This window comes from Pristiophorus japonicus, chromosome 2 (assembly GCF_044704955.1).
Source record: "Pristiophorus japonicus isolate sPriJap1 chromosome 2, sPriJap1.hap1, whole genome shotgun sequence".
Lineage (NCBI taxonomy): Eukaryota > Metazoa > Chordata > Chondrichthyes > Pristiophoridae > Pristiophorus > Pristiophorus japonicus.
The window spans coordinates 63,502,947-63,575,035 of record NC_091978.1 but is presented as its reverse complement, the minus strand read 5'-3'; positions in this window follow the sequence as shown (position 1 = coordinate 63,575,035).

Here is a 72,089-nt window from a genome sequence, read left to right as displayed (position 1 = left end):
GGGGAGGGGAGGAGGGGAGGGTATCATCGGAGAACGCGGCAGGCTGTGGGTGGGGGGCAGGGCTGGTGGTGGTGGATGGGAGGGGAGGGAGGGAGAAGACTGAACTCTGCAAGCTTGGGGTGGGGGGGGGGTGGGGTGCTGACGAGGAAGGATAGAGAAATCACAAGACTGAAGTCAGGAGGGGGAGAGAATAAAAGACCTTTGGGTTTCTTACCTTGTTTGGGGAGTGGGAAGAGCTGGGCTGTGCTGCTATTTTGCACCTTGTTTTAATTTTACTTTAAGGATGGGTGCATCAATCTCAATGACGTGGATTATTCCATAGTTATGTGTCACTATGCTACGTAGGAGAGAATTGATTAGAGCTCATCGCATCAGGAACATCAGAGCCCATAGGCTGCTGGGCAGGAGGCATTACACACCTCAGAGATTTCGAGTCAGGCATTTCTATCTGGACCTGAGTGAGGCAGATTGTGTCAGAAGGCTGCGTTTCCGCAGAGAAGTTGTTCGTGAGATCTGTGAGTTGGTGAGACCACAGTTGTAGCCGAGAAGCAGCAGGTGGACTGCCTTGTCTGTTGAAGTGAAGGTTACAGCTGCACTTTCCTTCTATGCCTCGGAATTGTTTCAAGGTACAACTGGAAATGTGTGTGCCATCTCTCACGGAGCAATACAGTTCTCCATTCGCCAGGTCATGGCTGCACTGTATGCACGGAGGAATGACTTCATCAAGTTCCCAATGACCGCACAAGCAATGCGTGACACGGCTGTGGGCTTCTGCAGTATTGCTGGCTTCCCAAAGGTACAGGACTGCATTAATTGTACCCACATCGCCTTACGAGGATGCCGAGCAGTTCAGGAATAGAAAAGGCTTCCACTCCATTAATGTGCAGCTCATGCGTGACGACAAGTATCACATCATGTCAGTCAATGCAAGTTACCCTGGCAGCACCCATCCTACGCGACAGCACTGTATCTGACATGTTTGAGCAGCAGCCAGAAGGGCAGAGCTGGCTACTGGGAGACAAAGGGTACGACCTCGCCATCTGGCTCATGATGCCCCTACGCGTAACCCGGACGGAAGCTGACCATCAAGACAACATTGCGACATGCAGCATCATAGAGAGGACCATTGGCATTTTAAAACAGCGTTTCCGATGCCTGGATCATTCCGGAGGCAACTTGCAATATTCCCCTGAGATGGTCAGTCACTTCACTGTTGTGTGCTGCAATCTGCATAACTTAGCCATCATGAGGCAGCAGCAGCTGATAGTGGAAGAAGAAGACCCACCTGTGGTGAGAGTGCCTGATGATAATGATGTGGAAGATGCAGGTGACAAGCAGGAGGAGGAGGAGCTGGAGGATGATGATGACGAGGATCAGGAGACCATGCAGGTGCCTGAGGCCGGAGCATGACATCGGAGGAGAGCAAACCATCGTGCTCCTTTAACAATTGCTCGAGCCTTGCGCCAGCAGCTCATCCGTAATCGCTTTACTGATGCCTGAGGGCTCAGCGACAACTGTTCCACTTTGACATGTTTGCAGCTGTTCCTAAATGTTGTGTTGTGTTAATGGAACATGATTCAGTTTCAATGTAAAAAATATTTTATTGAAAATTTTAGAATGTACTTCACTTTAGTGTAATAAAATAATTTTTTTATCAAACTATACTTTAATATGACTCATTAAGATCACTTAAAAACTTTAAGATCACATAAATTTGTAAAGTTACAAAAGTTACAAAACAATTTCAATGTGAAAAATCTTACATTCTAAGATCGCTTAAACTTCAAGATCACTTTTTAGGTGCGAAATTAAATAACTTACAAAATGTGAGAACATTTACACTCTAAGATCACTTAAAAACCTTAAGATCACTTATAAGTTGTAAAGTTACAAAACTTACAAAACAATTTCCATTAGAAAAAACTTACACTGTAAGATCACTTAAAAACTTTAAGGTCACTTTAGCCTTGTAAAATTACATTACTTACGAAACAATTTCCATTCGAAAACAGTTACAAGAGTAAAATCAACAACAACGACAAAAACAACAGCAGCAAAGAAAGACTGCACCCATCTCAGATCCACATCTTGGTGAATGTGCACTGCATCGTGGGTGGAGGTTGAGGGTTACGGTTTGTGTTATGTATCTGGACTTGTAAATACTCTGTACAGCCACCAGAAGGCTCATTCCCCAAAGTCCCAAGGGATCGCATAATCCCTTGGGAGCACAGGTATTTAAGAGTGCTTCACAGGTTGGAGAGGCACTCTGGAGACCTGCAATAAAAGACTACGGTCACACAATATACAACAGTTTGGGTCTCTACAGGGACTAGTGCGGGGATTGCCGTGGGAGTGGCAGTAGATTGGCCTGGCTGTGTTCCCTTATTGCAGAAGCTACCTCCCTGATGGCCTGTGCCATCATTTCGGCTGCCTGTGACATTCCCTCCCTGATAGCCTGTGCCGTCATTCCCGTTGCCTCTGAAATTTCCTCCCTCATGTCCCGTGACAGTATTGCTATTTCCGCCGTCAGTGTCGTTACCTCATCACTCACCCCACTGACAGTGTTCATGAGTGATCGGGTAAGCTCATTGGTCTCCACACCCAATGCCATCACCTGAGCCACATCTGTTGCACCCTCCAGCTCAGGACAGCATGGTACATTTCTCCTTGGCCCCGCCCTGGGTCTGTCTCGCGGAACCGCTCCAGTGTGAGGCACAGGCTGGGACGGTGTGGCCATGGGTTCCATTCCAGCAGGAGTGGGACCCAGAACCTCGGACGGTGGGGCAGATTGATTTGAAGGGCCACGAGTAATTTTCAGTACTTATCCTCTCCTTCACGTGTTTGTGCATTACTGATTGCTTTTCTCCAGCTAGGACCCATCAAAGGAGTGTTCCATACTGCATTCCAGCAGCACTGGGAGGCGCAGGCTGGGATATTGGTGCATTGAATGATCCATACTGCATTCCAGCAACTCTGGAATCCGCAACCTCTGGACTTTTGAAAGCATCCAATGTCGGACCAAAACTTAAACCACTATGCAGGGACTGGGACGAGCTGAAACCACGGAATGTCGAAGCAGACCCTAAACCACTATGCAGGGACTGGGATGAGCTGAAACCCCAGAATGTCGAACCAGACCCTAAACCACTATGCAGGGACTGGGACGAGCTGAAACCACGGAATGACGAATCAGAAATCATGGAAGTGCTTGGCAATGCAAGTTCAAGATTCTCCTCTTCATACTTCTCCATACTTTCCCTTACACTAATTATTAGTCCTTGATAATTTGAGGAAGACCAATGTGAATATTTAGAAAAACAGATTTGAATAGTAGCGATAACTCAATGTTTCATACAACCATCTTTATAATTGTATTGTTGGATTGGATCAATTATTTTGTTGTTGTTTATATATCCAAAATGTATTTGATCCAATGCATCAATCTCTATTTCAGCAAATTACATAACAGTGAAGAAGTCAGCAATTGTAAGAATCCGCAGTTGTGCTTTCTTTATTTACAAAAGATAAGTAGTGGAATGACCTTCACGACTACAGTTCTTTAGAAGTGAAACATGAGGGGACCAAAATTGCTCCACGCTGGGTTTGGAGCGTGGAATTCCAATCAGATGTTTTTTTTGCGGCGGCATGAGAAGCGCTGCCCCCGGCACAGAATTAACCTCTTTCAGGAAAAAAATGTTTGTTGCGCTAACAATGTGTTCACCCCAGGCACGTCTGTCAGCGCGGACCTGACCTGACCGGCAGAGGTGGGCGAGCCAATTTAAATTTTTGGTAGTCTGTTGTCAGACGCTTAAGAGTTTAAATTTAACTGCATGGCCACAGGAAACACGCTGCTTGGGGACCACTTCTGTCAACCTGAGGTGGGAGTTTAGTGGCCATTGCTCCAGCTGATTAGCTGACAGCATCAAATGTAGAGTAAAAGCTCCCACCAGGGAGATGATCACTTTCCTCAGCAGAAGTTGTTGCATACTGCATTCCCAGCACAGATTCTGCATGCTGCAGTCTTTCCAGCAAAGTCTCCATCCAGTGTCACCTCACTGGAAGGACCTCTCTCACCATTAACAGATTACATCTGTCATCGCGGCTTCACCTGCCATCTGTTCCATAAGCATGGATGCCGTTTATACTGTCTCACCTTGGTCCTCAGAATCTGACCACGATGAGCCCCAACACTAGCTGTACCAGGCACACCAGCAGTACCAACAACAGCACCACCAACCTTCTCTGCAATGACCTGATGCTGCAGAGGACAGAGGGCATCAGCACCTGACCACATTACTGCCTGGGAGGCCAGGGATGGCCTCATCATGGCCAGATTTAGTTAACTTTATGCTGTACACCCATATGACTGCCACATGATGTGGAAAGTGTTGAAAATAAAGATTTTTATGTTTCACTGTACATAAACATTGGATTAAACACCAAAGTGGCCTCCTTGTGTGTTGTTAGTTGGTATGATTGCACTAGGATGAGGGTGAGTATGAGGGGTGGCTAGTGATGGGGATGTGATAATGTAGAGAGAGGGGGGATGGGTGGACGAGCAAGGTATGTTGGTGTGAGTAAGGATGTGTAGGAGTAGGTTTGGGAAGGCAGAGTGATGGGGCTGTGATGAGTGACACAGCAGGATGAAGGTGAGTGTGGCTTTGTACTCACCTTTCCTGATCTAATGAGATAATTGAAATGTTTACGGCACTGCACCCAGGTCCTCCTAACCACACCCCTGCTGTTGAGCTCCTCTGTAATCTCTAACCAGGCTGCTTAGGTGTCCTAGGGAGCTCCTTTCCGCCCATTGGAAGGCAAGAGGACCTCCCTGCGTGTTCTGACTCCCTGCATAAGCCTATGGAGGGAGTCATCGTAAAACCTGGGTGCAGCCCTTTGCCTCTGTGCAGTTATTGTCAAAGTGTTTGCAGCACTCCAATGCTGTATTGCACTGACAGCACTATGTTAGATTAAACTTCAAATCTAATGTGGCCATGGCCTCTTTAAAGATCCCAGCTGAAAACGTGTCATCAATGATGTCACCAGACCTACACCATTTAATTGGCCCAGGTAACACGCAGGGCGGGCTTAATAGGCCCTATTAAGGAAAAGCCATTTTCAGCAGGGGGATGGAGCCAGCAGCGGGGTCGCGACCCACCATGGCCACCGCCTACACCGGACCCGCCCAGTGCAAAATTCCAGCCATGTGTGTTTCTCGCTGGCATCCAAACATGCCTCCGTTAAACCCAGAAGTTGGGTTGCACTTCCGCTCGTAAAATCAACAATTTTAACCCCCACCCATTCCCAACCCACCCATTTGAAAGATTGGTCCCCGATTATAGATCAGAGAAAGTGGGATGAGGCTGGATAGCTCTTGGTCGGCCGGCGCGAATACGATGGGCCGAAATGGCCTCCTTCCTTGCTGTAAATTTCTATGATTCTATGAAAGAGGGATGCAAGCTGTAATCCAGATTCAGAGGAATTTGGCTGGGGGCTAGGTTGTATGGCTGAAGAAGATTTTCCAGGTAGTTGCAGCAAGGTCATGAAGAGACTTGAAGACAATGGCAAGAACGTTGAATTCCTTTTCACACTGCTAACCAGCAAACTAACCATCTTAGCAGGAGAATTGCTGAAGAGTTCCGTAATCCGACTGTGGCTCCAAGAAAATGGAATAGTCACACTTCAGTTCTCTTCTCTGTATAAACATTCACAATTGCGAGAGTAGAAATTAAAATCACGTTAATTAAATGGTATTCAGCCCTGGATGGCTTTTTGCATTTCCACTTTAATCACACTTTAGGAATAAAACAAGCATTAAGCACAGTGACTTTAACAAATAAAATATACTTCAAATAAAACAGAAGCTTACAAGAGCAAGAAAGCTTATAATGGGAAAAATCCTGTATCATTTCCTCTACTCATATGCAATTTTGGATGCTTAATTTTTTTTTACAGCTTTACCTAATCATTTTATAACTTGTGGTTGCTTTCTGGTGGTCCAGTGTTTGAAGTCTGTGAATCAGATAATACTCTGAGCTCTGAATGAAGCCAGCAGCTGAGACAAGAGTTGTTTTCTCTGGGTCTGGCAAGTCTGCTAGAAAATTTTAATCTGAAAATAACACCATCAATATTTTTGCATATCATATCCTTCTTTAAACAGCATAAACATACTGGATTTTGGAGAAGCTTTAATTTCATATGGGAGGCAGAAAACTCCATATTATTGACAATTCTTAAATTGCTGTAATGGGGATTTCTAAAAACCCTTTCACAAATCATTATACGAAAAAGGAATAATATTTAAACAGCATAATGTAATCAAATCAGGGATAAATTAGAATAAAAATCATTAAAAATTGCAAATTATTTCTGCCCTTTTTTCTGCCTGACTTTATTTTTTAAAACAAGCAGCTTGAATATACAGCACTATATATTGAAATATCAATCATCCTTGGTTTGTGTTTATTCATCTGTTATATTTCTATTTATTTCTTGCTATTATTTCTTCACAGTTCATTGTCACTCATTTCTCTTTCCTCTATTTTGGCTCCCTTTTGTTTGCTTCTTCTTTAATATTGATATGGATCCGGAGCAACTTACAATGGGAATTGGATACTTAAAAAGGAGACATTTGCAGGGCTATGGGGAAAGAGCGGGACAGTGGGACTAATTTAACAGATCTTTCAAAGAACTGGCACGGGCAAGGTGGGCCGAATGGCCTCCTCTGTGCTGTGTGACTCGATGGGACGATTTTAACTGTCCCTCACCTGACGAAACAGGATGGGGAGGGCATTTAAAATAATGGAGTCACCTATCACCACCGATCCCGCATCCTTCCCGGCATATTCCCATGTTAATCTGCTCTTTTGAACAGATGAGCAGGCCACCCGCAGGAAAGAAGCAAGGTCCTGTTTTAAGTATGCAAATCAGAGCCTAATTCTGGGCCAGAAGAGGCCCAGATGGTAACTTTTAAAATTTATTTTTCTGGTTTCCTTGTGTTCCAGCAGTGTCAGGATTGCTCCTCCAGGCCTCACAAGGAGCCTTGGGCCTCTCTTGTGCCTGGCTCGTCCCCTTCTCCCCGATGGTGGCCAGATGCCCCCACACCCTCCCCCCACTCCCCTCACCCCCGATCACAGCTACCATTCTCCCACCCCCCCATCCCGACCGTGGCCAGTGTATCCCCTATCTCCTATCCCCTTCCACTGATCTCGGGGGGTGGGGGGTGGGGGCACCCCGCTCTTCCCCCAATTACGGCCAGAGCCTCCACTAACGACCGGGGATCATTCCCATGGCTCATACAATACACATTAATGATTTAGACGAAGGAATTGAATGTAATATCTCCAAGTTTGCAGATGACACTAAGCTGGGTTGGAGTGTGAGCTATGAGGAGGATGTTAAGAGGCTGCAGGGTGACTTGGACAGGTTAGGTGAGTGGGCAAATGCATGGCAGATGTAGTATAATGTAGATAAATGTGAGACTATCCACTTTGGTGGCAAAAACAGGAAGGCAGAATATTATCTGAATGGTGACTGATTAGGAAAAGGGGAGGTGCAACGAGACCTGGATGTCATGGTACATCAGACATTGAAAGTTGGCATGCAGGTACAGCAGGCGGTGAAGAAGGCAAATAGCATGTTGGCCTTCATAGTGAGATGATTTGAGTACAGGAGCAGGGAGGTCTTACTGCAGTTGTACAGGGCCTTGGTGAGGCCAGACCTTGAATATTGTGTACAGTTTTGGTCTCCTAACCTGAGGAAGGACATTATTGCTATTGAGGGAGTATAGCGAAGGTTCACCAGACTGATTCCCAGGATGGCAGGGCTGACATATGAAGAAAGATTGGATCAACACGGCTTATATTCACTGGATGAGAGGGGATCACATAGAAACATAAAATTCTGATGGGATTGGACAGGTTAGATGCAGGAAGAATGTTCCCGATATTGGGGAAGTCCAGAACCAGGGTCACAGTCTAAGGATAAGGGGTAAGCCAGTTAGGACCGAGATGAGGAGAAACTTCTTCACTCAGAGAATTGTGAACCTGTGGAATTCTCTACCACAGAAAGTTGTTGAGGCCAGTTCATTAGATATATTCAAAAGGGAGTTAGATGTGGTCCTTAGGGCTAAAGGAATCAAGGGGTAGGGAGAGAAAGCAGGAATGGGGTACTGAAGTTGCATGATCACCATGATCATTTTGAATGGTGGTGCAGGCTCGAAGGGCCGAATGGCCTAATCCTGCACCGATTTTCTATGTTTCTATTTTCCCATACTTTTGAGGCTGCCTCTTCTCTGCAGATGATGAGCATAACCATATTTTAGAGCTGGGGAATTTTTTTTGTGATCGACAGCAAGATTGGCTATTCACAAAGTGTGCTAGCATTTCCAATTTACCAGCACATAACCTCACCAACTCCCTAAATTGATGGAAAATTACTGAAGAATTTTTTAGGAGTCGTGAAAGTAGAGGGATTTATTTTGTATAAAACATCAATGAATAAATGGTAAACATTTCAGCTTTTTCTGAGGCACAAAATATGCAATGTAGGTTTCCATATTTAAGGGCTTGTTTATGGAAACTTATCACTTTTTTATGTTTGTTATTTATTCTAAATAGTTAACAGCTAACTTTCTTTAATTTATGTGTAGATGAGACAAAATTCAAAACAACTAGCAAACAAAATGATTAAAGTAAATAATAGAAGTTCTGGAAGGACTCTACCATGCTTTAAGTTTGGAGGGGAGTTCTAAATAAAAATCTTCAGTTTAAACAAGTATTCAAGAAAAACCTTTTATTAACACCAAAAAATCCACAAGATCGAGGAGTGAGAAAGCAATGTGAAACTGGTCTAAACTGTGGAGAAAAACTTTGGTGAGTATAGTCCCTGCAATTTCAGAGCCTAACTTAGTTAGTGTAGTGGTGGGAGGTGTTTTTTTTTCACTGCATAACCTCTGTACCCGTTGCTTATATGTTTTCCCCTTTTTTCTGTACATTTTGTTATATGCTATTAAGTTAATTGGTGTGGTGTGCTATTTTCTAAATAAAATATTTGTTCTTGCACCAAACAGTTGTCTGTCTACATCTATCACATCCCCTAAATAATTCCAAGCCCTAGAACCAGGGAGTGGGACGATTCGAACCGTCAAGGTCAGAAAAGGCTGACAAACCCACCACCCGCTACATTTCACAGCTGGGACAGGATGTCCACGCCGGGCACAGGAAGCCCCTCCTCGCTTCGGTTACCGGCCCCAAACGGGGCGATACCGAATTTCGTCCTCTTGATGTTTTCCATAGCCATTGAAGGTAGATAAATTAATTGATTTCCCTCACACTACAGTTACATAAGTAAATAAATATGCAAATTTACCTATGTTTCATTCTATCCTTCTTCACTAGTATTTGGTGTTAATAAAAGGTTTTTCTTGAATACTTGTTTAAACTGAAGATTTTTATTTAGAACTCCCCTCCAAACTTAAAGCATGGTAGAGTCCTTCCAGAACTTCTATTATTTACTTTAATCATTTTGTTTGCTAGTTGTTTTGAATTTTGTCTCATCTACACATAAATTAAAGAAAGTTAGCTGTTAACTATTTAGAATAAATAACAAAAATAAAAAAGTGATAAGTTTCCATAAACAAGCCCTTAAATATGGAAACCTACATTGCATGTTTTGTGCCTCAGAAAAAACTGAAATGTTTACCATTTATTCATTGATGTTTTATACAAAATAAATCCCTCTACTTTCACGACTCCTAAAAAATTCTTCAGTAATTTTCCATCAACTTAGGGAGTTAATGAGGTTATGTCCTGGTAAACTTCTTCTCGGGGGCAGGACTGGGGTGGTACGCACGTGAGTTTACCACCGCTACACAGCCTCGCCGTGTAATGCTGGCGCGAGCACAGGACCCTCCCCTTCCATTAAAGGGGACGGCACGCTGTAAGCTCTGAAGCGGGGCGGGGCGACAGGCCTCCATTGGGCCACCGAGGCTGCAGGATGACATGGCCACAGCCCGGCACAGAAGTGAAGTGCAGGGCTGCACTATTGGGCACGGACCCCGCGATATCGCAAACGAAAGGCCGGACCGGTAAGTCGGCCGGGGAAAGAAAATGGTGGCAAGAGGCTATCTTTACCTTTCGCCTTGCGAGCGGAGTGCGGCCCGGTTAGCTAGCTGCGAGGCTGGCACTCACTTCGCCCGCGGTGGCCTCAAGAGGCACTACCCAATTTCCGCTCCAGGGTGAAAACGGGTCACTGCACATGGCGCTGACGTTATCATCACCGGCACAGCAGCCCGGGGCGGGATTGGCAGGATCGGCGGGATCGGTGCTGCTGGTTTGCACTTCCGCTAACCCCACACAATTTTGTAAGAGGCAGTAGCGCTCCCCCCTCCCCAAGCGAGAAATTGTTTACATCTCGTTAGCCCCCCCTGGGAGGCACAAACAACGAGAATTTTTCCCCCAAAATATTTTGCAGGTATTAATTAAAACAGTAAATTCTAATATTTCTGAGTTCTTACAAATTTTTTCCAAATTCCTTCAATTAATACACTTCTACACATCTGGCAACATTATCCAGCCACCCCCGCCCCCCAACCCCCTCGCCTCCTCCACCGACCCCCTTCACCACAACCTGCACAACCCCACCCCAATCCTGTGCAACAGTGTAATGAGCAATGCCACAGGAGATCTACTAATTATCTGATACCATTATGTTACTAATAAATTGGGGTAATATATCAATGTAAAGGATAGCTGAAGGTTGCTGGATGGAAAAGTATTAAAACATCAATTTTAAATGGATTAGACAGCTTGTCAAAGCAACATAGTTAGTAGAAATTAACATTTTATTGGCCAATTAAAAAAAAAACTGACATTGGTAAAATTAATATGGAGACACATTTATTTTAAAAAGTACACAGCTCAGGGCATTTGGCTTTGTAAACAACTTACATCAATTTCCATTTTATTTTTGATTTATTATGTACAGTGGTACCAAATAGTCACACTCAGTCCTATTATATAGTGTTCAAGTTTAATTGAACATGTTTTCCATCCAACATAGTCCATTAAACAGTTCCACGCTAAGTTATCTCAGTTTTTTTTATGTTTGTTTAATGCATCAGAGACTTTGGCCTCGATTTTTACTACCTTAATGGCAAGGCCTCATTTAAATAACGCTTTCCAATACCCCATCTGACACCTGGCCAGGTAAACTATCTGACCAACGGGCGGAGTGAGAATTTAGTGGTAGGAGGCTGCCAACGACCTATGGGAACGCAGTCAGTGCGGGGGATCATTAGTGTATAGATGGGAATAGTCCTGAGCCTGCTGATCCATGCAGAATTAGGTCAACCGGGAACACCGGCTGAAGGTAGCATGTGGCCTCGAGTGGCTGGGTGAGTGGTGGAGGGGTGTTCTGTCCGCCATTGGGAGGGGCAATCCCAGGGCTGGGGAGGCCCAAGTCTCCCTTGTGAGGCCTGGAGGAGCACAAGGGCTCAGAACCAGACGAAGCTTTAAAACCTGCCTGGACCTCTTCTGGCCAGTCGGCGCTTCCTGCCATATTGCTGCTGCCAGGCAACAGACAGCGTGGGACAGTGTTGAAGTAAAAATTATGTAACGATGCCAAATGGCAGGGCGGGCTCAAATCGAGGCTTTAATTTCTTGTTATGACAAAAATGAAGCATTTTCATCTAGTTTTAGTTTGCTACCAATCCTTTTACATCAATGACAATACCAAAGGAGTTTTAAAACCAGCTCTCTTGAAAATAACTTCTCTATCTAACTCAATATAAATGTTGCAAACATTTTATTGGTTCTCTCCAAAACTATAGTCTTGAGGAAAGAACCAAGCCATATAATTCAAACTTAAACAATGCTGTGTAACTGTTCAGTTATATATATGTTCTTAGTTCTTATGTATGAACAGCATCTCCTTTTGAATTGGACTGATATGTATTCAAATGCATAAATATTGGTTAAGTGTTAAAGAATGGGGATTATTCAACTCATTAGTCCTGATTTTAACTCAAAGTGGGAATCGGGACTATGGGGGATAAAGCGGGTGACAAATAGTTCAGTCCCTGGGGGCTGAGCCCTGGGAGATTTGCATGCCCTGACACCCGCCCAAAGCTGTCAATGCTGGCAAGTGAGAGCGGAAATTTGCAGGGTGGGGTGGGGGTGGGGGGGGGGGGCGGGGTAGGAGGGGTTAGACTATTAGTTTATATGTAGAACTGGTTTACCTAAATGAAGCTGATGCCATTTCACATGTGAGCCCTGGATGCCAATTCGTTTGCCTGTACCAATATGGCAGACTTCGTACTTCCATCTCGTAATGAGCGTTCAGTTTCTACCCACCATATTAGAGCCTTATTTCTAGGCAAAGAAGTTTTAGGCTAAGTACAAAGTAAAAATAAAGTTAAACTTGTTCGTGTGAAAGTTATAATTGGGAAGAAGAAGATGTATAATTCTGTTTTTTAACAGATGATTATTTTGCAATTGTTCGCTGGATTGCTGCCAAACTCTCAAGGGGTGTTGTTCCCAATGCCTCACAACGTCAGATAAATGAAAATCAGCATTATTGGCTGATGCAATCGTGATTTACTGTGTTAGAAGGAGGAAGGAAATTATTCTAAGCAACAATTATAGTCAGAAAAGGTGTCAAGTTCATCATCAAATATATTAGCTTCAATTAGATGTATAACTTGCAGAGCAACTTTGGTACTGAACATAATTTTACTGCTCTACTGGTGGAATTGAGGTTAGAACCCAAGGACAAATAACAGTGGTTTGGCATCTGGCATGAATACAGATACATTCAAGTTCTGCTTGGGGCCATACTGGGGCCCGAACCAAGACCTTGGAGATTGCTCAGCAAGAGGCACTTTTCCTCAAATACCAGAATGTTACACCCTTCTGTATAAAACAGTTTTGAGAAAAATGTCAGTAAAGGCTAATGTACCCAAGTTAAAATTAATTGATATTACACCTCTTTGAAGAAGCATTTGGTGTCGTCAAGTGATAGCTAATGAATGTCCAATCAGGAGAGAAATATCAAGCACATTTTGACCTTCTCTAAAAGGAAAGATTACCACAATCATTAAGATGACAAAAAAGGTTCATTCATCTGAATGTTCCTTTAACCAAGCAGAAGCAAGCCCAGTGGCATACTAGAAAAGTCCTGGTGGACTTACCGATTAAGCTAGAACGTGTTGGTGTTTGAGGAAAACTGCCCGTTGCTAAACAATTTCTAAGACCTCAGCTAGGACCCCGTGTGGCCCTTCGCATAATTTGAACTTAGCAAAGTATCAATATTGGCTTAGTGGTAGTATTCAGAGGAGTAGTGCCAGAGGACAGGCGGATATATAAATTAATACTCATATTTAAGAAGGGAGATAGAACATGTCCAGGGAATTATAGATCAGTCAGCTTAACATCGGTGGTAGAAAAAATAATGGAATCCCCACTAAAGAAGAAAATAGAAGAACATCTGGAAACTATAAATATAGTAATGAATAGTCAGCATGGATTTCTAAAGGGAAAATCTTGCTTGACCAAACTTATTGAATTTTTTGAAGAGGTAACAGAGAGAGTAGACAATGGCAATGCAGTAGATGTAATTTATCTAGATTTTCAAAAGGCCTTCGATAAGGTACCCCATAATAGACTGATGAACAAGGTCAGAGAATGCCAAGTCAGGGGACAAGTAGCAGAGTGGCTTAAGAGCTGGCTTGAAGACAGAAAGCAGAGAGTGGGAGTAAAGGGTAGTTATTCACACTGGCAGAAGGTGGGTTGTGGTGTTCCACAAGGATCAGTGCTGGGACCACTGTTGTTCACAATTTATATTAATGATTTAGACTTTGGAATCAAAAACACAATTTCTAAATTTGCGGATGACACCAAATTAGGGGGATAGTCAATACTGATGAGGATTGCAACAAATTATAGAAGGACATTAATTAAATTACATAATGGGCATTGTAATATATGTACATAAGGTCTATACCACCAACAGGGAGCACTACCGTCGGAGGTCCTAGGTACACTCGTGCTGGGCCCGGTATATAACCTGAACTTCACCTTTGTATCTTCACTTCTGGAAGCCATTAAAGACTGACCAGCTTACACCTAGTCACTGGCTCACAGTACAGAGTTCATTGTATCATTTCATACACCACAACTGGCGACGAGGCAAATACGAACCCACGCAAAAGTATGGCGAGCACAGCACGATCGAGTACTGTTGGAATTCTCGAGAGATTCAATGAGGGAGAGGATTGGGGAAATTTCACAGATCGTCTTGACCAGTATTTCGTAGCAAACGACCTAAACAAAGACAAGGATGCAGAGACGCGCAGGGCAGTTCTTCTCATCATATGTGGCCCCACAATCTATGCACTCATCAAGAATCTGCTCTCACCCACTCTTCCTACAGAAAAGGTTTACAAAGAACAGTGTGCTCTAGTTCAGGAACACCTTAAACCCACGAAAGGAATTCTCATATCCAGATATCGCTTCTATTCGCAAGTTCGTCCAGAAGGCCAGGACGTAGCGGCATTTGTTGCCGACCTGAGACGTCTTGCAGGGCCTTGCAAATTTGGGCCTGCGTTGGAAGACATGCTGCGAGACATTTTTGTGATCGGGGTCTACCACAAGGTGATGTTAAGTAAGGAACATAGAAACATAGAAAATAGGTGCAGGAGTAGGCCATTCGGCCCTTCGAGCCTGCACCACCATTCAATATGATGATGGCTGATCATGCAACTTCAGTATCCCATTCTTGCTTTCTCTCCATACCCCTTGATCACTTTAGATGTAAGGGCCACATCTAACTCCCTTTTGAATATATCTAACGAACTAGCATCAACAACTTTCTGTGGTAGAGAATTCCACAGGTTCACAATTCTCTGAGTGAAGAAGTTTCTCCTCATCTCGGTCCTAAATGGCCCACCCCTTATCCTTAGACTGTGACCCCTGGTTCTGGACTTCCCCAACATCGGGAACATTCTTCCTGCATCTAACCTGTCCAATCCCATCAGAATTTTATGTTTCTATGAGATCACCTCTCATTCTTTTAAATTCCAGTGAATATAAGCCTAGTCGATCCAATCTTTCTTCATATGTTAGTCCTGCCATTCTGGGAATCAGTTTGGTGAACCTTCGCTGCACTCCCTCAATAGCAAGAATGCCCTTCCTCAGATTATGAGACCAAAACTATACATAATATTCCAGGTGTGGCCTCACCAAGGCCCTGTACAACTGCAGTAAGACCTCCCTGCTCCTATACTCAAATCCTCTCACCATGAAGGCCATTTGCCTTCTTTACCGCCTGCTGTACCTGCATGCCAACTTTCAATAACTGATGTACCATGACACCCAGGTCTCGTTACACTTCCCCTCTTCCTAATCTGTCACCATTCAGATAATATTTTGCCTTCCTGTTTTTGCCACCAGCTGCTGGCTGCGGAGATGCCGGACCTCAGCAAGGTCATCGCCATCTCCCAGGCTGGCATGTCCAGGCAGAAAAGCATGAAGCAGATATCTCAACAAAACAGGAACTCCACAACAAGTCCTGTGTACAAAATTGTATCGACGGCCGGCAGAGCTGCACATGACAGGGCCTACTCAACTGTGTCTGCAAGACCGGGAGCCGCTGAAAGTTCGCCATCGAGGGCCTACTCGACTGCGTATACAAGAACGGGAGCCGCTCAAAGCTCGCCATCAGGCGCAAATCCAAGCTCAGCGTGTTGGCGTTGCAGGGTCAATCACCGACCCCATCAGTGCCGCTTCAAGCAATATGTACGCAGAGGGTGTGTGAAGATGGGGCATTTTCAGCGGACGTGTCCACAGCAGAACAAGCGAGCTGTGACACACCACGTGGATGATGATCAATTCAGCGTGGATCTGGTGATGCAGCCCAAGGCATTTGAGAGCTCCGAGGAGGAAGTGTATAGTGTACATGAGTTCCTAACAAAGAGCCAACTGATAATGATGGAGGTAAAATTAAACGACGTGCTGGTATCCATGGAATTAGACACGGGTGCGAGTCAATCGATAATGAGCGAGAGGACTTTCGAAAAGCTGTGGGAGACCAAGGCAGAGAGATCCAAGCTGAGTCCGATAAATGCGAAGTTGTGTACTACACCAAAGAGCTCGAACCAGTGATCGGTAGTGCAGCAGTAAGAGTGTCGTACGAGGGTTCATGATCTACCATTATGGATTATCCCGGACAACGGCCCATCGTTATTCGGCAGGAGTTGGCTCGAGAAAATAAAATGGAAATGGTACGATATCAAAGCTTTGTCATCAGCGGATGACGATTTGTGTGCTAAAGTGCTGAGCAAATTTCCCTCACTGTTTGAACCGGGAATTGGCAGCTTCAAGGGAGCCAAGGTGCAGATTCACCTAGGCCCAGACGCAAGGCCCATCCATCACAAAGCCAGGGCGGTCCTGCACATGATGAGAGAAAAGGTCGAGCTCGATTTGGGCAGGCTACAACGCAAGAGGGTCATCTCACCGGTCAAATTTAATGAATGGGCCAGCCCCATTGTTCCGGTGTTAAAGAGCGACGGCACGGTCAGGATTTTTGGAGACTACAAAATCACGATCAACCGAGTTTCAAAACAAGATCAGTATCCACTACCGAAAGCTGAGGACATGTTTGCAACGCTAGCCGGGGGAAAATGGTTCACCAAATTGGATCTAACGTCAGCCTACATGACACAGGAACTGGTTGAATCACCAAAGAAACTTACGTGCATCAACACGCACAAAGGATTGTTTATTTACAACAGGTGCCCTTTTGGCATTCGTTCGGCAACAGCCATATTTCAAAGAGCCTATTGAAATCCATCCCCATGATCGTGGTATTCCAAAACAACATCCTGGTCACAGGTCGTGACACCGCCGGCACCTGCACAATCTGGAAGAGGTTTTGCGTCATCTAGACAAAGTGGGACTCAGACTGAAACGTTCGAAGTGCGTTTTCATGGCACCAGAGGTCGAATTTCTTGGATGAAAGATTGTTGCAGACGGAATCAGGCCTACATATGCGAAAACAGAAGCCATCAAAAATGCGCCCAGGCCCCAGAATGTGACAGAGCTGCGTTCGTTCCTGGGTCTTCTCAACTACTTCGGTAACTTCTTACTAAATTGAGCACAGTATTAGAGCCTTTGCACAAGCTGCTCAGGAAAGGAGACGACTGGGTGTGGGGTGAACTTCAAGACAGAGCCTTTGAGAAGGCTAGAAATCTGTTGTATTCCTACAAACTACTGGTACTGTATGACCCATGCAAGTGCCTAGTTTTGACCTGTGATGCGTCGTCTTATGGGGTCGGCTGCGTACTCCAGCAAGCCAATGAGTCAGGCAAATTACAATCAGTTACATACGCGTCTCGAAGCCTGTTCAAAGCGGAAAGAGCCTACGGCATGATCGAGAAAAAGGCTTTAGCATGTGTTTATGCGGTAAAAAAAATGCACCAGAACCTGTTTGGGCTTCGCTTCGAGCTGGAAACCGATCACAAGCCGCTTATATCATTGTTCTCAGAACATAAAGGTATCCATACTAACACGCCGTCCCGCATCCAGAGGTGGGCGCTGATGTTATCTGTCTATGATTATCTCATTCGCCATAGACCAGGCCCCGACAACTGCGCTGATGCATTGAGCCGGTTACCGTTGCCCACACCGGAGGTGGAAATGCCAATGCCTGCAGAGCTACTCATGGTCATGGATGCTTTTGAAAGTGAATGGTCGCCTGTCACTGCTCAACAAGTTAAGACATGGACCTGCCAGGATCCGACCTTATCGATTGTAAAACGTTCTGTTCTTAACAGGGACTGGTCGACCATCCCCAAGGAAATGGGTGATGAAACCAAACCGTACAGCCGTCGCAAAGATGAGCTTTCCATCCAGTTCAACTGTTTACTGTGGGATAATCATGTTGTAATGCCCAAGAAAGGCAGGGCGACATTTATACGGGAGTTACATAGTACGCATCCCGGTATTGTCATGATGAAGGCCATCACAAGGTCCCATGTTTGGTGGCCCAGCATTGACTCGGACTTAAAGTCATGCGTGCATCAATGCAGCACTTGCATGCAGTTAAGCAATGCCCAAAAGGAAGCCCCGCTCAGTCTGTGGTCATGGCCATTCAAACCGTGGTCTAGAATCCACATCGGGCCCCTTCCTCGGTAAAATGTTTTTGTGGTGGATGCATACTCCAAATTGATAGAATGTGTGATCTTGTCATCCAGCACTTCCACTGCCACCATTGAGAACCTGAGAGCCATGTTTGCCACACATGTTCTGCCAGACATCGTCGTCAGCGACAACGGACCGTGTTTCACGAGCCTGGTGTTTCAAGAGTTTATGAAACGCAATAGCATAAAACATGTGAGGTCAGCCCCATTCAACCTCGCGTCCAATGGTCAAACGGAGCGGGCAATTCAAACCATCAAGCAGAGCCTGAAACGCGTAACTCACGGTTCCTTGCAGACATGCCTGTCACGCATACTGCTCAGTTACAGGCCAAGGCCACACACGCTCACCGGGGTCCCACCTACGGAACTATTGATGAAGAGAAGCCTTAAAACCAGGCTCTCTCGAGTCCATCCTGACCTTAATGATCATGTCGAAATCCGACATCAACGCCAACAGTGGTTTCACGACCGCGCCGCAGTGTCACGTGACATATCTGTAAATGACCCAATGTATGTATTTAACCATGGTCAAGGGCCCAAATGGCTCCTGGACAATGTTACGGACAAGGAGGGTAACCGGCTGTATATGGTTTAGCTCAAGAATGGGCAGATGTGCAGGAAACACACTGACCATAGAAACATAGAAACATAGAAAATAGGTGCAGGAATAGGCCATTCGGCCCTTCGAGCCTGCACCACCATTCAATATCATGGCTGATCATTCACCTCAGTACCCCTTTCCTGCTTTCTCTCCATACCCCTTGATCTCTTGAGCCATAAGGGCCATATCTAACTCCCTCTTGAATATATCCAATGAACTGGCATCAACAACTCTCTGCGGTCGGGAATTCCACAGGTTAACAACTCTCTGAGTGAAGAAGTTTCTCCTCATCTCAGTCCTAAATGGCTTACCCTTATCCGTGGATTATGAACCTGGTTTTGGACTTCCCCAACATGGGAAACATTCTTCCTGAATCTAACCTGTCCAGTCCCATCAGAATTTTATATGTTTCTATGAGATCCCCTCTCATCCTTCTAAACTCCAGTGAATACAGGCCCAGTCGATCCAGTCCCTCCTCATATGTCAGTCCTGCCATCCCGAGAATCAGTCTCGTGAACCTTCGCTGCACTCCTTCAATACAAAGAACGTCCTTCCTCAGATTAGCAGACCAAAGCTGAACACAATATTCCAGGTGAGGCCTCACCAAGGCCCTGTACAACTGAAGTAAGACCTCCCTGCTCCAATACTCAAATCCCCTAGCTATGAAGGCCAACATGCCATTTGCCTTCTTCACCGCCTGCTGTACCTGCATGCCAACTTTCAATTGACTGATGTACCATGACACCCAAGTCTCGTTGCACCTCCCCTTTTCCTAATCTGCCGCCATTCAGATAATATTCTGCCTTCGTGTTTTTGCCACCAAAGTGGATAGCCTCACATTTATCCACATTATACTGCATCTGCCACACGTTTGCCCACTCACCGAACCTGTCCAAATCACCCTGCAGCCTTTTAGCGTCCTCCTCACAGCTCACACCACCACCCAGCTTAGTGTTGTTAGCGTGAATGTTTTCTCGCAAGCATCACTCAACACTCAGGATTGGTTCCAACGCCAAAATGACCTTTATTACTCCGGCGGGGAGGAAGCCTCTGGTCTAAGTCCAGGCACCTCTCTCCGCCGAACAAAGAAAACCATCAATATTTATATGTTTTACAACAGTTAATTCCAGTTACTCAGCCTACATCGGCTGGACACAATCCAATCATAACGATTATAGATTACATATCGGTTTCTTTAACCCAATAGAATTCCCCTGGTACATCGGGGGGCTGTATGTTCGGTTCCTGTCAGCTCAGGCTGATTCATGACCCTGCGATGTGATGCAGGCCCTCTTATCTCTGTTACTCAGGGGCTCTGCTGTGACCTTGCTGAGCTATCTCAACATGGTTGCTAAGCACTCCATCTGGAGTCATCGATTAAGGACATTCCGCACCAGGCACTATAACGGTTTGTTATGGTTATCTTGTCTCAAGCTGTTGATCCAAGACATTCCTGGTACCAGGCCGCACAGGGTCATTACTCAGTCAGCCTCAGTCAGCAGTTCATTGCTTGACTAACTGAGTTCCCGTCATGCTTGGAGGAGCCCCCTGACAGCCATTTTATATTTGGCTACCATTTTAAACACATACATGTATAGATATAATCAGCAGGTGCCTAATGCCCTACAACAATTCCCCCCTTTCAGTAAAGGGACTAGTCCTAGTCCCCCTTTAACCGACCGCCCTATCTCCATCCCTAATAGATTTTGTGCACGGCCCGGTACTCCCTGCCTCAACGTGCTGGCCAGTCATGCGGTTTCAGGAGTCCCGGTTGCTTAGATCAAATTGATAAAGGCCAAATCCTCCTGCCCCTCTGTTAGACAGGCTTTTTTAATATCCAGGGACTGGTCATGGGTCCTTCTTCGTTGTGCGTGGTGCCTGCACGCCTGGCAGGCCATTATACCCCATGTTACTGCTAAGATCAATTGTACCCCGACCAGTATGTGTGAAATTATTTGAATCCAAGGATGGATGTTCACATTCATTCCCCAGTCCCAGACCTTTCTCCACCAACTCTGATGTTGTAAGTTTACATCAATATCTTCTTCCAGTACTTTGATTTTAGTTTGCAGTTGGTGGTAGAGCTTTACGGATTGACCCACCCTGAGCCTCAATTCCCATAATACTTCGGTTAGATGTGGGATGGGGACCTGGTCTGGCTCGTCATAATTCTGCAAATGATCGTGGAGCTGATCGGTTACATCAATACCTTCGGGCTTCCGGCGCCTAACCTGGGTGATATGCGCTTGCCCGATCGTGACAGGTCATAGCGGCACAAAGCAAAAGTTCGGCTGTGGTATCGGGCACTGCAGGTCATTATACTGGTATGAACGCTCGGTAGTAGAGACGCAGTACCTTCCTTTCCCTCCGTAGTCTGCCCTCGCAAAGTGCATGTGTGCGGGCACTATTTCTAGTACACACCCGTCGGTTCGGTTAAACCCGCACACGTCTAGCTCCCCTCGGCCCACCGGGTGAGGGCATACTGTGATTTCTCCCCTTTGCTTGCATCCTGTTAGGGAAATCCCGGTAAGTATGTCGTTTCGGCGAACGGCGGAGGTGGTGGTCAGATAGTAATGGATGGAGACATTTTCCCGTATTACCCCGACATTCTCTAGTTGGTACAGGGGGAACGGCCCTGAGTCCAGCGTGGCTATAGGGATCATCAAGACTATCCCTATCCCAGTATTCCTACCCATCTGGCAATCTGGAATCGCTGGTTATACTCGGGTCAGTCCCTTCAGAGTACAACTATCCAGTGTCCCCCTCTGGTTGGCCAACTGAGCCAAATGTAAACTGTCTATCCAATCAGGTACCTCCCCGCTTTGGATCTGATCGAGATTGTGGCGGATCTGTCCCACCATCCACAGGCCATAAGCGTGAAAGAGTTGCCCCTGTCTTTGCCTTCCAGTACCTTCTCTTTATCAATGAGGTGATTGATGATTTTGGCGTGAGCTTCCAGGACTGAGATGCCATCCAATTGGATTTCGGCACCCTCGTTTCCTAGGTTGGCTTGGTCTTCCTGGTTTTGCTCCACCCGTAATAAAGGCCATTTTGGTGTTGGAACCAATCCCGAGTGTTGAGTGATTCTTGCGAGAAAACATTCATGCTAACAGTGTCATCTGCAAACTTGGATATATTACACTCAATTCCCTCATCCAAATCATTAATGTATGTTGTAAATAACTGGGGTCCTAGCACTGAGCCCTGCAGCACCCCACTAGTTACTGCCTGCCATTCTGAAAAGGACCCATTTATCCCAACTCTCTGCTTCCTGTCTGCCAACCAGTTCCCAATCCACATCAGTACACTACCCCATATACCATGTGCTTTAATTTTGCACACCAATCTCTTGTGTGGAACCTTGTCGAAACCTTTTGAAAGTCCAAATACATCACATCCACTGGTTCTCCCTTGTCCACTCTACTAGTTACTTGGTCAAAAAATTCTAGAAGATTTGTCAACAGGATTTTCCTTTCATAAATCCATGCCGACTTGGACCGATCCTGTCACTGCTTTCAAAATGTGCTGCTATTTCATCTTTAATAATTGATTCCAACATTTTCACCACTACCGATGTCAGGCTAACCGCTCTATAATTAACCGTTTTCTCTCTCCCTCCTTTCTTAAAAAGTGGTGTTCCATTAGCTACCCTCCAGTACATAGGAACTGATCCATATTCGATAGACTGTTGGAAGATGATCACCAATGCATCCACAATTTCTAGGGCTACTTCTTTAATTACTCTGGGATGCAGACCATCAGGCCCCGTGGGTTTATCGGCCTTCAATCTCATCAATTTCGCTAACACAATTTCCTCACTAAAGGATTTCCTTCAGTTCCTTCTTCTCATTAGACCCTCGGTCCCTAGTATTTCTGGGATTATTTGTGTCTTAGAAACATAGAAACATAGATAGAAACATAGAAAATAGGTGCAGGAGTCGGCCATTCGGCCCTTCTAGCCTGCACCGCCATTCAATGAGTTCATGGCTGAACATTCAACTTCAGTACCCCATTCCTGCTTTCTCGCCATACCCCTTGATCCCCCTAGTAGTAAGGACCTCATCTAACTCCTTTTTGAATATATTTAGTGAATTGGCCTCAACAACTTTCTGTGGTAGAGAATTCCACAGGTTCACCACTCTCTGGGTGAAGAAGTTCCTCCGCATCTCGGTCCTAAATGGCTTACCCCTTATCCTTAGACTGTGACCTCTGGTTCTGGACTTCCCCAACATTGGGAACATTCTTCCTGCATCTAACCTGTCTAACCCCGTCAGAATTTTAAATGTTTCTATGAGGTCCCCTCTCATTCTTCTGAACTCCAGTGAATACAAGCCCAGTTGATCCAGTCTTTCTTGATAGGTCAGTCCCGCCATCCCGGGAATCAGTCTGGTGAACCTTCGCTGCACTCCCTCAATAGCAAGAATGTCCTTCCTCAGGTTAGGAGACCAAAACTGTACACAATACTCCAGGTGTGGCCTCACCAATGCCCTGTACAACTGTAGCAACACCTCCCTGCCCCTGTACTCAAATCCCCTTGCTATGAAGGCCAACATGCCATTTGCTTTCTTAACCGCCTGCTGCACCTGCATGCCAACCTTCAATGACTGATGTACCATGACACCCAGGTCTCGTTGCACCTCCCCTTTTCCTAATCTGTCACCATTCAGATAATAGTCTGTCTCTCTGTTTTTACCACCAAAGTGGATAACCTCACATTTATCCACATTATACTTCATCTGCCATGCATTTGACCACTCACCTAACCTATCCAAGTCGCTCTGCAGCCTCACAGCATCCTCCTCGCAGCTCACACTGCCACCCAACTTAGTGTCATCTGCAAATTTGGAGATACTACATTTAATCCCCTCATCTAAATCATTAATGTACAGTGTAAACAGCTGGGGCCCCAGCACAGAACCTTGCGGTACCCCACTAGTCACTGCCTGCCATTCTGAAAAGTACCCATTTACTCCTACTCTTTGCTTCCTGTCTGACAACCAGTTCTCAATCCATGTCAGTACACTACCCCCAATCCCATGTGCTCTAACTTTGCACATCAATCTCTTGTGTGGGACCTTGTCGAACGCCTTCTGAAAGTCCAAATATACCACATCAACTGGTTCTCCCTTGTCCACTCTACTGGAAACATCCTCAAAAAATTCCAGAAGATTTGTCAAGCATGATTTCCCTTTCACAAATCCATGCTGACTTGGACCTATCATGTCACCTCTTTCCAAATGCACTGCTATGACATCCTTAATAATTGATTCCATCATTTTACCCACTACCGATGTCAGGCTGACCGGTCTATAATTCCCTGTTTTCTCTCTCCCTCCTTTTTGAAAAAGTGGGGTTACATTGGCTACCCTCCACTCTATAGGAACTTATCCAGAGTCAATGGAATGTTGGAAAATGACTGTCAATGCATCCACTATTTCCAAGGCCACCTCCTTAAGTACTCTGGGATGCAGTCCATCAGGCCCTGGGGATTTATCGGCCTTCAATCCCATCAATTTCCCCAACACAATTTCCCGGCTAATAAGGATTTCCCTCAGTTCCTCCTCCTTACTAGACCCCCCGACCCCTTTTATAACCGGAAGGTTGTTTGTGTCCTCCTTCGTGAATACCGAACCAAAGTACTTGTTCAATTGGTCCGCCATTTTTTTGTTCCCCGTTATGACTTCCCCTGATTCTGACTGCAGGGGACCTATGTTTGTCTTTACTAACCTTTTTCTCTTTACATATCTATAGAAACTTTTGCAATCCGTCTTAATGTTCCCTGCAAGCTTCTTCTCATACTCCATTTTCCCTGCCCTAATCAAACCCTTTGTCCTCCTCTGCTGAGTTCTAAATTTCTCCCAGTCCCCAGGTTCGCTGCTATTTCTGGCCAATTTGTATGCCACTTCCTTGGCTTTAATACTATCTCTGATTTCCCTTGATAGCCACGGTTGAGCCACCTTCCCTTTTTTATTTTTATGCCAGACAGGAATGTACAATTGTTGTAGTTCATCCATGCGGTCTCTAAATGTCTGCCATTGCCCATCCACAGTCAACCCCTTAAGTATCATTCGCCAATCCATCCCAGCCAATTCACGCCTCATACCTTCAAAGTTAGCCTTCTTTAAGTTCTGGACCATGGTCTCTGAATTAACTGTTTCATTCTCCATCCCAATGCAGAATTCCACCATATTATGGTCACTCTTCCCCAAGGGGCCTCGCACAACCAGATTGCTAATTAATCCTCTCTCATTACATAACACCCAGTCTAAGATGGCCTCCCCCCTAGTTGGTTCCTCGACATATTGGTCTAAAAAACCATCCCTTATGCACTCCAGGAAATCCTCCTCCACCGTATTGCTTCCAGTTTGGTTAGCCCAATCTATGTTCATATTAAAGTCACCCATTATAACTGCTGCACCTTTATTGCACGCACCCCTAATTTCCTGTTTGATGCCCTCCCCAACATCACTACTACTGTTTGGAGGTCTGTACACAACTCCCACTAACGTTTTTTGCCCTTTGGTGTTCTGCAGCTCTACCCATATAGATTCCACATCGTGAAGACAGAATCAAAGTATTTGTTAAACTGGTCCGCCATTTCTTTGTTCCCCATTATAAATTCACCTGAATCTGACTGCATGGACCTACGTTTGTTTTCACTAATCTTTTTCTCTTCACATATCTATAGAAGCTTTTACAGTCAGTTTTTATATTCCCAGCAAGCTTCCTCTCATACTCTATTTTCCCCCTCCCAATTAAACCCTTTGTCCTCCTCTGCTGTATTATAAAATTCTCTCAGTCCTCAGGTTTGCTGCTTTTTCTGGCCAATTTATATGCCTCTTCCTTGGATTTAACACTATCCTTAATTTCCCTTGTTAGCCACGGTCGATCCACCGTCAACCCTTTAAGTATCACTCGCCAGTCTATCCTAGTCAATTCACATCTCATACCATCAAAGTTACCTTTCCATATGTTCAGGACCTTCGTCTCTGAATTAACTGTGTCACTCTCCATCTTAATAAATAATTCTATCATATTAAGGTCACTCTTCCCCAAGGGACCTCGCACAACAAGATTGCTAATTAGCCCTTTCTCATTACACATCACCCAGTCTAGGATGGCTAGCCATTCTAGTTGGTTCCTCGACATATTGGTCTGGAAAACCAGATAACACACTCCAGGATATCCTCCTCCACCGCATTGCTACCAGTTTGGTTAGCCCAATCAATATGTAGATTAAAGTCGTCCATGATAACTTCTGTACCTTTATTGCACGCATCGCTAATTTCTTGTTTGATGCTGTCCCCGACCTCACTACTACTGTTTGGTCTGTACACAACTTCCACTAGTGTTTTCTGCCCTTTGGTATTCCGTAGCTCCACCCATACTGATTCCACATCATCCAAGCTAATGTGCTTCTTTACTTTTGCATTAATTTCCTCTTTAACCAGCAATGCCACCTCACCTCCTTTTCCTTTTTGTCTATCCTTCCGAAATGTTGAATATCCCTGGATGTTGAGTTCCCAGCCTTGGTCACCCTGGAGCTATGTCTCCGTGATACCAATTACATCATACCCGTTAACTGCTATCTGCGCAGTTAATTCATCCACCTTATTCCGAATACTCCTCGCATTGAGGCTTGTCTTTTTAACACACTTTTTCCCTTAAGAATTTTGCTGTAATGTGGCCCTTTTTGCTTTTTGCCTTAGGTTTCTCTGCCCTCCACTTTTACTTTTCTTCTTTCTATCTTTTGCTTCTGCCCCCATTCTACTTCCCTCTGTCTTCCTGCAGAGGTTCCCATCCCTCTGCCATATTCGTTTAAATTCTCCCCAAATCAAATCAAGCTAAGACACACTGACGAACCGGAACAGTTGGAAGAAGACACTATGAGCTTCGACGACCAACCAACTCACGTCTAGCCATCAGAAGAATCCACTGTGGTCAACGCACAGCCCTAAGTCGTGACAGACTCGGAAAGCACTGGGATTGCACTGAGACAGTCAACCAGGGTGCGAAGGGCTCCGGAGCGTCAGATCTTGTAATATGGACTTGTGCCAAGAATGGGGGGGAATGATGTAATGTATGTACATAAGGTCTGTCCAACAACATGGGGCACTACCGTAGGAGGTCCTAGGGTCATAGGTACACTCATGCTGGACCAGGTATATAACCTGAACTTCATCTTTGTATCTTCACTTCTGGAAGCCATTAAAGACTGACCAGGTTACACCTAGTCACTGGCTCACAGTACGGAGTTCATTGTATCATTTCATGGAAACATAGAAACATAGAAATTAGTTGCAGGAGCAGGCCATTCAGCCCTTCAATCTTGCATCACCATTCAATAAGATCATGGCTGATCATTCAGCCTCAGTATCCCTTTCCTGCTTTCTCTCCATACCCCTTGATCCCTTTGGCGGTAAGGGCCATATCTAACTCCCTTTTCAATAAATTGAACGAACTGGCCTCAACAACTTTCTGCGGTAGAGATTTCCACAGATTAACCACTCTCTGAGTGAAGACGTTTCTCCTCATCTCAGTCCTAAATGGCTTACCCCTTATTCTTAGACTGTGACCCCTGGTTCTGGAACTCCCCAGCAACGGAAACATTCTTCCTGCCTCTAACCTGTCCAATCCCGTCAAAATTTTAAATGTTTCTATGAGATCCCCTCTCATTCTTCTAAACTCCAGTGGATTCAAGCCCAGTTGATCCAATTTATCCTCATATGTCAGTCCGGTCATCCCGGGAATTAATCTGGTGAACCTTCGCTGTACTCCCACAATAGCAAAAACTGAATAAAATATTCCAGGTGTGGCCTCACCAAGGCTCTGTACAACTGCAGTAAGACCTCCCTGCTCCTGTACTCAAATCCTCTAGCTATGAAGGCCAACATGCCATTTGCCTTCTTCACCGCCTGCTGTACCTGCATGTCAAACTTCAATGACTGATGTACCATGACACCCAGGTCTTGTTGCACATCCCCTTTTCTTAATCTGTCACCATTCAGATAATATTCTGTCTTCCTGTTTTTGCCACCAAAGTGGATAACCTCACATTTATCCACATTATACTGCATCTGCCATGCATTTGCCCACTCACCTAACCGGTCCAAATCACCCTGCAGCCTCTTAGCATCCTCCTCACAGCTCACACCGCCACCCAGCTTAGTGTCATCTGCAAACTTGGAGATATTACACTCAATTCCTTCATATAAATTATTGATGTATATTGTAAATAGCTGAGGTCCCAGCACTGAGCCCTGCCACACCTCACTGGTCACTGCCTGCCATTCTGAAAAGGACCCGTTTATTCCAACTCTCTGCTTCCCGTCTGCCAACCAGTTCTCTATCCACATCAATACATTACCCCCAGTACCATGTGCTTTACTTTTGCACACTAATCTCTTGTGTGGGACCTTATCAAAAGCCTTTTGAAAGTCCAAATACACAACCTCCACTGGTTCTCCCTTGTCCACTCTACTAGTTACAACCTCAAAAAATTATAGAAGATTTGTCAAGCATGATTTCCCCTTCATAAATCCATGCTGACTTGGATCGATCCTGTCACTGCTTTCCAAATGCGCTGCTATTGCATCTTTAATAATTGATTCCAAATTTTCCCCACCACTGATGTCAGGCTAACCGGTCTATAATTCCCCATTTTCTCTTTCCCTCCTTTTTTAAAAAGTGGTATTACATTCGCCAACTTCCAGTCCACAGGAACTGATCCAGAGTCAATAGAATGTTGGAAAATGATCACCAATGCATCCACTATTTCTAGGGCCACTTTTAAGTACTCTGGGATACAGTCTATCAGGCCCTGGGGATTTATCGGCCTCCAATCCCATCAATTTCCCGAACACAATTTCCTGACTAATAAGGATTTCCTTCAGTTCCTTCTTTTCACTACACCCTCGAACCCCTAGTATTTCCAGAAGGTTATTTGTCTCTTCCTTAGTGAAGACAGATCCAAAGTATTTGTTCAATTGGTCTGCCATTTCTTTGTTCCCCATTATATCTTCACCTGATTCTGTCTGCAAAGGACCTACATTGGCCTTCACTAATCTTTTTCTCTTCACATATCTACAGAAGCTTTTGCAGTCAGTTTTTATGTTCCCTGCAAGCTTCCTCTCATACTTTATTTTCCCCCTTCTAATTAGACCCTTTGTCCTCCTCTGCTGAATTCTAAAATTTCTCCCAGTCCTCAAGTTTGCTGCTTTTTCTCGCCAATTTATATGCCTCTTCCTTGGATTTAACACTATTCCTAATTTCCCTTGTTAGCCACAGTTGAGCTACCTTCCCCTTTTTTTTTTACTCCAGACAGGGATGTACAAGTGTTGAAGTTCATCCATATAATCTGTAAATGTCTGCCATTGCCTATCCACTGTCAACCCTTTAAGTATCATTTGCCAGTCTTTCCTAGCCAATTCACCTCTCATACCATCGAATTTACCTTTCCTTAAGTTCAGGACCCTAGTCTCTGAATTAACACTGTCACTCTCCATCTTGATAAAGAATTCTACCATATTATGGTCACTCTTCCCCAAGGCGCTTCGCACAACAAGATTGCTAATTAGTCCTTTCTCGTTACACATCGCCCAATCTAGGATGGCCAGCCATCTAGTTGGTTCCTCGACATATTGGTCTAGAAAGCCATCCCTAATACACTCCAGGAAATCTTCTTCCATTGCATTGCTACCAACTTGGTTAACCCAATCTATATCCCCAACCTCACTACTACTGTTTGGTGGTCTGTACACAACTCCCACTAGCGTTTTCTGCCCTTTGGTATTCCGCAGCTCTACCCATACAAATTCCACATCATCCAAGCTAATGTCCTTCCTTACTAATGCGTTAATATCCTCTTTAAACAGCAACGCTACCCCACCTCCTTTTCCTTTCTGTCTATCCTTCCTGAATGTTGAATATCCCCTGTATGTTGAGTTCCCAGCCTTCGTCACCCTGGAGCCATGTCTCCGTAATCCCATATACCACAGGCATATAATTGGAAATTAAGTTCAACACAGATAAATGTGATGTATTACATTTTGGTAGGAAGAATAAGAAGGTCACTTATTACTTAGAAGGTCTTGGTGAGGTTGAGGAACAAAGGTATCTCGAAGTACAAATACACAAATCACTAAATGTTGCAACACAGGTTAGCAAGGCCATAAAAAAAACTCGGATCTATTTCTAGAGGTACAGAATTGAAAAGTAGAGAAGTTATGCTAAACCTGTATCGAACCTTGGTTAGACCACATTTAGAGTAATGTGTACAGTTCTAGTCACCATATTATAAAAAGGATATAGAGGCACTGGAGAGGGTGCAGAGAAGATTTACAAGGATGATACCAGAAATGCGAGGGTATATATACCAGGAAAGGATGACCAGGCTCGGTCTCTCTTCTGTTGAAAAAAGAAGGCTGAGGGGTTTTGATAGAGTGTATACTTGTGGAGACAAACAAAATGAGAGACCATCAATATAAGATAGTCACCAAGAAATCCAATAGGGAATTCAGAAGGAACTTCTTTACCCAAAGAGTGGTGAGAATGTGGAACTCGCTACCACAGGGAATGATTGAAGCGAATAGTATCGATGTATTTGAGGGGAGGCTAGATAAGCATATGAAGAAGAAGGGAATAGAGGATTATGCTGATAGATTTAGATGAGGAAAGAAGGGAGGAGGCTCAAATGGAGCATAAACTTCGACATGGACTGGCCGGGCCGAATGGCCAGTTTCTGTGCCGTATATCCTCTGTAATACTCGAATCTGAGTCAGGATCATAGGATGAAGCCCCCCTTCAGTGGTTTGAGAACATCATCCAAGTTGACACTTTAGTACAGTATTGTTGAAGGTGCCACCTTTTCGATGACACGTTAAACCGAAGCCCCATCTGATCTCTCAAAAGGATGCAATATATCCCACAGCATAATTCAAAAATGAGTATGGCAGTTTTCCTGGCCAAATTTATCCCTTAACCAACATTTAAAACAGATGATTTGGTTATTTATTTCATTGTTGTTTGTGTGACCTTATTATAAATTGGCTGCCTTGTTTCCAACAGTAAAACAATGAGTCCACGTCACATGTACTTAATTGGCCATGAAGCACTTTGGGACATCCAGAGATCATGAAAGGTGCTATATAAAAGTAAGTTCTTTCCTTCTTCTTTATCTGTATTTATGTCAGATGTTAAATCACCATTAAGGGACTTCTGGTAAAATTTCAAATCCACTATTAAGGCTGTAAAACCACCTGGTGCATGACCAGGGCATGTACCCTGTACTACAGTCACAGTTGAATTTCAGAGAATTTCTTTTTAAAGCAGCGTTACTGTGACAGGGCCACAGATTAATAGACAGCTGGAGCAGACTCCAAGCAAAAGCACTAATTACCATTAATTCCTTCAACTCCATTTACCTGCCTTTGTTCTAGATCCCTTGAATCCCTTACCTAACAAAAATCTATTGACCTCAGTCTTGAAAATGTCAGTTGATCTAGCCTGCACAGTCTTTTGGGGGAGTGAGTTTCAATTTCCACGACCCTTTGTGTGATAAAGTGTTTTGCGATTTCACTCCGGAATGGCTTAGCTCTCATTTTAAGTTTGTTCTGCCTTGTTCGGGATTCCCCCAACCGGGGAAATAGTTTCTCTGACATTAACTCTGTTTCTCTCTGCACATATGCGTCCTGACCTGCTGAGTATTTCCAGCATTTTCTGTTTTTATTTCCGATTCCACATCCGCAATAATTTGCGTTTGTATTAGTGTCTCTGTATCTTCGCTATAGAATCCTTATATCATTTTAAGCCCCTCAATTTGATCACCCCTCAACCTTTTCAACAGAACACAAACCAAGCTGTCGTCATATTTTAACCCTGGTATAATTCTAGTGAATCTGCACTGTACACCTTCCAAGACCATAACCAGAACACTGAAACTATTCAAACATTATCATAGGCAGTCCCTCGGAATCGAGGAAGACTTGCTTCCACTCTTAAAATGAATCCTTAGGTGGCTGAATATTCCAATATGAGAGCCACAGTCCCTGTCACAGGTGGGACAGATAGTAGTTGAGGGAAGGGGTGGGTGGGACTGGTTTACCGCACGCTCCTTCCGCTGCCTGCACTTGATTTCTGCATGCTCTCGGCGATGAGACTCGAGGTGCTCAGCGCCCTCTCGGATGCACATCCTTCACTTAGGGCGGTCTTTGGCCAGGGACTCCCAGGTGTCAGTGGAGATGTTGCACTTTTTCAGGGAGGCTTTGAGGGTGTCCTTGTAACGTTTCCTCTGCCCACCTTTGGCTCGTTTGCCGTGAAGATGTTCCGAGTAGAGCGCTTGCTTTGGGAGTCTCATGTTTGGCATGCAAACGATGTGGCCAGCCCAGCAGAGCTGATCAAGTGTGGTCACTGCTTCAATGCTGGGATATTGGCCTGGTTGAGGATGCTAATGTTGGTGCATCTGTCCTCCCAGGGGATTTGCAGGATCTTGCGGAGGCATCGTTGGTGGTATTTCTCCAACGTCTTGAGGTGTCTACTGTACATGGTCCATGTCTCTGAGTCATACAGGAGGGCGGGTATTACTACAACCCTGTAGACCATGAGCTTGGTGGCAACTTTGAGGGCTTGATCTTCAAACAATCTTTTCCTCAGGCAGCCAAAGGCTGCACTAGCACACTGGAGGCGGTGTTGAATCTCATTGTCAATGTCTGCTCTTGTTGATAAAAGGCTCCCGAGGTATGGGAAATGGTCCACGTTGTCCAGCGCTGCGCCATGGATCTTGATGACTGAGGGGCAGTGCTGTGTGGCGAGGACAGGCTGATGGAGGACCTTTGTCTGATGGATGTTTAGCGTAAGGATCATGCTTTCATACGCCTCAGTAAAAAATCGACTATGTCCTGGAAACTGAAACCATTCAGACAACTTCTATATCAATGATATTCTGACAATACAGACTCGAAAGAAGCTACTAACCCACACTGCAGACCAAAGTGCCAAATGTGATAAATGTGATTAATTTATTTCCAGACATAATAATTGCCATCTATTCAAATTTATTTCTTCCCATTCCATTTTGTAATTAGCTTGATTTAATTAGCTGTCTCCTGGGCTATCCCTGCCACCAGTACCTGCTGCTGCTCAATGGGGCAGGGTACTTCACCATGTGCAGACCTCTCTGGCTCACTATCTAACCCATGTGGAGTGCCAATGTCTGAGCTGGTACCTGGGAGGGATGGAGCGAGTGACGATGGAGCATCTGTAGGAGGATTGTCTTTCTTCTGAAGTGCTTTATGGTGCAGGGGCAAGGACAAAAGGTAGGATGGCAAATGGAAGCTGGATATTTGCAATTGAAAGTCTTACGAATAGAGCTTGAAGTAATAAAGCTTATGGCATTTTTGCAGAGATGGATGAAGGGTTACAAATAATACCCAGACACCCTCCTGAGGTAGGCCGCCAATCTTGCCTTCCTCGATGCTGCAATCTGTGCCTGGGCTACTGATCTCCAGGGCATTCTGTTGGGTCTCCTCCAACCCAACCCCCTCCACCTCCTCCCCCCGCCATTTTGTTTCTCTCCTTGACAATATGCATGACCGTGTCCTGCAAGAAGAGAGGGTGGGAGTCAGTGAGTGGAGATGTGTAGGGCTGTACCTACAGTGCACGGGTTGAGAGGAAACATAGAAACATAGAAAATAGGTGCAGGAGTAGGCCATTCGGCCCTTCTAGCCTGCACCGCCATTCAATGAGTTCATGGCTGAACATTCAACTTCAGTACCCCATTCCTGCTTTCTCGCCATACCCCTTGATACCCCTAGTAGTAAGGACCTCATCTAACTCCTTTTTGAATATATTTAGTGAATTGGCCTCAACAACTTTCTGTGGTAGAGAATTCCACAGGTTCACCACTCTCTGGGTGAAGAAGTTCCTCCGCATCTCGGTCCTAAATGGCTTACCCCTTATCCTTAGACTGTGACCTCTGGTTCTGGACTTCCCCAACATTGGGAACATTCTTCCTGCATCTAACCTGTCGAACCCCGTCAGAATTTTAAATGTTTCTATGAGGTCCCCTCTCATTCTTCTGAACTCCAGTGAATACAAGCCCAGTTGATCCAGTCTTTCTTGATAGGTCAGTCCCGCCATCCCGGGAATCAGTCTGGTGAACCTTCGCTGCACTCCCTCAATAGCAAGAATGTCCTTCCTCAGGTTAGGAGACCAAAACTGTACACAATACTCCAGGTGTGGCCTCACCAATGCCCTGTACAACTGTAGCAACACCTCCCTGCCCCTGTACTCAAATCTCCTTGCTATGAAGGCCAACATGCCATTTGCTTTCTTAACCGCCTGCTGCACCTGCATGCCAACCTTCAATGACTGATGTACCACGACACCCAGGTCTCTTTGCACCTCCCCTTTTCCTAATCTGTCACCATTCAGATAATAGTCTGTCTCTCTGTTTTTACCACCAAAGAGAAGAAGCAAGATGGAATGAGGATGAGGAGGTGATGAATGTAAAGGGAAGTGTGACACGTGAAGTGAGGAAGGAGTGCTGGGTGTAGCTTCATAGTTGTGCAAGTGGTTGGATATGAAAAGAGAAATGTGTGTGGGGCGAAGGGATCAATGAAAGAGGTGAGTGTGTCTGGAATGAAAAAGAGAGGTGTTGCCATGTACTGTTGTGATAGTATGCCGAAGGATGGGAGGACGGGGGGCGGGGGGGATATTGTTGAGCGTGGTGGTGGAAGGGTTGACAGGAATGATGTCAGGTGCTATTGAGAGAGGTGGAGAGCTGAAGAGCGTTGCTGCTCTTGTGAGGTCGTTGATCCTCTTTGTTTTGTCCTTAGATGTTCTAACAATGACTCCACGAGGCAGTGTGCTGTACTTGAACTGTAGTGACCTTAGTCCTTTATTAGTTAGCTCCAGAGTGAGGATCACACCTGGTGGCCTGCCTTTTATACTAGGCCAGGCACACCTGTACAGGTAACCTACGAGTCTCCCACTGCTGTGCCTTCTGGTTGTACACCTTGATATGGTACCAATAGTAGCCATGTAAGATACATGACATCACTCCCCGCTGAACCCTCAGTGCAAATCGCCTCTGCATTAACCATGCTCCAGGCTTAGCTCTATGTGGGTTCTGTCTGGTGGACCTCTGGCGGGCCAACTCAACCTTGGGTGGGTAGTTGGTGCAGTAGCGTGCTGGTGGTTGCTGTTTGTGTATGTGTGTGTTCCTGACCACTCCATTCTCCCCCTTCCCACGTTGGTGTGGCGGGGGCTCCTGGTATTCATGTACATTCAAGTTCAGGTAAGTGGGTTTTGCATTTTTTTTTGGTGTGCTTCCATGGTGCGACAAGTACGTTAGATGCTTTGTCGATGTGGTGACCGGTGCGTAAGGACAAGCTAGTTCCGGAGCTGCTGGGTGGTGTCCCTGAAGTCTGGTGGTGGCTCAGTGCCCGGTGCTGGCAGTGGGAAGCTGGTTGGCTCGCGTAGCCTGCTCTCGGGGCTGTCGCCATGGTTCCTAGCTTCAGGCAGGTTCACAGATGTCTGTGACCCCCACCGTCCTTTCTTTACACCCTGGGTCCCAGCTGCTCCCTGAGGAGCTGTCGTCTAGCAGTGCGCAGGGAACGGCTGACTCGCTGGCCTGAGTGTCGCTTAGTTTGAGATTCTGGCTGGTGTTTGTTTCCTCTGGGGAAACAGTGGCAGGTAACCCTACATCTAGGGATATGGCCTTGGTGCAGCCTGCTCCTTCAGGCTCGTGGCTGTTGGTGCCATCGGCTGCCTGAGAGATGGAGCCGACCCAGGACATGGTATCACTATCGGTGCCTTTGCCCTGCTGAGGTCGCTTGCTTCGCAGCTCGTGTGTGTTGGCTGCTTGTGGCCACACTTCGTGGTGCATGACTCTGGTCCCCGGGGCACAGGCTACAGCATTGGGTAGCTCGCTGGACCTGTGTGCACCCGATGGGTGTCTGCCCGCTGCATTGACTGCGTACTGTGGGAATCCTGCATCACACAGCTTTTCCTTACTTATGATGAACACTCTAGGGGTCCGAGCACAATCGCGTGACTTTTCCTCGCTGGTTGCATGTGCACAGTTCAAATCATCAATTACACATTGTACATAATCGCGGACCTTTCCTCGCTGGTTGCATGTATACAATTCCGATTATCAGTTACACATTTTACATGGTCAGTTACACACTTTGCATAATCTGTTACACCTTTAGTCTCTAACTTACAATTCTTGTTACATTGCTTAAATGTGTGGAACTGTCCCTTTAATTGTAGTGGGTTGCAGGCCTCCTTTAAGAGAGCCTTGCTTGCTTTACCCCAAATCGCTTCTCCGTTTGGTGCCACGAGTTGCTCCATCAGCGCTGCACCTTGTAGTCTGGCCGCGACCATCTTAGTCTTCAGCGCAACACCTCGTGGTCCGGGCGCCATCTTTTCTTCATCCACCATGTTGACTGCGGTGATCCTCTTCTCCCCGGGTTCTGCCTCCGCAGTTGGGAAGTCGCTACTGGATCCGATTTTCTCCCTCCTGAGTCCTGCCACTGGAGCCTGGAAGGTGCGTTCGGGTCGCCTCAGCTGGATCATCTCCACGCAGTCGTGCTGAGCGGTCTGTGTCTCGGGTGCTGTGCTGGTCAGCTCATCGGTGCCAGGTCCACCCTCAGGTGAGGGCTTGCTTTGCCTCTGAGCACAGAGGGCTTTGATCGCAGGGGGCGGGGGGTGAAGTCTTCCCACTTCCAATGGATCTTCTCCATTCACCGTCTGCCGAACAGCGTTGGTCCATCATCTGCAACAATCCACAGAGGTAACTTGTGCACCGCGGCATCATGGAGTACCTTCACATTTACACTACCAACAACTGGGATAATTTCATTGGTGTAGGTACGCAGTTTTGCCTGAACCGGGGCCAACTCGGGCCGTTCAGCTTGAATGTTCCATAGCCTCTCAAAGACTCCTTGATTCATCACTGACTGGCTCGCCCCCGTGTCCACTTCCATGAAGACTGGAACTCCCTCTATCTCGACTTTCATCTTCAGCGGGGAACGCTTAGTGGTGCAGGTAAACATGCTATGTACCTCTTACCGTGGGACTGGGCTGCATCTCTGTCTAACAATTCATGGCCATCTGTGAACTCTTCATCGACACAATGAGTCCTATTTCTCTTACACATTCGCTGGAGGTAGCCCTTTGTGCTGCAGCCTTTGCACACATAGTCTTTAAAAGGGCACTGGTGAGCCCTGTGATTCCCTCCGCAATGCCAGCATGGTACTACTCGTCTACCCCACCCTCGGCGGACTCTGAGTTAAGGGACTCGGAGCCTGTTCTCTCTCCCTGAGAGGGTTCGCGCTCGACAGTCCAGCTCCTGAACGGTGCCACTCTGTGCACAGTACCTGCTGGGTTTGAGTCCTGAGGGTGAGTCATCTGCCTAGAGCCGCAGGTCGAGGTCATGAATGACTGGCTCACAGAGCTGGCCTTCTGCAGTGTGACTGTGGTATCCGCCGACAGTAGCTTGTGAAGAAGGCCCTCATGGCCAATTCCAAAGACAAAAAGGTCCCGCAGCACCTCGTGGAGGTGGGTGCCGAACTCGCACGGTGCCACCAGCCTCCTGAGATCTGCGGCGTACTTCGCGATTTCCTGGCCTTCGGGCCGTCGGTGGGTATAGAACCGGTGTCTGGCTGTGAGGATGCTCTCCTTGGGCTTGAGTTGCTCCTGGATCAGGGTTACAAGCTCCTTGTACGACTTGGTCGCTGTCTTCGCTGATGCCAGCAAGTCCCTGACGAGGCCATAGATATTGGCCCCACAACTGGTCAGCAAGATAGCGCGGCGCTTATCAGCCAGTGCGGACGGGTCATCTCCTGTCAGGTCGTTTGCCGTGAAGAAATGTTCTAGCCTCTCCACAAAGGCATCCGAATCATCACCATCAGCGAACTGCTGCAACGTACAAGGGTAGCCATTTCCACGTGAAAGTTCGTAATCTCGTCGCAAGTTATTGTGTCCTTCGATGCTCTAACAATGACTCCACGAGGCAGTGTGTTGTACTTGAACTGTAGTGACCTTAGTCCTTTATTAGTTAACTCCAGAGTGAGGATCACATCTGGTGGCCTGCCTTTTATACTAGGCCAGGCACACCTGTACAGGTAACCTACGAGTCTCCCACTGCTGTGCCCTCTGTTGGCTCATCTTGATATGGTACCAACAGTGGCCATGTAAGATACATGACACTCTTCCTGCATTGAACCCAGATCCTGGGGGTCTTGCAGGGGGCATTGACCCTTTGAGACATCTCTGTCCAGGCCAGTTTCATTTAGCCCTAGGATGCTCTTGCGAGTTATGGGGAAAAATTATTTCTCCTTACCCTCATTTCCTTCACTAGGGTCTTGCAGGGAAGCATCAGAAAAGTGGTGCAGGGTAAATCTATCCAATGAAAAATACAACAATGGGATGCTTTAATAGGTACAGGTCCGCTTTAAGTAGGCCTTGGGAATCACGCCAGGAGTGCGTGTCACGTGGGCGGGCTGCCCAATTTGCATGCAATTGGGACGACATCCGGTCAATTATATTAAAATGAGGTTAGGTTGTAAAAAATATCAAAGGCTTCACTCCCAAAGCATGATGAGGGCTTACCGCCCACCACATCGCCTGACCCCCAATTCAACCAGGGAATATCAAAATGTTGGTACTTTTGAGTTCATAACACTTCAGGATCAATGGACGGACAAATAGGGGAACTTATATCAAAGGGTGACAGAATTAAGGGTGACGGACTCAAACAATGTTGAGAGGGCCAGAGATAAGGAATCGTTATAAATTATATTATTTCCAAGTTGCATGAAAGTGTGAAGAGAGTTGATTGGGTTTGTTCATTTTAATTTAAGATTGCGCACCCAGAATTGGGGAGAAAATGGAATTATATTTTAAGTTAAAAACGCTGGTGTGGATTTATTTTGACCAACATTTACTTGTGCAACCGAGAAAAGCAAGAAAAAGTTGGTTTTATAAAAGGTTACTAGATTATTAAAATGTCGTGGACAGATACAGAAATAATCAAATAGGCAAATGGAATGCTGGCCTTTATATCTAGAAGACTAGAATACAAGGGATAGAAATTATGCTACATCTGTACAAAGCCCTGGTTAGACCACACCGTACGAGGGAGTGCAGCGAAGATTTCAAGCGCTAAATTACAAAGAGAGATTGCACAAACTACAGTTGTATTCCCTGAAATGTAAAAAAAGGGGGTGATTTGATTGAAGTTTTCAAGATATTAAGGGGAATTGCGAGGGTAGATGGTGAGAAATTTGCAGATTGATTACAGTGACCCATTTCAGGTGAATCAGAAGGGGAACCAGTACTTGGTTATAATTGACTGCTTTTCTAAATGAGGTTAAGGAGCAAACATCAGAAATTGAAAATTGTTTTGAGGGGTAAAAAAAGGATAAGGTAGTCTATAATGGAATAAAGATTCTTCACTTTCCAACTGTTAAAATCGGCAAGATTTCAGTGTACTGCCTCTTTACATAGAAACATAGAGTTGTTGATGCCAGTTCATTGGATATATTCAAGAGGGAGTTAGATATGGCCCTTACGGCTAAAGCGATCAAGGGGTATGGAGAGAAAGCAGGAAAGGGGTTCTGAGGGAATGATCAGCCATGATCTTATTGAATGGTGGTGCAGGCTCGAAGGGTCGAATGGCACCTAATTTCTATGTTTCTATGCCCAGAGCTTAAATCGAGGTTCTACAATCCGAGAAAAACATCTCAATCGGATATTCTGTGTTATTTTCTCTTGCATAAGGTTTTTCAGGCTACAATTGATCATGTTTAGATTTTCTGTCTGAGTTCTCTCTGTTGGACATGGGTTCCAATTTCTCTTTATTATTGCCTCGATCTTCTTTCCTCAATTGCCCTACAATTTTTAAGCTATTTTTCTCTCCTTGTGTTAGAAATCAGGGATGTACAAAATGTATATGGTTATATAAATAAAACTGTGATGCAAAGAGTGTTGTGTTTAAATGGTTATGTTCGAGATGGAGATAAGCAGTCTCTTCATTCACACCGGTGGGATATTGGGCTTCATATATCAGCTATTATGAAAGTGATTGGATATGAAAAGAGAATTGTGTGTGGTGTGAAGGGGTCAATGGAAGAGGTAGAAACATAGAAACATTGAAATTAGGTGCAGGAACACGCCATTCGGCCCTTCGAGCCTGCACCTCCATTCAATAAGATCATGGCTGATCATTCAACCTCAGTATCCCTTTCTTGCTTTCTCTCCATACCCCTTGATCCCTTTGGCCGTAAGGGCCACATCTAACTCCCTATTGAATATGTCTAACGAACTGGCCTCAACAACTTTCTGCGGGAGAGAATTCCACAGGTTAACCACTCTCTGAGTGAAGAAGTTTCTCCTCATCTCGGTCCTAAATGGCTTACCCCTTATTCTTAGACTGTGACCCCTGGTTCTGGAACTCCCCAGTATCGGGAACATTCTTCCTGCCTCTAACCTGTCCAATCCCGTCAGAATTTTATATGTTTCGATAAGATCCCCTCTCATTCTTCTAAACTCCAGTGGATACAAGCCCAGTTAATCCAGTCTCTCCTCATATGTCAGTCCTGCCATCCCAGGAATCAATCTGGTGAACATTCACTGTACTCACTTAATAGCAAGAATGTCCTTCCACAGATTAGGAGACCAAAACTGAACACAATATTCCAGGTGTGACCTCACCAAGGCTCTGTACAACTGCAGTAAGACCTCCCTGCTCCTGTACTCAAATCCTCTAGCTATGAAGACCAACATGCCATTTGCCTTCTTCACTGCCTGCTGTACCTGCATGCCAAACTTCAATGACTGATGTACCATGACACCCAGGTCTCGTTACACCTCCCCTTTTCCTAATCTGTCACTATTCAGATAATATTCTGTCTTCCTGTTTTTGCCACCAAAGTGGATAACCTCACATTTATCCACATTATACTGCATCTGCCATGCATTTGCCCACTCACCTAACCTGTCCAAGTCACCCTGCAGCCTCTTAGCATCCTCCTCACAGCTCACACCACCACCCAGCTTAGTGTCATCTGCAAACTTGGAGATATTACATTCAATTCCCCCATCTAAATCATTGATGCATATTGTAAATAGCTGGGGTCCCAGCACTGAATCCTGTGGCACCCCACTGGTCACTGCCTGCCATTCTGAAAAGGACCCGTTTATTCCAACTCTCTGCTTCCTGTCTGCCAACCAGTTCTATATTCACGTCAATACATTACCACCAATAACATGTGCTTTAATTTTGCACACTAATCTCTTGTGTGGGACCTTATCAAAAGCCTTTTGAAAGTCCAAATACACCACATCCACTGGTTCTCCCTTGTCCACTCTACTAGTTACATCCTCCAAAAATTCTAAAAGATTTGTCAAGCATGATTTCCCTTTCATAAATCCATGTTGACTTGGATCGATCCTGTCCCTGCTTTCCAAATGCACTGCTATTTCATCTTTAATAATTGATTCCAACATTTTCCCCACCATGGATGTCAGGCTAACCACTCTATAATTCCCTATTTTCTCTCTCCCTCTTTTTTTAAAAACTGGGGTTACATTAGCTACCCTCCAGTCCATAGGAACTGATCCAGAATCAATAGAATGTTTGAAAATTATCACCAATGTATCCACTATTTCTAGGGCCACTTCCTTAGGTACTCTGGGATGCAGCCTATTCGGCCCTGGGGATTTATCGGCCTTCAGCCCCTTCAATTTCCCTAACACAATTTCCTGACTAATAAGGATTTCCTTCAGTTCCTCCTTTTCGCTACACCCTCAAACCCCTAGTATTTCTGGAAGGTTATTTGTATCTTCCTTAGTGAAGACAGATCCAAAGTATTTGTTCAATTGGTCTGCCATTTCTTTGTTCCCCATTATAAATTCACCTGATTCTGACTGCAAAGGACCTACATTGGTCTTCACTAATCTTTTTCTCTTCACATATCGATAGAAACTTTTGCAGTCAGTATTTATGTTCCCTGCAAGCTTCCTCTCATACTCTATTTCCCCCTCCTAATTAGACCCTTTGTCCTCCTCTGCTGAATTCTAAATTTCTCCCAGTCTGCTTTTTCTCACCAATTTATATGCCTCTTCCTTGGATTTAACACTATCCCTAATTTCCCTTGTTAGCCACGGTTGAGTTACCTTCCCCTTTTTATTTTTACTCCAGAAAGGGATGTACAATTGTTGAAGTTCATCCATGTAATCTATAAATGTCTGCCATTGCCTATCCACCCTTTAAGTATCATTCACCAGTCTATCCTAGTCAATTCACATCTCATACCATCAAAGTTACCTTTCCTTAAGTTCATGACCCTAGTCTCTGAACTAATACTGTCACTCTCCATCTTAATAAAGAATTCTACCATATTATGGTCACTCTTCCCCAGAGAAACTCGCACAACAAGATTGCTAATTAATCCACTCTCATTACACAACACCCAGTCAAGGATGGCCAGCTCTCTAGTTGGTTCCTCGACATATTGGTCTAGAAAGCCATCCCTAATACACACCAGGAAATCCTCCTCCATCGCATTGCTACCAGCTTGGTTAGCCCAATCTATAAATAGATCAAAGTCGCCCATGATAACTGCTGTACCTTTATTGCATGCGTCCCTAATTTCTTGTTTGATGCCATCCCCAAACTCATTACTACTGTTTGGTGGTCTGTACACAACTCCCACTAGCGTTTTCTGCCCTTTCTTATTCCGCAGCTCTACCCATACAAATTCCACATCATCCAAGCTAATGTCCTTTCTTACTATTGCGTTAATTTCCTCTTTAACCAGCAACACTAGCCCACCTCCTTTGCCTTTCTGTCTATCCTTCCTGAATGTTGAATACCCCTGGATATTGAGTTCCCAGCCTTGGTCACTCTGGAGCCATGTCTCCGTAATCCCAATTATATCATAATCGTTAATAGCTGCTTGTGCAGTTAATTCATCCACCTTATTACCAATACTCCTCACATTGAGGCACAGAGCCTCCAGGCTTGTCTTTTTAACACTCTTTGTCCCTTTAGAATTTTGCTGTAATGTGGCCCTTTTTGATTTTTGCCTTCGGTTTCTCTGCCCTCCACTTTTACTATTCTTCTTTCTATCTTTTGCTTCTGCCCCTATTTTATTTCCTTCTGTCTCCCTGCATTGGTTCCCATCCCCCTGCCATATTAGTTTAACCCCTCCCCAACAGCACTAGCAAACACTCCCCCTAGGACATTGATTCCGGCCCTGCCCAGATGCAGACCGTCCGGTTTGTACTGGTCCCAGCTCCCCCAGAACCAGTTCCAATGTCCCAAGAATTTGAATCCCTCCCTCTTGCATCACTCCTCAAGCCATGTATTCATCTTAGCTATCCTGCTATTTCTACTCTGACTAGCATGTGGCACTGGTAGCAATCCTGAGATAACTACTTTTGAGGTCCTATTTTTTAATTTAACTCCTAGCTCCCTAAATTCAGCTTGTAGAACCTCATCCCGCTTTTTACCTATATCGCTGGTACCTATCTGCACCACGACAACTGGCTGTTCACTCTCCCCCTCCAGAATGCCCTGCAGCCGCTCCGAGACATCTTTGACCCTTGCATCAGGGAGGCAACATGCCATCCTGGGGTCTCGATTGTGGCCGCACAAATGCCTATCTATTCCCCTTACAATAGAATCCCCTGCCACTATAGCTCTCCCACTCTTTTTCCTGCCCTCCTGTGCAGCAGAGCCACCCACGGTGCCATGAACTTGGCTGCTGCTGCCTTCCCTTGGTGAGCCATCTCCCCCAAATATATCCAAAGTGGTATATCTGTTTTGGAGGGAGATGACCGCAGGGGACTCCAGCACTGCCTTCCTACTTCTGCTCTGCTTGATAGTCACCCATTCCCTCTCTGCCTTTGTAACCTTTACCTGCGGTGTGACCAACTCACTGAACGTGCTATCCACGACACCCTCAGCATTGCGCATGATCCAGAGTGAATCCATCCGCAGCTCCAGTGCTGTGATGCGATCTAACAGGAGCTGCAGCTGGATACAATTCCTGTACACATAGTCGTCAGGGACACTGGAAGCGTCCCTGATTTCCCACATGGCACAGGAGGAGCATGACATGGGTCTGGGCTCTCCTGCCATGACTTAACCCTTAAAATAACCTAATTTGGCAACAATGCCAAAGGTTTCTTACTGACAAGATAAGGAAAAAAGAAAAACTACTCACCAATCAACCAGCCAATCACTTACCCCCTTGGCTGTGATATCACACTTCATTTTCTTTTCCTCCCAGGTTGGGGACTCAGCACTGGTGGGGAAAACAAGACAAAGCAACACCTCCCACTCCCACTTGCCCGAACTCTCCCACTTACTAAACTCTTACCTTTGCACTCTGAGCTGTATTTGGAATGAGAAAGAAAGGTATTGCCATGTACTGTTGTGATTGTATGCTGAAGGATGGGAGAAGGGGAGCATATTGTTGAGTGGTGGAGGAGGAGTGGGCAGGAGTTTTAACAAGAGTTTTAACAATGGAACCAGTGCGCTAAGGTCTTGAGCGCATACGCCCCAACACTGGAAGCTCCAGAGAAGACCAAAGAAGAATTCTACTCCAGCCTCGAACACTATCTGTCCCGAGTACAAACAGGCAACAAGCTGATCCTCCTTGGCAATTTTAACAGTTTAACAGCAGAGTTGGAAAGGACACAGACCTCCAGGGAGGTGTGATTGGCAGAGGGTGTAGGGAAAGCCAACTCCAACGGTACCCTCCTCCTGATGAAATACTTAGAACATGGCCTTGTCATAACTAACACCTTGTTCCATTAGAAAGAAAATATAAGACTTCATGGCAACACCCTCGCTCCAAGCATTGGCATCTGTTGACTACGTCATCGTCCAAGCGAGGGACCACAAGGACGTGCGCATCACCATGATAGGAGCTGACGACTGCTGGACGGACCACCGCCTAATCTGCTCTGTCATCACCATCAATCTAGCCCCAAAACAGCGACGGCAACAGAAACAATCGCGCAGGAAAATCAATGCTGGAGCACTCAAAGATCCTGCTAAGATAGCCCTATTCAGCCAGCATCTCACTGCCAACCTGACGACTCCCAGTGACCCAGAGACGCAGAGTGTCCACAGAACCTGGTCTGCCCTCAAGGCCTTCATAATTAGCATTTGTGAAGAGATGCTCAGTCATTCAACCAGAAAACACCAAGGGCTAGAACCCCCACATTTGTGCTTATCGCCTAACAATGGGCGTTATTTCCGGCATGGGTGGTAAAAAAGGGTTTTCAGATCGCCGGCTTCTCGCCCATTCTCAACACATCTAGCTTACATTTTTGAAAATGGGCGTTACCGTGAGCGATGTCAAATGGGCGGTAGCATTGAATTTTTCTGATCTTCTGCTGTAAAGTGTGGCTGTCCTTAGCAAAGTCATGGCAACGCTCGATTCCCGCGATTCTGGAGGTCAAGGATCACCATGACATATGCAGAAGAGGAGACAGAGAGAGGGAGCTCAGAAGCACTGAAGGCATGTCTGGATTTGATGTGGCTGCTTTGGGAGAAAGGAGGGAGTCTTTAGAGTTTCACAGCAAGTAGGTAAACAAAAATGTGCTGTTACCAGCCACATATTTGACTGAATTTGCTCTATAATGGAGAGAGAGAGGAGGAGGCATCACATGTGGAGACTGACGCTGGAGAGAGCAGTGAGGTGGGAGAGGAGCACATTGGAGGCAGCAAAAGAGCCAGGAGGTTCTCGGATGAGGCAAATGCCTCCCTCCTGCAGGAGGTCGAGTCACACTGGGGTGATTTGACACAGGGAGAGCATGGGAAGCCCACCCCAAAGGCCTACCAGAAGATATGGACCGAGATAGGAGAGGTGGTCTCATCGGCAACCAACGAAGTGCGTGAGGACAAACAATGCCGCAAACGGTGGAACAACCTTATGGGATCCATAAGAGTAAGTATTACATTTATTTACATGTACATATGTATTTATATATTATGATTAGTAACAGTCATGAGTGACTATCAGCAAATGTGAGGTCTTCCACTTTTACCGGGAATGTTTTCCTCAAAGCCTGCGGTCACACTGCACATCTTTAGGTAAAGAATGATAATTATCATAATAAACATGATTACATCTGTCGGTTATGTGTTGTATCAGTCTCTGTGATAGCACCAAGCAATGATACCATGCAATGACTTCATGCCATGTCGTCCTGTCACCTTTTACAGAAGAAGCTATCGATGATGAGGTCCGTGCAGAGGCGAATGGGTGCAGGGCCACCAGTTCCCAGCGACATCACTGATATGAAGGAGCGGGTGCTCGCACTCATGGGGAAGCACACCCAGACAGCCACGGAAGCATCTGCAGGTCCTGAAATGATGCCACGTGAGTAAAGCTTACACCATTGCGTGATGTAAAGAAAATAGGTCAACAGATGCCACACCCACTCATAGCCGAACAATCAAATATAGTGTAGTGTATGTAGGCACCTTTAGTAATGACTCCACGAGGCAGGGTATGGTGCTTAAACTGTGCAGACCTGCAGTCTTTTATTAGCAGCTCCTGAGTGCTGACAACAAGCTGTGTGTTGCTTTTTATACTGGGTTACCTGCCATGTGCAGGCAACCCCTGGGTCTCCAGCAACAGCACCCTCTAGTGTACTGGTAAGGTGTGTACAGTACAAGGGTACATTCAATGTTGCATGACAGTATTACAGACATCACACAGTGAACTGGCATGCCTACACAACAATACACCCCCCTGGGCATTTTTCATATCCTAATTGTCATGACCAGGGGAGGTGATCAGTGATGGGCTATGGGAGGTTGTGGTGAGGGTTGTGTGGTTGCCAGGTGTGACCCCTGTGCTTGAGGCTGGCCTTGTACGTTTCCCTTCCCTCACATAATAACCAAGTGGTTGTCACTGTTGTGGGATCCCTTGGGGAGGTAGCCACAGCGGCAGTGGGTGGTGTGTATACACTGTGATGTGGGTAGTTGTGGGGTGGTGGGCAGGGCCACAAGACTGGGTGGGCTCCTTGTCAACCAATGGGGATGAGGGTCAGGTCACCCCAGGGTTTGCCAGGGAAGCTGGAGGGTATTGGCATCATGCTTCTGGTGTTGGCCCTGGTGGCCAGGGGCTGTAGGGCTGGTCTGGTACCGGTTGCCATTGGTGGTGGCTGGCTGCCCATTGACCACTGTCCCTGTAGTGGATCTGCTCCCACTGCCTGTGTATGTGTGTCCTGCAGGGGGCATCACATTCGTTCCAAAGGTCCAAGCTACATGATCAGGTAGCCTGCTGGACCTGGGGGTCTCCCACAGGGAGATTCCATTGGCATTAGCATGGTCCCTGTAGGATCCAATGTCCTTTGGCAATGTCCTACCGGCATACATGACACCTTGGCTCTTATCACACATAGTCGAGCCTGCATTATACATTCTAGCACTTGCATCACTTTTGGGTGTCCTGGTTTCAACAAACATTAGGCATTTCACAATCTCTATCATTATTGTTAATTATAATAAACTTGTTCTTAACCTTATTGACACCTGCATTCATCTCATTAGTCACATTAGTCACAATTTCCTTCCTCATAAGAATTTCCTTCCGTTCCTCCTTCTCTCTAGACCCTCGGACCCCTAGTATTTCCGGAAGGTTAATTGTGTCTTCCTTCGTGAAGACAGAACCAAAGTATTTGTTCAACTGGTCTGCCATTTCTTTGTTCCCTATTATAAATTCACCTGAATCTGACTGCAAAGGACTTACGTTTGTCTTCACTAATTCTTTTCTCTTCACATATCTATCGAAGCTTTTGCAGTCAGTTTTTATGTTCCCAGCAAGCTTCCTCTCATACTCTATTTTCCTCCTCCTAATTAAATCCTTTGTCCTCCTCTACTGAATTCTAAATTTCTCCCAGTCCTCAGGTTTGCTGCTTTTTCTGGCCAATTTATATACCTCTTCCTTCGATTTAACACTATCCTTAATTTCCCTTGTTAGCCACGGTTGAGCCACTTCCCCATTTTATTTTTACGCCAGACAGGGATGTACAATTGTTGAAGTTCAGCCATGTGATCTTTAAATGTTTGACATTGCCTATCCACCGTCAACCCTTCAAGTATCATTCGCCAGTCTATTCTAGCCAATTCACGTCTCATGCCATCGAAGTTACCTTTCCTTAAGTTCAGGACCCAAGTCTCTGAATTAACTGTGACACTCTCCATCTTAATAAAGAATTCTACCATATTATGGTCACTCTTCCCCAAGGGACCTCGTACAACAAGATTGCTCATTAGTCCTTTCTCATTACACATCACCCAGTCTAGGATGGCCAGCCCTCTCATTGCTTCCTTGACATATTGCTCTAGAAAACCATCCCGAATACACTCCAGGAAATCGTCCTCCACTGTATTGCTACCAGTTTGGTTTGCCCAATCTATATGTAGATTAAAGTCGGCCATGATAACTGCTGTACCTTCATTGCACGCATCCCTAATTTCTTGTTTGATGCTGTCCCCAACCTCACTACTACTATTTGGTGGTCTGTACACAACACCCACTCGCGTTTTCTGCCCTTTGGTATTCCGCAGCTCTACCCATACAGATTCCACATCATCCAAGCTAATGTCCTTCCTTACTATTGCATTAATTTGCTCTTTAACCTTTGCTTCCTTCCTCCAAGCCAATTTTGGATCCAACTTGACACTTTGCCCTGTATCCCATGGGCTTTAACCTTCATGACCAATCTACTATGTGGGACCTTATCAAAAGCTTTGCTAAAGTCCATATATACTACACCGTACGCACTACCCTCATCGACCCTCTTGGTTACCTCTTTAAAAAATTCAATCAGGTTAGTCAGACACGATCTTCCCTTAAAAAATTCGTGCTGACTGTCCCTAATTAATCTTTGCCTTTCCCAAATTCAGATTTATCCTGTCTTTCAGCATTTTTTCCACTAATTTTCACACCACTGAGGTTAAGCTTACAGGCCTGTAATTACTTGGCCTGTCCCTTTCTCCCTTCTTAAACAAGGGTACTACATTAGCAATCCTCCAATCCTCCGGCACCATGCCCAGATCCAAAGGGCACTGGAAAATGACGGTCAAGGCCTTTGCTATTTCCTCTTTTACTTCACTCACCAGCCTGGGATGTATTTCATCCTAGCCTGGGGACTTATGTACTTTCAAAGCTGCTAAACACCTTAATACTTGCTCTCTCGTTATATTTATTTCATCCAGAATATCACACTCCTCCTCAATAGCAGTATCTGCTATTCTTTTCTTTCCTTTGTGAAAACAGATGCAAAGTATTCGTTAAGACCCCTCCCAACATCTTCCGCCTTCACACAAAGATTATCCTCTATAATGGACCCAATCCTTTCTTTAGTTACCCTCTTACTCTTAATATATTTATAGAACATCTTAGGGTTTTCCTTAATTTTACTGGCCAAGAATTTCTCATGCTTATCATTCCGAATATCCTTTTTAATTTTGCCTCTTAACTTTCTATATTCCTCCAAAGATTCTAAAGTATTTAGCTGTTGATATATGACATAAGCATCCCTTTTTTTCTTAATCCTCCCCTGTAAGTCCCTAGACTTCCAGGGTACTCCAGCATTATTTTTCCCACCCATTTTCTTTAAAGGCACATGTTTGGCCTGAGCCTTCCGGAAATCCTCTTTAAATGCCTCCCACTCTTCCGACACTGATTTACCCACAAGTAGCTGTTTCCAGTCCATCATGGCCAGATCACCCCTTAACTTAGCAAAATGAGCATTTCCCCAATTCGGAACTTTTATTCCAGGCCTATTCTTGTCCTTATCCATAGCCAACTTGAATCTGACTGAATTATGGTCACTGGCACCCAAATGCTCTCCCACTAATACTCCTTCAACCTGCCCAGCTTCATTCCCCAAAACTAAATCCAAGAGCTCCCCCTCTCATGTTGGGCTTGCTACATACTGACTAAAAAAGTTATCTTAGAAACATAGAAAATAGGTGCAGGAGTAGGCCATTCGGCCCTTCTAGCCTGCACCGCCATTCAATGAGTTCATGGCTGAACATTCAACTTCAGTACCCCATTCCTGCTTTCTCGCCATACCCCTTGATCCCCCTAGCAGTAAGGACCTCATCTAACTCCTTTTTGAATATATTTAGTGAATTGGCCTCAACAACTTTCTGTGGTCGAGAATTCCACAGGTTCACCACTCTCTGGGTGAAGAAGTTCCTCCGCATCTCGGTCCTAAATGGCTTACCCCTTATCCTTAGACTGTGACCCCTGGTTCTGGACTTCCCCAACATTGGGAACATTCTTCCTGCATCTAACCTGTCTAACCCCGTCAGAATTTTATATGTTTCTATGAGGTCCCCTCTCATTCTTCTGAACTCCAGTGAATACAAGCCCAGTTGATCCAGTCTTTCTTGATAGGTCAGTCCCGCCATCCCGGGAATCAGTCTGGTAAACCTTCGCTGCACTCCCTCAATAGCAAGAATGTCCTTCCTCAGGTTAGGAGACCAAAACTGTACACAATACTCCAGGTGTGGCCTCACCAATGCCCTGTACAACTGTAGCAACACCTCCCTGCCCCTGTACTCAAATCCCCTTGCTATGAAGGCCAACATGCCATTTGCTTTCTTAACCGCCTGCTGCACCTGCATGCCAACCTTCAATGACTGATGTACCATGACACCCAGGTCTCTTTGCACCTCCCCTTTTCCTAATCTGTCACCATTCAGATAATAGTCTGTCTCTCTGTTTTTACCACCAAAGTGGATAACCTCACATTTATCCACATTACACTTCATCTGCCATGCATTTGCCCACTCACCTAACCTATCCAAGTCGCTCTGCAGCCTCACAGCATCCTCCTCGCAGCTCACACTGCCACCCAACTTAGTGTCATCCGCAAATTTGGAGATACTACATTTAATCCCCTCATCTAAATCATTAATGTACAGTGTAAACAGCTGGGGCCCCAGCACAGAACCTTGCGGTACCCCACTAGTCACTGCCTGCCATTCTGAAAAGTACCCATTTACTCCTACTCTTTGCTTCCTGTCTGACAACCAGTTCTCAATCCATGTCAGTACACTACCCCCAATCCCATGTGCTCTAACTTTGCACATCAATCTCTTGTGTGGGACCTTATCGAACGCCTTCTGAAAGTCCAAATATACCACATCAACTGGTTCTCCCTTATCCACTCTACTGGAACCATCCTCAAAAAATTCCAGAAGATTTGTCAAGCATGATTTCCCTTTCACAAATCCATGCTGACTTGGACCTATCATGTCACCTCTTTCCAAATGCACTGCTATGACATCCTTAATAATTGATTCCATCATTTTACCCACTACCGATGTCAGGCTGACCGGTCTATAATTCCCTGTTTTCTCTCTCCCTCCTTTTTTAAAAAGTGGGGTTACATTGGCTACCCTCCACTCCATAGGAACTGATCCAGAGTCAATGGAATGTTGGAAAATGACTGTCAACGCATCCACTATTTCCAAGGCCACCTCCTTAAGTACTCTGGGATGCAGTCCATCAGGCCCTGGGGATTTATCGGCCTTCAATCCCATCAATTTCCCCAACACAATTTCCCGGCTAATAAGGATTTCCCTCAGTTCCTCCTCCTTACTAGACCCCCCGACCCCTTTTATATCCGGAAGGTTGTTCGTGTCCTCCTTCGTGAATACTGAACCAAAGTACTTGTTCAATTGGTCCGCCATTTCTTTGTTCCCCGTTATGACTTCCCCTGATTCTGACTGCAGGGGACCTACATTTGTCTTTACTAACCTTTTTCTCTTTACATATCTATAGAAACTTTTGCAATCCGTCTTAATGTTCCCTGCAAGCTTCTTCTCATACTCCATTTTCCCTGCCCTAATCAAACCCTTTGTCCTCCTCTGCTGAGTTCTAAATTTCTCCCAGTCCCCAGGTTCACTGCTATTTCTGGCCAATTTGTATGCCACTTCCTTGGCTTTAATACTATCCCTGATTTCCCTTGATAGCCACGGTTGAGCCACCTTCCCTTTTTTATTTCTATGCCAGACAGGAATGTACAATTGTTGTAGTTCATCCATGCGGTCTCTAAATGTCTGCCATTGCCCATCCACAGTCAACCCCTTAAGTATCATTCGCCAATCCATCTCAGCCAATTCATGCCTCATACCTTCAAAGTTAGCCTTCTTTAAGTTCTGGACCATGGTCTCTGAATTAACTGTTTCATTCTCCATCCTAATGCAGAATTCCACCATATTATGGTCACTCTTCCCCAAGGGGCCTCGCACAACGAGATTGCTAATTAATCCTTTCTCATTACATAACACCCAGTCTAAGATGGCCTCCCCCCTAGTTGGTTCCTCGACATATTGGTCTAAAAAACCATCCCTTATGCACTCCAGAAAATCCTCCTCCACCGTATTGCTTCCAGTTTGGTTAGCCCAATCTATGTGCATATTAAAGTCACCCATTATAACTGCTGCACCTTTATTGCACGCACCCCTAATTTCCTGTTTGATGCCCTCCCCAACATCACTACTACTGTTTGGAGGTCTGTACACAACTCCCACTAACGTTTTTTGCCCTTTGGTGTTCTGCAGCTCTACCCATATAGATTCCACATCATCCAAGCTAATGTCCTTCCTAACTATTGCCTTAATCTCCTCCTTAACCAGCAATGCTACCCCACCTCCTTTTCCTTTTATTCTATCCTTCCTGAATGTTGAATACCCCTGGATGTTGAGTTCCCAGCCCTGCTCATCCTGGAGCCACGTCTCCGTAATCCCAATCACATCATATTTGTTAACATCTATTTGCACAGTTAATTCATCCACCTTATTGCGGATACTCCTTGCATTAAGACACAAAGCCTTTAGGCTTGTTTTTTTAACACCCTCTGTCCTTTTAGAATTTTGCTGTACAATGGCCCTTTTTGTTCTTTGCCTTGGGTTTCTCTGCCCTCCACTTTTCCTCATCTCCTTTCTGTCTTTTGTTTTTGCCTCCTTTTTGTTTCCCTCTATCTCCCTGCATTGGTTCCCATCCCCCTGCCATATTAGTTTAACTCCTCCCCAACAGCACTAGCAAACACTCCCCCGAGGACATTGGTTCCGATTCTGCCCAGGTGCAGACCGTCTGGATTGTACTGGTCCCACCTCCCCCAGAACCGGTTCCAATGCCCCAGGAATTTGAATCCCTCCCTGCTGCACCATTGCTCAAGCCACGTATTCATCTGAGCTATCCTGCGATTCCTACTCTGACTAGCACGTGGCACTGGTAGCAATCCCGAGATTACTACTTTTGAGGTCCTACTTTTTAATTTAGCTCCTAGCTCCTTAAATTCATTTCGTAGGAACTCATCCATTTTTTTACCTATGTCATTGGTACCAACGTGCACCACGACAACTGGCTGTTCTCCCTCCCTTTTTAGAATGTCCTCCACCCGCTCCGAGACATCCTTGACCCTTGCACCAGGGAGGCAACATACCATCCTGGAGTCTCGGTTGCGGCCGCAGAAACGCCTATCTATTCCCCTTACAATTGAATCCCCTATCACTATCGCTCTTCCACTCTTTTTCCTGCCCTCCTGTGCAACAGAGCCAGCCACGGTGCCATGAACTTGGCTGCTGCTGCCCTCCCCTGATGAGTCATCCCCCTCAACAGTACTCAAAGCGGTGTATCTGTTTTGCAGGGGGATGACCACAGGGGACCCCTGCACTACCTTCCTTGCACTACTCTTCCTGCTGGTCTTCCATTCCCTCGCTGGCTGTGGACCCTTCTCCTGCAGTAAGACCAACTCGCTACACGTGATACTCACGTCATTCTCAGCATCGTGGATGCTCCAGAGTGAATCCACCTTCAGCTCCAACTCCGCATGCATTTCAACAATTCTGTACCCTCTATACCCTTCACACTAATTTTGTCCCAATCAATATTTGGATCGTTAAAATCCCCTACTATTACTACCCTATGGTTTTTGGACTTCACAGCAATTTACCTACATATTTGCTCCTCTATCTCCCTCCCACTGTTTGGGTGTCTATAATACACGCCCAGCAGTGTGTTCACCCCTTTTTTATTTTTCAATTCGACCCATATGGCCTCATTTGATGATCCCTCTAACATACCATCCTTCCTCGCTGTAATATTTTTTTTAATCAGCCATCACCTGCGGACATGCACCTCACTTTCCTTCCCCCCTCTAAAATTGTCCAAGAAATAATGCTGGCCTAATGAAAATCATTGCAATGCAAATGTGTTAATGGTCATGAAATGTGATGTCTGTGCAGATTTTGATAGCGATGATGCCTTTGTCGTACATATGCTGTGTTTAGCGCTGGACTCACCTTGTGACCCTAGCGCCCCCTTCTCCTCTAATAGCCTCATTTGTGTTTTGCAGTTCAGCCAGCAACGCGGCCTCAGGCAAGACCACAGAGGCCAGAAGGTAGGAGCGTGGGGCCTGACTCTCCGGACAATCCTACATCTGCTGCTGAGGAGCTCCGATTCTCGCCCGTCAATCCGCTGGGTCTGTTCTCCATGGATGAGAGTGCCGACTTCGAAGAACATGCATCGCCACGCTCCAGAAGCCATTCCACCCCAAGACCATGTAGTGGTCCTCGGGTCATTCCCGCCTCCACTCTGGAGGTACTGGCCTCAAGCACCTCACCACAGGGCACCCCATTTGTCCCCAGGATTGCGCCAACCCTGTGGAGGCCTCGTGGACGTGGCATGTCTGGTCCACGAGCGCCACATGAGAGCGGAGAGATGGTACAGTTGTCCAGGAGGACTGTAGACATTGGTGACCAGCTCATCGAAGCATTGGGGGGCATATCCCGACAGCTGGCCACCATGACTGAGTACATTCCGCAGATGGCGGAGGCCCTGGATGCGATAGCCAGGAACACTGCCGGCACAGGCCTCCCAGTAGTCCCAGGGTGCAACACTCCACTCCTAGGTTCTGCACCACCACTGCGAACGACAGATGAGAGCAAGGACCAAGATCCTGCTTCTGAATCAGAGAATGTTCCCCCCTCAGCACCTCCCGCTCCCGTGTTCGTCCAACCAGCGGCTCTACCTTCATCCCCCCCAATGAGGCACCGCCTGAGGAGCTCTTCGGCCAGGGTGGGGAGGGGAAGTGGTAGAGGTAGGGAGAAGAAGGGGAGGGGGGAAGGAAAGTGAGGTGCATGTCCACAGGTGATGGCTATGTTATATCTCAATCTGGGTGTATGCAATTTGTTGTAATGTATGGGGGCTGGGGAACACCCACCTGCTTTGCATTTGTATTCTGTGTTGAACATTTGATTGATGTCAATGGTGGAAAAAGTGGGGTGTGGGCGGGGGTTGGGTGTTTTTGCCTGTGATACTTATGATTTCAGACCAATGTTGGTATAAAAAAATTTTTATTGAACATAACCTTGTTGCGCATTGTCTCAGATAGCTGGACCGTTACACACTGCTGATCCCTTAACATGACAGGGTTAAATAAAACTTAATTTCAATCAACGTAAACTTTAACTGGAACCAAAGTGATGGGCACCATTGATGTCTGAGCTGCACCCACACACAGCATTGTGTCAGTGTTGTCACTCACAGCAACGTTCTTTCAGGCAAATCGTTCAGATATCAGCTCTTCACGTAAGAGTCTTGCAGCTATGTAGCCACCACGGGCTAGAGGGGGTCGTGGGCATGGTTGTATAGCCAGCCTGATTGTCTGGCCCGAGGTCAGCGTCCAGCCCCTCGTCGTCCTCTTCTTCTCTCTCCTGAGGTAGAGCATCAGTCCCTTCTGGCAATTCTTGGCCCCTTCTGATAGCCAGGTTGTGCAGCATGGAGCACACGACCACGAATTTACCGACTTGCTCAGGGTTGTATTGCAGCTCCCCTCCTGACTGGTCCAGACACCTGAAGCGCTGCTTAAGCACAATTATTGTTCTGTGGACCACATTGTATGTGTCTCTGTGGCTCCGGTTATATCGCTTCTCGGCCTCGGTGTGGGTGTCACACTGGGGGGGGGGGTCATCAGCCAGGTGACTAGGCCATATCGGTTATCACCAAGCATCCAGCATTGTCCTTGTGGCTGATTCTTAAAGATGTCAGAGACAGCGTTCTCACGCAGGGTGTGAGCCTCATCGAAGGTGCCCGGACATTTGGCATTCACTGCCATGATGATCTGGTTGTGGTTGACAACTAGTTGGACCTTCAGGGAGTGAAATCCTTTTCTGTTACGAAAACGCTCCGGGTCCTGAGAGGATGGTCGCATGGCGATGTGAGTGCACTGTATAGCTCCCTGCACCCTGGGGAACTTAGCAATCCTGTCAGTCTGAGCCTCCGTGGTCATGGGGAAGCTGATAAAGTCCATCCTTCTCACTTAAAGGGCCTCCGTGACCTGTCTAATGCAGCGATGGGTTGCATGGCAAATCTCGACCACTGAGCCCTGAAAGGAACCGGACGCGTAGAAAGACAGTGCAGTGGTGACCTTGACCTCGACCGACACTGATGTCCTGATGGCAGGCTGTATATGTGGCCTGATGAGCTCACATATTTCATTGATCACCACCTTGTGGAAGTGCAGACTCCAAGGGTAGGTGTGGTCGGACACGTCGAGGTAAGACCTCTTCTCCCTGTAAATGCGGGGTTGTACGGTCTGGCCCTCCTCCTCATTCTTGCATGTCTTAAATTGGGGACATAATAAGAACATAAGAACATAAGAATTAGGAACAGGAGTAGGCCATCTAGCCCCTCGAGCCTGCTCCGCCTTTCAATAAGATCATGGCTGATCTGGTCGTGGACTCAGCTCCACTTACCCGCCCTCTCCCCGTAACCCTTAATTCCCTTATTGCTTAAAAATCTATCGATCTTTGACTTGAAAACATTCAATGAGCTAGCCTCAACTGCTTCCTTGGGCAGAGAATTCCACAGATTCACAACCCTCTGGGAGAAGAAATTCTTTCTCAACTCGGTTTTAAATTGGCCCCCTAGTTCTAGTCTCCCCCACCAATGGAAACAACCTCTCTGCCTCTATCTTGTCTATCCCTTTCATGATTTTAAATGTTTCTATAAGATCACCTCTCATCCTTCTGAACTCCAAGGAGTAAAGACCCAGTCTACTCAATCTATCATCATAAGGTAACCCCCTCATTTCTCGAATCAGCCCAGTGAATCGTCTCTGTACCTATTCCAAAGCTAGTATATCCTTCCTTAAGTAAGGTGACCAAAACTGCACGCAGTACTCCAGGTGCGGCCTCACCAATACCTTATACAGTTGCAGCAACACCTCCCTGCTTTTGTACTCCATCCCTTTCGCAATGAAGGCCAACATTCCATTTGCCTTCCTGATTACCTGCTGCACCTGGAAACTAACCTTTTGGGATTCATGCACAAGGACCCCCAGGTCCCTCTGCACCACAGCATGTTGTAATTTCTCCCCATTCAAATAATATTCCCTTTTACTGTTTTTTTTCCCAAGGTGGATGACCTCACATTTTCCGACATTGTATTCCATCTGCCAAACCTTAGCCCATTCGCTTAACCTATCCAAATCTCCTTGCAGCCTCTCTGAGTCCTCTACACAACCCGCTTTTCCACTAATCTTCGTGTCATCTGCAAATTTTGTTGCACTACACTCTGTCCCCTCTTCTAGGTCATCTATGTATATTGTAAACAGTTGTGGTCCCAGCACCGATCCCTGTGGCACACCACTAACCACTGATTTCTAACCGGAAAAGGACCCATTTATCCCGACTCTCTGCTTTCTGTTCGCCAGCCAATTCTCTATCCATGCTAATACATTTCCTCTGACTCCGCGTACCTTTATCTTCTGCAGTAACCTTTTGTGTGGCAACTTATCGAATGCCTTTTGGAAATCTAAATACACCACATCCATCGGTATACCTCTATCCACCATGCTCGTTATATCCTCAAAGAATTCCAGTAAGTTAGTTAAACATGATTTCCCTTTCATGAATCCATGCTGCGTCTGCTTGATTGTACTATTCCTATCCAGATGTCCCGCTATTTCTTCCTTAATGATAGTTTCAAGCATTTTCCCCACTACAGATGTTAAACTAACCAGCCTATAGTTACCTGCCTTTTGCTTGCCCCCTTTTTTAAACAGAGGCGTTACATTCGCTGCTCTCCAATCCGCTGGTACCTCCCCAGAATCCAGAGAATTTTGGTAGATTATAACAAATGCATCTGCTATAACTTCCGCCATCTCTTTTAATAGCCTGGGATGCATTTCATCAGGACCAGGGGACTTGTCTACCTTCAGTCCCATTAGTCTGTCCAGCACTACTTCCCTAGTGATAGTGATCATCTCAAGGTCCTCCCTTCCCACATTCCTATGACCAGCAATTTTTGGCATGGTTTTTGTGTCTTCCACTGTGAAGACGGAAGCAAAATAATGATGTGCATCACACATTGAGCCATCTGCACTCTACAGCATCTGCGTTTTAATCGATGCAGGCTGAGAAATGGCTGGCCCCATTGCAAGGGAAGTATAATAGCGAATGATCAGAAGCAATAATTTCCTCACTAAAATACACCTAGAGTAAACCCCCAATAGTCCAGAGTCTAAAAATATATCTGTTGAGATGTTCACTTCACCTGAGAAGAACTCCAGAGTCAATACAAACTCCCCCGAAGTTGAAACAGCCTTTTGAATGAAGGGACCAGCGATTTAAAAAATGGCTTTAGTTCAGAATAGTTCCACTTTTTCTGGGCTGTTTTTTGGGCGAGCGATATTGTGGGCGATATGTGTGCGAGGTGGTGAAAGTGACGGTGGGCAATCTCCTGGGTGTTACTTTCGCCAAATGTGGTCTTTCTGACAAAAAAAAATGGGCGGGCAATATTATTGAATCTCGGCGTTAATTCTGTGCGGAAAGTAATGCTGGACGATATTATGGGCGTTGATTTTGCCCATTCTGATAATTCCGTCCAAAAAAAGTGGGCGGGCGGTATTATTTTTTCCCAGCGTTAAGCACATGGGGAAAGTAACGCTCGGCAATAAGTTTCCAAAAAATGTCCGGCAGTTTCCATTTTGTGGCTAAATGGGTGCTATCTGGGCATTATACGTAATTTCAGCAGTTAAATGGACATTAAGTGGGCGTTAAGCATGCAAAAAACACGGAAAGTCTAGCCCCATGTTTCTATGTTTCTATAAGATCGGAGCCTCTGGTATGAGTGGAAATGTATTGAGCTGGATACATAACTGGCTGGCAGGACTCAGGCAAAGAGTAGTTATAGATGGATTTGGATCTGTTTGGAGACCGGTCACCAGGGATCCATGTTGGGAACATTGCTTTTTACTATTTTTATTAATGATCTGGATTCAGGGGTTGGCGGCACAATTTGCAAATTTGCAGATGATACCAAGGTCTGTGCGAGTGTTAGAACTGTAGAAGAGGCTTGTCTGATTCAGGCATATCTTAATGTGTTGGGAGACTCAGCTCATGACTGGAAAATGATGTATAACTTAGATAAGTGCAGTGTTATGCATGTGGGTAGAGCAAATGCTCAACATTCATACATCCTTCGGGGAAAGGCAATAAAGACGTGGAGATAGAAAGAGATTTGGGCATTCTAGTGCATACATTCTTAAAGGTACACGAGCAATGCTGTGCAGCGATAGCTAGAGCAAATAGGGTGTTGGGGTGTATCCATAGGACAATTGAGTATAAGACTAGGTGTACTGTTTTGTCCTTGTACAAGACCTTAGTCAGACCGCACTTGTAATACTGTGTCCAGTTTTGGTCTCCTCACATAGTGGGTGATATTGAGGCTCTGGAAAGGGTGCAGAAGAGGGCCACTAGACTAATTCCAAGTCTAAATGACCTTAGTTATCAAGATAGGTTAAAAGAGTTGGGATTCTTTATCTTAGAGTAGCATAGACTTAGGGGTGGATATGATTGAGGTTTATAAGATAATGAAGGGAATAGACAGTGCATGAATTGCAACAGTTATACATTCCTTTCTAGTGTAAAAACACAAAAGGAAAAGTGGTCCAACCATGGCTAACAAAAGAAATAACAACATAAAAACCGACTGCAAAAGTTTCTACAAGTACATAAAAAGAAAAAGATTAGCGAAGATAAATGTAGGTCCTTTACAGACAGAAACAGGAGAATTTGTAATGGGGAACAAGGAAATGGCAGAACAATTAAATAAATACTTCGATTCTGTCTTCACGGAAGAGGACACAAATAACGTCTCAGAAATGCTAGGGTCTAGTGAGCAGGAGGAATTAAAGGAAATGATAATTAGTAAGAAAATAGTGTTGGAGAAACTAATGGGACTGAAGGCAGATAAATCTCCAGGGCCTGATGATCTGTATCCCAGAGTACTAAAAGAGGTAGCCATGGAAATAGTGGATGCATTGGTTGTCATCTTCCAAAATTCTATAGATTATGGATCAGTTCCTGCAGATTGGAGGGTGGCAAATGTAAACCCACTATTTAAAAAAGGAGGGAGAGAGAAAACAGGGAACTACTGACCGGTTAGCCTGACATCAGTCGTAGGGAAAATGCTGGAGTCTATTATAAAGCATGTGATAATGGCACACTTAGAAAATATCAACGGGATTAAACAAAGTCAACATTGATTTATGAAAGGAAAATCATGTTTGACAAACCTACTGGAGTTTTTTTAAGATGTAACTGATAAAATAGATAAGGGAGAACCAGTGGATGTAATGTATTTGGATTTTCAGAAGACCTTTGATAAAGTCCCACATAAGAGGTTACTGTGCAAAATTAAAGCACATAGGATTGGGGGTAATGTATTGGCATCGATTGAAAATTGGTTAACTGACAGGAAACAGAGAGTAAGAATAAACGGGTCTTTTTCGGGGTGGCGGGCAGTGATTAATCGGGTACTACAGGGATCAGTGCTTGGGCCCCAGCTATTCACAATATATATAAATGATTTGGATGAGGGAACCAAATGTAATATTTCCAAGTTTGCTGACGACACAAACCTAGGTGGGATTATGAGTTGTGAGGAGGATGCAAAGACGCTGCAAGGCGATTTAGATAGGTTGAGTGAGTGGGCAAACACATGGCAGATGCCGTATAACTTGGATCAATGTGAAGTTATCCACTTTGGTAGGAAAAACATGGGAAGTGTCGATGTATAGAGGGACCTGGGTGTCCTTGTACACCAGTCATTGAAAGCAAACATGCAGGTGCAGCAAGCAGTTAGGAAGGCAAATGGTATGTTGGCTTTTATTGCAAGAGGATTTGAGTACAGGAGCAAGGATGTCTTGTTACAGTTATACACGGTCTTGGTGAGACCGCACCTGGAGTATTGTGTGTAGTTTTGGTCTCCTTACCTAAGAAAGGATATACTTGCCATGGAGGGAGTGCAGCGAAGGTTCACCAGACTGATTCCTGGGATGGCAGGATTGTCGTATGAGGAGAGCTTGGGTCGACTAGGTCTGTATTCACTAGAGTTTAGAAGAATGCGAGGGGATCTCATTGAAACGTATAAAATTCTGACTGGGTTGGATAGACTGGATGCGGGGAGGATGTTTCCCCTGCTTGGGAAGTCTGGAACCAGGGGTCACAGTCTCAAGATATGGGGTAGGAAATTTAGGACCGAGATGAGGAGAAATGTTTTCACTCAGAGGGTGTTGAACCTGTGGAATTCTTTACCACAGAAGGCTGTGGAGGCCAAGTCACTGAATATATTTAAGAGGGAGATAGATAGATTTCTAGAACAAAAAGGCATCAAGGAGTATGGGGTAAAAGCGGTAATATGGTGTTGAGATAGAGGATCAGCCATGATCATATTGAATGGCGGTGCAGACTCAAAGGGCTGAATGGCCTACTACTGCTCCTATTTTCTATGTTTCTATGTGTTCCAGCTGACCGTCTATTTCAATTAAATAGGTTAGGCAGGACCAGGGAGTACACATTTAAGTTGTATAGGGCTGGATCTAGGTTAGATGTCAGGAGGTGGTTCTTTTCACAGAGAATAGTAGATCTCTGGAACAATCTGCCCTCTCATGTGGTGGATGCAGATTCACTGAATTTCTTCAAGCAAAAGCTGGATTTATTTCTGGCTGCGGCGTAGGTACAGAAGTAGGTACTGCCGGGAATTTAATAGCCAGAATGATCTCCTGGATTAGTTGTGATTGCCTAGATGGGTTGGAGAGGAATTTCTCAGATTTTTTTTCCCCCAAATTGGCCTGATCTTTTTTTGTCTCTCCCAGGAGATCAAATCGTTTCAGGTTGGGTGGAGTGTATAAGTTGTGATACACAGGGTATCACAATTGTGTGGGAAAGGCTCGATGGACCAAATGGTCTTTATTGTTTGTATGTGTTGTCTATGGAATAACTGTTAGACTGAGTACTGTTTAACTCCAAGAGGTATGACCTTGGCTCTGCTTTATTAAGGCCCAAAGTGACTAATATACAAAATAGCTGGCCTTTTATCCTTGGGCTGCACACACATCTAGTGGCTAGTGACCCTAAAAGTACATACATGACAATACCCCCGTTTACATTTACGTTTACATGGGTCATAATGTACCAGCAGCTTGTTAGAGCATAGCAGATTAGTGGCTTTCTCAAAAGCTCTGTCTTGTGACGCACCTCAAACCAAATTGTCACCTTTTCTTAGCAGCATGTGCAGTAGTTCTAATAAGGTGCTCAATTTAGGTAGGAAGTTACCAAAGTAGTTGAGTAGACCCAGGAACGAACGCAGCTCTGTCACGTTCTGCGGCTTGGGTGCATTCTTGATGGCCTTGGTTTTCACGTCTGTGGGCCTGATGCCATCAGCAGCAATTTTCCTCCCCAGGAATTCGACCTCTGGTGCCATAAAGACGCACTTCGAGCGTTACAGTCTCAGTCCCACTTTGTCCAGCCAATGTAGAACCTCTTCCAGGTTGTTCAGATGTTCCTCGGAGTCACGACCTGTGATCAGGATGTCATCTTGGAACACAACGGTTCTGGGAACGAACTTCAGTCGACTCTCCATGTTCCTCTGAAATATTGCTGCAGCCGAGCGAATTCCAAAAGGGTCCCTTTGATAAATAAACAGTCCTTTATGCACGTTAATGCATGTAAGTCTCTTTGACGTCTCGACCAACACCTGCGTCATATAGGCCGACGTCAAGTCCAGTTTGGTGAACGACTTCCCCCCGGCTAGCGTTGCAAACATGTCATCAGCCTTCGGTAACAGGTACTGATCTTGTTTCGAAACCCTGTTGATTGTAGCCTTGTAGTCTCCACAGATTCTGACTGTGCCATCACTTTTCAGCACAGGAACAATGGGGCTGGCCCATTCATTAAATTCAACCGGTGATATGATCCCTTCACGCTGGAGTCTGTTCTGTTTGATTTCGACCTTCTCCCTCATAATATGCGGAACAGCCCGAGCGTTATGATGGACGGGTCTTGCATCCGAGTCCACGTGGATCTGCACCTTGGCTCCCATGAAGTTGCCGATGCCTGGTTCGAACAGTGAGGGGAACTTGCTCAGTACTTGGGCACATATAGCTTTCTCCGATGACAATGCCTTGATGTCGTTCCAATCGAATCTGATTTTTTCAAACCAGTTCCTGCCAAACAGCGTTGAGCCATTACCTGGGACAATCCACAGCGGTAACTCGTGAACCGCACGTCATACGACACTTTAATTGTGGCACTGCCAATCACCATTATGAGTTCTTTAGTGTACGTGCACAACTTGGCATTGACTGGACTCAGCCTGGGCCTCACAGCCTTAGTATCCCACAGCTTGTTGAATGCCCTCTGGCTCATTATCGATTGACTCGCCCCCGTGTCCAGTTCCATTGATACTGGCACCCTATTAAATTTCATGTTGATCATTATTGGTTTGCTCTTAGTTAGGAACGAGTACAATCCATACACTTCCTCCTCTGGTATCATGGATTGCGTATCCGGATTCGTGCTAGTCTGACCATCATCCTCCACGTGGTGTGTCGCAGCACGCTTGCTCATCTGCGGACACTTGAGCTGGAGATGCCAACTCTCAGATAGCCTTTGCAACTACATTGCTTAAATCGGCACTGCGGGTGCCGGTGATTTCCCCCATAACACCAACGCGAAGAAATCGGGTGCATTCCCGCTGGCGGACTTTGGTCAGCCACAGGTTTTGCATACGCAGTCGGGCAGGCCCTGCCATGTGCCACTCTGCTGAACGCTGAATCAATCACATTTACAGTACTTGCCAAGTTTTGATTTTTCACTGATATCTGCTTTAGACTTCTATCCATCGTCAGCACGACTGAGTGATTATGATGGCCCTGTTCAAGTCCAACGTCTCCACCGCCAGTAGTTTATGCAGGATCACCTCATGGTTGATGGCGATTACAAAGAAGTTCTGCAGCATGTCTACCAACACAGCCCCGAACTTACACGGTCCCACTAGACGTCTCAGGTCGGCAGCGAATTCCGCCGCATTCTGGCCCTCTGAGCGAACGTGCGTATAAAATCTGTATCTCAAGATGGTGATGCCTTCGTCTGACTTAAGGTGGTCCTGTACTAGTGTGCACAATTCTTCATATGTCTTCTCCGTTGGACTCACAGGCAGGAGGGGATTCTTTATCAGACCATAAATTTTTGGACCGCAAATCGTGAGGAAAACCGCCCGGCGCCGATCTGCATCGCCGACCTCCTCCATTTTGTTGGCCACGAAGAACTGGCTTACAAAGTCTGCCAAATCTTCTCCTTCCACAAATCAATCCAACAATCCAATTGTGCTCATTTTTGCATGCAAAGCTTCTTGTTGCCTCGTCGCCAAATGTTGTGTATGCAATAACTGTTAGACTGAGTACCCAAGAGGATGACCTTGGCTCTACTTTATTAAGGCCCAAAGTGAATAATATACAAAATGGCTGGCCTTTTATACTTGGGCTATACAAACGTCCGTGCAACCCAATGGCCTCCAACAGTGACGACAACTATTGGCTAGTAATCCCAAAAGTACATACATGACAGTATGTTTGTATGATTTGGATACTCAAATCACTAAAAGCTAGAGCAGGTACAAAATATAATCATAAAGCCCTTTACCTCAAGGGGGATGGACTACAAAAGTGAGGAAATGACGCTGGAGTACTGCGTTCAGGAAAGATATACAGTGAAACCTGTAAATTACGTACACCGAAGAGACTGCCTTCAGCTGTTCTGTTTTAAAGGTTACATTATTTTCAATATGGTCATTTTTTGTCCGTAGGTTTAGCCAGGTTGCATGAAGATAGTTGTCACCTTTGTTTGACTGGTTCCTGGGACCGCACTCCCTTGGGGATTGGCAGGGACACCGGCCACAGGGAGATTCAAACCCTGGGGTCTGGCAGGGTCAATGGCCACAGGGAGATTCAAACCCTGGGGTCCGGCAGGGTCATGGGCCACAGGGAGATTCAAACCCTGGGGTCTGGCAGGGTCACCGGCCACAGGGAGATTCAAACCCTGGGGTCTAGCAGGGTCAGTGGCCACAGGGAAATTCAAACCCTGGAGTCCGGCAGGGTCAGTGGCCACAGGGAGATTCAAACTCTGGGGTCCGGCAGGGTCAGCGGCTACAGGGTGATTCAAACCCTGGGGTCCGGCAGGGTCAGTGGCCACAGGGAGATTCAAACCCCAGGGACTGACAGGGACAGCAATCACAGGGAGATTCAAACCCTGAGGTCCGAAATTGTCACAGAAAATAGGTGCAGGAGTAGGCCATTCAGCCCTTCAGCTCCTCTCTCCCAATATTATTGCTCTATAATGCACAAATAGTGCAGGTGCTCACTGCGACACCAACAGTCATTTTCAGTCATCTAAAAACCTGTGTTTAGGCTGCTGGTACCTTCCCCCATTAACATAACCCCGTTGCTGGATCCTAACATGAAGTGTATAGGGGCCTTTTGTTTCTTTACTAACTTTTTTGTCTCCCTCCCTTCCTAAAGGCACTGAACTCTGCTGGGGCACGTTTCCATGGGCTCTCGCCAGTCTCTGAGTACCTAACCCAAGTTGATTCAAACCCTGGGGCTGGGTTCATATCTTTATTAAATTGCAATGTCTTAAATGTTGTGTGAATTTTAAGAACTGTGTTCAGTAATGCCATTCTCTGAGAGAGCACTGCAGATGGAGCAGATTGCTCTCTGAGTGTTTATCAGGGGGATTCAAACCCCGGAGACTGGCAGGGAAGCCTTACAATTTGGTCATCATGATCTTTAGACTCAGATACAGGTACAGTATGTTCACATGTTAAAGTGAGACCTGTGTTTTGAGGTGCAAAATGCACCAAGTAATTAGGGCTTGGTACATTGAAAGCTGTCCGTAGTTTGTAATTTGCGACTGTCTGTCATTTCAGAGCACCTCTTGTACCTTTTACAATGTAAGTTCTTTGGGACTATCATGAAGTGCCCAATTTTTGTAGGTGTAATTTGGAGGTGCCTGTTTATATTGTGTTTCACTATATTGGAATTGGAGGGGGTATAGTACAGATTCACCAGAACGATACTGGGGCTTAAAGGGTTAAATTATGAGGACAGGTTGCATTAACTTTGTTTTTTATTGCCTTGCGGTTAGACGGTTGAGGGATGACCCAATTGAGGTATTTAAAATGATAAAAGGATTCGATAGGGTAGATGCAGAGATACTATTTGTGGTGGTGGGCTCAAGGGGGCACAATCTTAAAATTAGAGCGAAGGCATTTAGATGTGAACTCAGGAAACACCTTTTTACACAAATCGTAATGGAAATTGACACCCTCACTTTGGTTTCGCACTTAACGTAGTTTGTTCAAATTTGCAAACTGTATCATTTTGTTGTTCCTAAAAGTTACTTTCATTATTTTCCTGATGCTGATAACCCTGTCTTTGCCAGAACTCCATGTGGCAGTTCCCAGTGCCAGAGATATATTACTTTTGCGTAAAAAACCTACAGGATGTGATCTTACTTATTGAGTATTATTATTTAACCAACTCCTAGGGCTAGATCCTCCACTTTTGTGGCGATAATTCCGGTATGAGCGTTAAGAAAGGGATTTTAGATCGCCGGCTTCTCGCCCATTCTCAAACCACCTAGTCTCCACTTTTGAAAATGGGCATTACCACGAGCGATATCAAATGGGTGGTAGCGTTAAATTTTTTTGACCTTCTGCTGTAAAGTGTAGCCATCCTTAGCAATGGCATGGCAATGCTCGATTCCCACGATTCTGGAGGTCAAGGGTTATCATGACATGCACAGAAGAGGAGACAGAGAGAGAGGGAGCTCAGAGGGACTGAAGGCGTGGCTGGGTGTGGTGTGGCTGCTTTGAGAGGAAGGAGGGAGACTTTAGAGCTTCACAGCAAGTAGGCAAACAAAAAATAGTGGTTACCAGCCACATATTTGATCAAATTTGGCCTATAATGGAGAGAGAGGAGGAGGCATCACAGCACACTGTGGAGACTGACTCTGGAGAGAGCAGTGAGCTGGGAGAGGAGCACATTGGAGGGCACAAAAGAGCCAGGAGGTTCTCGGATGAGGCAAATGCCTCCCTCCTGCAGGAGATCGCGTTACGCTGGGGGGATTTGACACAGGGAGGGCATGGGAAGCCCACCTCAAAGGCATACCAGAAGATATGGACCGAGATAGCAGAGGTGGTCTCGTCGGCGACCAACAAGGTGTGTGAGGGCAACCAATGCTGCAAACGACAGAACGACCTTATGGGATCCGCAAGAGTAAGTATTACATATACTTATGTATTTATATAATTTGATTTGTAACAGTGATGAGTGACTATCATCAGATGTGCGGTCTTTCAATTTAACCGGGAATGTTTTACTCAAAGCCTGCGGTCACGGTGCACGTCTTTAGCTAAAGAAGGATAATTTTCAGAATAATTATGATTACATCTGTCAGTTATGTGTTGTATCAATGTCTGTGACAGTACCTAGCAATGATATGACGCAATGATCTCATGCCATGTCATCCTCTTACAGAAGAAGCTATCGACGATGAGGTCCGTACAGAGGCGAACGGATGGGGGGCCATCAGTCCCCAGTGACATCACTGAGATGGAGGAGCGGATGTTCACACTCATGGGGAAGCACCCCCGGACAGCTTGGTGTAAGCTTTACTGAAGTGATGCCACGTGAGTAAAGCTTACACCATTGCGTGATGTAAAGTCAATAGATGACACACCCACTCATATCCGAACAATCATATATGATAGATGATTTCTAAAATTGTCCTAGAAATAATGATGGCCTAATGAAAATCATTTCAATGCAAATGGTCATGAAATGTGATGTCTGCGATGATTTTGAGAGCAGTGGTGCTTTTGTCATGCATATGCTGTGTGTAGCGCTGGACTCACCTTGTGACCCTAGCACCTGCTTCTCCTCTAATAACCTCATTTGCTCAGCCAGCAGCGCATCCCAAGGCAAGACCACAGAGACCAGAAGGTGGGGGCGCGGGGCAGGAGTCGAAGGACAATCCTACATCTGGTGCTGAGGAGCTCCGATTCTCGCCCGTCAATCCGCTGGGTCTGTTCTCCACGGATGAGAGCGCGGATTTCGAGGAACCTGCATCGCCACATTCCAGAAGCCATTCCAACCCAAGGCCATCTAGTGGTCCTCCGGTCATTCCCGCCTCCACTCTGGAGGTACCGGCCCCAAGCACCTCGCCACAGGGCACCCCATTTGTCCCCAGGACAGCGCTGACCCCACGGGTGTCCCGTGGACACGGCAGGTCTGCGCGACGAGCGCCACATGACAGCAGAGAGATGCTACAGTTGTCCAGGAGGACTGTAGACATTGGTGACCAGCTCATCAAAGCATTGGGGGGCATAACCCAACAGCTGCCCATCATGACCGAGTACCTGCGGCACCCCAACCGGAAAATGATCCATTTATCCCATCTCTCTGTTTTCTGTTGGTTAGCCAATCCTCTATCCACTTTGGCAGAAAAAATAGAAAAGCAAATTATAATTTAAATGGAGAAAAATTGCAAAGTGTTGCAGTACAGAGAGACCCGGAGGTCCTTGTGCATGAAACACAAAAAGTTATTACGCAGGTAATCAGGAAGGCAAATGGAATGTTGGCCTTTATAGGAAGGGGGATAGAGCATAAAAGTAGAGAAGTCCTGCTACAACTGTACAGGGTATTGGTGAGGCCACACCTGGAGTACTGCGTAGAGTTTTGGTCTCCGTATGTAAGGAAGGATACACTTGCATTGGAGGCTGTTCAGAGAAGGTTCACTAGGTTGATTCCGGAGATGAGGGGGTTGACTTATGAAGATAGGTTGAGTAGGTTGAGCCTATGCACGTTGGAGTTCAGAAGACTGAGAGGTGATCTTATTGAAACATATAAGATAATGAGGAGGCTTGACAAGGTGGATGCAGAGAGGATATTTCCACTCATATGGGAAACTAAAACTAGGGACATAATCATAGAATAAGAGGCCGCCCATTTAAAACTGAGATGAGGAGGAATTTCTTCTCTGAGGGTTGTAAATCTATGGAATTCTCTGCCCCAGAGAGCTGTGGAGGCTGAATATATTTAAGGCGGAGTTAGACAGATATTTGAGCGATAAGGGAATAAAGCGTTATGGGGAGCGGGCAGGGAAGTGGAGCTGAGTCCATGATCAGATCAGCCATGACGTTATGAATGGCGGAGCAAGCTCGTGCGGCCATGTGGCCTACTCCTGCTCCTATTTCTTATGCTCTTATGCTCTTATGCTCTTAACAAAAAAAAACAGTATTCGTAAAAATATAGGACTGAAAGCCAATAAATTCCCTGGACCTGATGGTCTACATCCTAGGGTTTTGAAAGATAGTGAATGCATTGGTTGTCATCTTCCAACATTCCATAGATTCTAGAATGGTTCCCATAGATTGGAAGGTAGCTAATGTAACCCCACTGTTTAAGAAAGGAGGGAGGGAGAAACTGGGGAACTACAGACCCGTTAGCCTGACGTCAGTAGTAGTGAAATGCTAGAATCTATTATTAAGGATGTGGTGACTGGGTACTTGGAAAATATTAATAGAATTGGGCAGAGTCAACATGAATTTATGAAAGGGAAACCATGTTTGACAAATCTGTTTGAATTTTTTGAGGTTGTAACTAGCAGAATGGATAAGGGGGGACCAGTGGATGTGATGTATTTGGATTTTCAGAAGGCATTTGATAAAGTGCCATACAAGAGGTTATTGAACAAAATTAGGGCTCATGGGATTGGGGATAATATACTAGCATGGATTGAGGATTGGTTAAAGGACAGAAAACAGAGAGTAGGAAGGAATGGGTCATTTTAGGGTTTGCAGGCTGTAACTAGTGGGGTTGTGGCCCAAGCACCAATCCACAAGGATTGGTGCTTGGGCCACAGCTATTCACAATCTATATCAAATGATTTTGATGAGCAGACCAAATGTAATATATCCAAGTTTGCTGATGATACAAAGCTAGATGAGAATGTAAGTTGTGAGGAGGATGCAACAAAACTTCAAAGGGACATAGACCGGCTAAGTGAGTGGGCAAGAACATGACAAATGGAACATCATGTGGAGAAATGTGAAGTTATCCACTTTGGTAGGACAAATAGAAAAGCAGAGTATTTTTTAATGGTGAAATGTTGGTGTTCAGAGGAACCTGGGTAACCTTTTACACAAATCATTGAAAGTTAACATGCAGGTACAGCAAGCAATTAAGAAAGCAAATGGTATATTGGCCTCTATTACAAGAGGATTTGAGTACAAGAGTAAAAATGTCTTACTGAAATTATATAGGCCCACTTAATGCACATTTTACCGCCGAAATGACGTGTAATGCCCATATATCGGCCATTTTGGCACAAAATGGAAACTGACAGGCATTTTTAGAAAACTGATCGCCGAGCGTTACTTTCACCATGTGCTTAACGCTGGGAAAAAATATTATCACCCGCCCACTTTTTTTGGGCAGAATCATCAGAATGGGTGAAATCAACACCCATAATATCGGCAGAAGTTACTTCCCGCACGGAATTAACGGCGAGATTCAATAATACCGCCCACCCACTTTTTTTTGTCGTAAAGAGCACATTTGACGAAACTAACGCCCAGGAGATCACCCATTGTCACTTTCTCCACCTCGCACAGATATCGCCCACAATATCGCTTGCCCAAAAAAACGCCCAGAAAAATGGAACTGTTCTGCATGAACGCCAGCAGTGTGGCTGGCATTTTTAAAATCCCACTCTGACATAAGGATCTGAAATCTGAACGATTTGCCTGAAAGATGTTGATGTAAGTGACAGTGCTGACACACTGCTGTGTGTGTGCAGCTCAGACATCAATGGTGCCCATCACCTTGGTGCCAATTAAAGTTTACGTTGATTGATGTTAAGTTGTATTTAACCCTTTCATGGTAAGGAATCACCAGTATGTAACGGTCCAGCTATCTGAGACAATATGCAACAAGGTTATGTTCCATAACAAAAGTTTAATAGCAACATTGGTCTGATATCATAGGTATCACAGCCAATAACACCCAACCCCTGCCCACACCCAACTTTTTCCACCATTGACATCAATCACATGTTCAACATGTCCAGTAACACCAAATACAAAGGCAAAGCAGGAGCGTGGTCCCCAGCCCCCATACATTACAACAAATTGCTTACACCCAGATGGAGATATAACACTGCCATCACCTGCGGACATGTACCTAATTTTCCTTCCCCCCCTCTCCTTCTTCTCCCCACCTCTACCCCTTCCCCTCCTCGTTCTACGGCGCCTGGCCGAGGAGCTCCTCAGGCGTTATCTTATTGGGGGAGATGAAGACAGATGCGGTCGTTGCACGGGTACGGGAGCGGGGGATGCCGAGGGGGAAACATTCTCTGATGCAGATGCAGGATCTTGGTCCTTGCTTTCATGCAATGGTGGTGCGGAACCTAGGGGTGGAGCACTGCGCTCGGGGACACACTGGGAGGCCTGTGGCAGCAGTGTTCCTGGCTATCGCATCCAGGGCCTCCGCCAACCTGGATGCGGGTAGATTGTTCCCGATGTTGGGGAAGTCCAGAATCAGGGGATACAGTCTTAGGATAAGGGGTAGGCCATTTAGGACTGAGATGAGAAGAAACTTCTTCACTCAGAGAGTTGTTAACCTGTGGAATTCCCTGCCGCAGAGAGTTGTTGATGCCAGTTCATTGGATATATTCAAGAGGGAGTTAGATCTGGCCCTTACGGCTAAGGGGATCAAGGGGTATGGATAGAAAGCAAGAAAGTGGTACTGAGGGAATGATCAGCCATGATCTTATTGAATGGTGGTACAGGCTCGAAGGACCGAATGGCCTACTCCTGCACCTATTTTCTA